This window comes from Erpetoichthys calabaricus, chromosome 7, assembly GCF_900747795.2.
Source record: "Erpetoichthys calabaricus chromosome 7, fErpCal1.3, whole genome shotgun sequence".
NCBI lineage: Eukaryota > Metazoa > Chordata > Cladistia > Polypteriformes > Polypteridae > Erpetoichthys > Erpetoichthys calabaricus.
The window spans coordinates 145357606-145429694 of record NC_041400.2 but is presented as its reverse complement, the minus strand read 5'-3'; the positions used below and the strand labels follow the sequence as shown (position 1 = coordinate 145429694).

The window sequence follows — 72089 nt, the reverse complement described above, 5'->3', positions numbered from 1 at the left end:
CACTGTTCCAATGCGATGCAGTATTTGTGCACATATGAGAAAGTAGTATGGGCCATTGCCTTTTGGTGGCCTGATATTTACTCCGGTATATGCAAAAGCAAATGAACCATTGTAGGATCTAATGCAGTTCATAAAGTTTTTACTTTTAGGTACATCGTTAGTTAGAAGCTTTAGTTGAGCTTTGCGTTTTTGGAGTCGAGACATTTTTTCTTTTAGAAATATGGATAAGTAATAAGGAGTATTGCACTCACTGTTAATATGGAGCCTTTTCTGCGGTTGAACGGTTAATAGTGCCTTATTGTAATGAGATCCACCTATGCTGCATAGCCGTCTATTTTGTTGTTTCTTTCGTTTTCGTGTGTTTGTTCCTGTTATCCTTTCCTTTTCGTTTTGTACCCGTGACCGTGTATTCATGACTTGTTTCTTTCTCAGCATGCGAAATATGGATAAGTAATAAGAAGGATCGCAGTCACTGTTAATATGTTTCTTTTTCTGCAGTTGAATGGTTAATAGTGCTTTATTGTAAGGAGATCCACCAATGCTGACACCTATGCTGTCTAGTGTGAAGGTGTTGATGTTCACTTTAGAATATGTGGCTTTGGGTGTCAGTTCTTATGGATGTGTGTGTGTGTATGGTGGGGGGGGGGTTGAGGATTGTTGTCGCGCGAGCGTCTTCTTTCTTTTTGTGTTCCTGTGTCTTGTTGAATCCCCCTCTTTGTGTGTGTCCCGTCCCTTGCTTGAAGGGTCTGTGGGGTGGTTTTGTGTTCTTTTTTTTGTGTTCCATGGGCTTGTTGAATCCCCCTCTTGGTGTGTGTCCCATCCGGTGCCTGTAGGGGGGGGGGGGGGGGGGGGGGTGCCTTGTTGTTGTGCGCGAGCCTTTTTTTTTTTTTTTTTTTTTTTTTTTTTGGGTCTAGTTTCGTGTGCAATGTGTTTCGTGCTTTGCTTGCGTTTGAATACTTTTTTATGTGCCGTTTCCTTTTTTCGGTGCTCTTTGCGCCTCATTTCTCAATTTTTCCTGTGCTCACTCCTTTTTTCTGTGGTCTTGTCCGCCTCTCGCGGCCCCTCATCCGCCTCTCTCGCCCTCTTCTATCCGCCTTTCTCGGCTCCTCAGCCGACCCTCGCGGACTCTTTTTGCGCCTGCGCAGTACGTCTTTTTGCAGCTACGGCCCATTGCCGGATGTGCCTGCGTCCATCATCCGGTTTAGCATTCTCGGTTAGTAATATGGATTATTAACAAGGTTTATAGAAGCTAAAGACAACAAAATTGTGCCTTAAACTTTTTGCCTAGCATTAGTTACCTTCTCTCTGAAGAAAAATAAGTACTGTACTTACTACAATGTGCATACTACAGACTCCTGAATAATGATGTTAAGATACTCTTCAAAGTTCTAGATGTAAAGATTAAGAAAGTGCTTCCTTCTGTAATATCACAAGACCAAACCAGATTTCTTAAAGGCAGACACTTAACTTCTAATCTTTGATGTTTCTTTAATATCTTACTATTTTGGATGCAGAAAAAGTATTTAATATGGTTGAATGGGACTATTTGCCCAGAGGGGACTGGGTGGTCTCATGGTCCGGATCCCCATAAGATTTTATTTTTTCTCTCCAGCCGTCTGGAGTTTTTAAAATTTTTTCTGTCCTCCCTGGCCATCGGACCTTACTCTTATTCTGTGTTAATTAGTGTTGTCTTATTTTAATTCTTAGTCTTTTTTTCTCTTTTCTTCATCATGTAAAGCACTTTGAGCTACATTATTTGTATGAAAATGTGCTATATAAATAAATGTTGTTGTTGTTGTTATAGTACCTATTCACCACATTACACAAATTTGGGTTCAGCCCAAAAATATGTGCATAGATCAAACAACTGTATACTATTCCAGAAGCCTCAGTTTGAATTAACAACATTTTTTAGACTATTTAGAACAGGTACTCAACAAGGATGTCCCCTATCACCATTGCTCTTTGAAATCATCATTGAGCCTTTGGCTGAATACTTTTGAAATGCATCAGCGATAAAGGGATTCTCAGAGAAGGACTTGAAAAGAAATTATCATTACATGCAGATGATATGATACTGTATATATCTGATCCAACAAATTTGTTGCCAGCTGTCCTAAAAGCAGTATCAGATTTTCAAAAGATATCTGCACTCAAAATCAATTTGAATAAAAGTGTGCTTTTTCTAGTGAACTCTCTAGCACACAATATTATGGACACCTTTCCATTTATTTTAGCAGATCAGTTTAATCTAAGGGTAAATATCACAAGTAAATATAAAGCTCTTTTTAAAAAAAATAGTTGTCTGCATGGAAAAATTGATGTGAATAGATGGTCCACCCTCCATCTCACATTAGCAGGGAGAATCAACACTGTTAATATGAACTTCCTTCCCAAGCTTGTTTTTCTATTGCAGAGCATCCCCATATACATTAACAAATCTTTAAGAAATTAGATTCAATCTTAACTTAATTTATTTGGAATTCGAAACTTTCATGCATCCAAAGGGCCACTCTATAACAACCTAAAACAATAGGGGGCATGGCACTGCCTAACTTTCAATTTTATTACTGGGTGGCAAGTATACAGGCCATAAAGACCTGGACAACAACACAATTTGATGAACATACATAAGCCTGGTCTGCAAAAGAAAGAAAATCTTGCAGAACGTCTTTATATTCCCTACTCTGTGCTCCACTAAATACAAAATATTGTCAATACACTAATAATTCAATTTCCCTTTATTCACTCAGAATATGGAACCAATGTAGGAAGCACTTTAAGACAGAGAAGCTCTTATCTGTTGTACCTCTACATGACAACCACCTTTTTCTACCCTCTCAAACATATTCAGTATTTAATGTTTGAAAAATGTCTGAGATTAAAATATTTAGAGATTTGTACATAGATAATGTCTTTACATCCTATGAGTAATTAAGCTTCAAATCTAACTTCTCATCAACACAATTTTTCCACTACTTTCAAGCTAGAAACTTTGCTAAATGGAACCTGCCCAATCTTCCTCACCTTCCACCTGTTTCTATTCCAGAAGAAATATTGATCAGTCTTGATGACTCAGATAGCCAAATAGCTCATATAGATAAATGGAGGTAGAGTTCTTACCTGGCCAAGATGCCATAATGGAAGGATGGACTCAATGGTGGCAATACCCAGTCAGGACGCCTTATGATCCTCATCCTGGGTAGGATGCCAAAAGATTACAAGAACTTGAAGGAAAGCACGGCAGGGAGCAGTTCATTCCTCAGTTTGATAGGGGGCAGTGTCCCTTATATAGAGTCCCAGTTTGCACACCTGCAGGGCTGCATGGGAGCTGGAGTCTGGAGGAGCAGCCCTGTAGGAATGATGATAGGGGATGCTATTGGGGGAGGATCTCCCTGGCTTTCTCATAACCTGTAAGCGCTTCCAACTGACTCCCGGGTCCTCAATAAAAGAGACTACACTGCCTTGTCCAGGTGAGTCAGAGCTGGGAGCAGAGATGGGCAACACTCGACTGGAGGAGTAGCAGCGTGGTGGAGAGAGGGAGAGGGAGAGAAAGATGAGGAAAAACAGTGTTTAATTGTTATACAAAGTATTTGTGTAATAAAACCCCTGTGGTGTCCCCTTTGTCTTTGCAGAACTCTTTCAGCTGGGCAATGTTTGATGGGTGTCTTGCATACAGACCCCGTTTTAAATATCCACACAATATCTTAATGGAATTCAGATTCAGGCATTTCCTTGGTCATTCCACAACCCTACATATTTTTTTTTTCCATCCATCCCTTAGTGCAGGGGTCCTCAGTCACAGTCCTGGAGGGCCTCGGTGGCTGCAGGTTGTTTCTCCAACCCAATTGCTTAATAAGAAGCACTTATTGCTCAAGTAACAATTCAACTTCACTTTAGTTGTCTCGCTCGTTAAGATTTTGAACCCTTATTGCTTATTTTAGTCTTAAGCAGCTGTATTCTTAGTTTTAATTGTGCCTAATTAGCAATAACATGCAAATGACAAAACAGACCATCCATCCATCCATCCATCCATCCATTTTCCAACCCGCTGAATCCGAACACAGGGTCACGGGGGTCTGCTGGAGCCAATCCCAGCCAACACAGGGCACAAGGCAGGGAACCAATCCTGGGCAGGGTGCCAACCCACCGCAGGACACACACAAACACACCCACACACCAAACACACACTAGGGCCAATGTAGAATCGCCAATCCACCTAACCTGCATGTCTTTGGACTGTGGGAGGAAACCGGAGTGCCCGGAGGAAACCCACGCAGACACGGGGAGAACATGCAAACTCCACGCAGGGAGGACCCGGGAAGCGAACCCAGGTCCCCCAACTGCGAGGCAGCAGCGCTACCCACTGCGCCACCGTGCCGCCCCAAAACAGACCAGCATTTCTCCATTTAGCTTGTTACCATTTACACCTGTGTGTATTTATCATGTACTATTGGGTTTAATTAAATACTTGGAAGAAAAGTGAAGAGAAAAAAGTGAAGGACTGAGAAGTACTCATCCATTTCAGCCTTCAAATCATTTGGATGATATCCTTAGAAAGGGGAAGATAATCTAGGATATGAGAATTACCTGTCATAAAAGAGTTAAAGCACTAACAAGCCATGCAATTAAATTATTGGCAAGGATTGCTTGCTAATTAAGCAACTGGGTTAGAACAAAAAGCTGCAGCCACTGTGGCCCTCCAGGACTGTGATTGAGGACCCCTGCCTTAGTGGAGGTACTTTTATGTTTAGGGTCACTGTCATATTTCAATGTCCACTCTTGGCTGAGTTTTAATCTTTTGACAGATGCCCTCATATTATCCTCAAGCACCCTCTGGTACAATGGCGAAATAATAGTGGATTCTGTGTTGGTGAGCAGTGTCATGTTCTTTGGGTTCTGTAATATTTGACTTTAATACAGTTGAAAGTACCACAGAAAGATTTATTTAAATAAAGTCTTTACTAATGAATTACTCTAGTGTTTCATTTACAGGTCAGCCATCTTTCTTACAACCACCATGTCTCGAGTGCGAGTTAGGGATCATCCCTCAATTACAAGAAGTTAACATCAACTTTCATATAAGGAAGTGTTTAACAATTACTTATCTTGACAAGCAGCCCTGGCCATAATGCAGGAAAGCAGCTCCAAACTATAATGTTTCCACCATCATGCTTTACAGTTGGTATCAGATTCTTCTGGTTAAGTACTTTTTTTCCTGCCAAACAAGTTTTCTGGTATGCTAAATAACTCTATCCTTGCCTCCTGCATCCAGAGCCCATTGTTCCAGAAGTCTTAATCTTTGCCTAGGTATTCATGGGCAAACTTTAATCTTGCCCTGATGTTCTTTCTAGACAGCAAAGGTTTCCTCCTAGCATGCCTCCAATGCAAATCTAATTTGTGGAGCCTCTTTCTAATGGCAGGCATGTATATTTTGATATCAACAGTGGCAAAGGTTACCTCTAGGTCATGTGATGAAAGTCTTTCAGCATCTGGCATTGTGCTTTTGGGCTGAACTTGCTGGAATGGCCTAGCCAAAGGTGTTTGAAATCTTCTCCACGTGTAGATGATCTTCCAGACAACAGAATGGTTGATTTCTAGTTGTTTAGAGATCTTTTAAAATCCCTTACCATACTTCTAGGCATCTATAACCTTTTTTCTGAAAGCCAGTAAACGCTCTTTTGATCAAGGCATGAGGATAACACACCCTTCAACACCAAAGAGCAAATGAAACTAAATGTGTGAGGTCTTAATAAGAGAGATTCTTTCAGGGGCGGCACGGTGGCGCAGTGGTAGCGCTGCTGCCTCGCAGTTAGGAGACCCGGGTTCGCTTCCTGGGTCCTCCCTGCGTGGAGTTTGCATGTTCTCCCCGTGTCTGCGTGGGTTTCCTCCGGGCGCTCCAGTTTCCTTCCACAGTCCAAAGACATGCTGGTTAGGTGGATTGGCAATTCTAAATTGGCCCTAGTGTGTGCTTGGTTTGTGTGTGTCCTGCGGTGGGTTGGCACCCTGCCCGAGATTGGTTCCTGCCTTGTGCCCCGTGTTGGCTGGATTTGGCTCCAGCAGACCCCTGTGACCCTGTGTTTGGATTCAGCGGGTTGGAAAATGGATGGATGGATGGCTGAGATTCTTTCAAAGTCCTTTCTAAATGATGTTCTAATCATTTTTGTATCTGATCTAGTGCACCCGATTCTAATTCCATGTATGTGAGGTAGTGATTTGCATTTATGTTTCTTTAAATGACACAATGGGTTACAAAATTTAAGTGTGGCATGATGCTTATATATTATAATAGCTGTGTAAGGCCATGCTGTAAAAAGCCCAGGGTCCTGGAAACTATTGAAATCGTCAGAAAAAAAAATGAAATTAGAGATGTCAGGTAATTGAAAGGAACTACTCTGGGCACTACTCTAGGAAACCTCCTAGGAGGTTTCGTTTTACTGACGTGCTTGCATTGCTTATGTACTAGCGGCGGGAGGAAAAGTAAAAGGGATACCATTTTGCTGATATTAGCGGCTAAGCAACTTTGTCTTTCTTCTGAGGTTTCGTTTTACTGACGTGCTAGCCTCGCTTGTGTTATTAGCAGCTAAGCGAGTTTTCTGTTTCCTTGGAGGTGGAGCCCTTACCCCAACTCCACCTCTCACTTCTGGGCCAGGAAGACACACACACTTCCAAACATAGACGTTTATATGTAAGACTACCTTAATCTATAGATACTGTTTAAATGAAGATCAAATCTTAATATGTCCAAGGAAAAATCACTTTATGGGGTGTGCATACTTTATCACATTTCTCTTTTTCACTAACATTGCCTCAAGCCTAGTGTTTATTTTTTCCATACAAAATAGAAATAGCCTTGCATTTCTCCTTTTATGAAACCACTTTATATGGTACAACTTAAGCATCTGATATTTTAGCAAAAATAAAAAAGTAGAATACAATATAAAAATATATATATATATAAAAAATACTTTTTAAAAATGACTCATATATTAAGTTAAAAAGTGTACCAAACAGTAAAAAATAAGTCTCTCATACATCACTCGTAAAATAAAAGGTTGCTAAGATTTTAAGAAGTGTTTTTTGAATGTTGATTGATGAAAAGCGCCCACCTTTTATTTTACAAGTGATGTACAGTATAAGAGACTTATTTTTTACTGTTTAGTACACATTTTAACTTAACATAAGTGTGGTTTTTAAAAAGTACTTTTTTATATATATATTATTTTAAACTTTTTAGACTTGGGTTTGTTTTAGTATAATTTTGTAATCAATATTTTAACACTTCCTTTAATGTATCTGTTACTAGTGCCATCTATTGGTGACATCTTGAACTATTCTTCATATGAAAATTTCATTTCTTAATTAACATGAATTAATTGGTCAATTACTGAAACTGATTATTCATGTATTGTCATCGGAAGTGAATAAGTGTGCAAAATGTCAAGTCATTTGGACAATAGGAAGTGGGTTAAATATCGATTACAAGAGTTGTACCAGACAACAAACAGGTGAAGTTAAAATAAGTATGGTAATAATAATAATAATAAAAAAAAGACAGCTAACTAAATAATTAGATCAACCAAATTAAGAATAAGGCACTGATCGATAAGTTGGTTGAAATAATAACCTTCAGCCATGGGGGTCCTCCAAGACTGAAAACCATTTGACTAATCCTTCTCATCTCAACATTTACTTTATACTCTCTTTTTCAAAAGTAAAGGTAAAAAGTGTGTGTGTAACACTAATCTAATCTTAAAATATTTAAAATTTATACTATAAATGCATTGTGGTGGGCAATGCAGTCAAAAATATTTTTCAGAACAAAAATAATTTTGCACAATAACAATATTTATCGCTATATACAATAAATAATGCCTAATATGGTTTATTCTATAAGGATGACTTTCAATCAGAATCAGAGTATCAAGATTCAAATTTGGGAGTGCTAAAATAATTCTCAGTCCAACCTACCCTGTAGCTCCACCTATGTGTCAGACAACGTACCGCTGGATACCACCATTAGTGCCTCGTTAGCTCAATGCCAGCCCCCCCTCCCCCCCCGATCCCTCATTACTGAGGAAGGAGTGTATAGAATCACTGCCACCTCACCCTTACTAGCTGAAATCACCTCCACAACCCCCCCCCCCCCCCCCACCCCTTCTGTCTACAATATGGATACAAGCAAACCATCCATCACCTTTACTGATGGCCAAGTCACGAAATAACTACACTGACTTCCTTCCGCCAAGGCAGCAGGCCCTGATGGCATCAGCCCATGGGTGCTTAAGATCTGTGCCTCACAGCTCTGGGTTGTGATACTAAGGATTTCAGTATTCAAAAGCTGGCAGTGCTGTAGAAAACATCTTGTCTGACTACAGGCCAGTGGCACTCGCCGCACATATCATGAAAGTTTATAAGAGATAGGTCCTGGAAATACTTCGTCCCCAAGTTAGGTCAGCATGGGACCCCCTCCAATATGCATATCAGGTAAGGATTGGGGTTGAAGATGCCATCATCTACCTGCTGTACTGTGCCTACAGTCACCTAGACAAACCAGGAGGATCTCTTAGGACTATGTGCTTTGATTTCTCATGTGTTTTTAACATCATCCAGCATGGGGAGTAAGATATTAGCAATGCAGGTGGATGCTAGCTTAGTTTCATGGATCATGGACTATCTGACTGGAAGGCCACAGTATGTGTGGCTACAGGGCCGTGTGTCTGACACTGGTGCTCCAACAAAGGGAAGTCCTATCACCGTTCCTTTTCACTTTGTACATCAGATTTTAGCCATAACACAGAGGGCTGCCAGATGACTGTGTAATAGTAGGAGGTATCAGGCATAGTGATGAGACAGAATATAAGAAGACAATGGACAGTTTTGATCACTGATGTGAGCTGAATCAGCTGCAAATCAACACCAGTAAAAACTAAAGAACTGGTGGGGGATTTAGGAAGTTCACAATCTCCAGTTGCTCCCCTGTCTATTAGGGGTGTGGATATGAAGATTGTTCAATACAAGAATCTGGGGGGTTATATACAGTAAACTAAACTGATCTAAGAACTCACTGACCATATATAAGAAGTGTCAAAGTAGGCTGTATTTCCTACAAAGACTCAGATCTTTTAGTGTCTGCAACATTATGCTGCAGATGTTTTATGAGTGTGTGGTTGCCAGTGCTATTTTTTTCACTGTGGCGTGCTGGGGTGGGGGCAGTATGAAAGTGGCAGACATTAAGAGGCTAAACAAACAAATTCAGAAGGCTGGTTCGGTGGTAAGAGAGAAACTGGACAGTTTGGAAACTGTGGCAGATCAGAAAATGTCTGGACGTCACTCCATTACATAAAATGCTAATGACCCACTTTATAGCGTGTTGGACAAAGGAGCGTTTTCAGTGGTAGACTGACTAGCATAAAGTACTCTACTGAACATCACAGGAAATCTTTCCCACAGCCATCAGACTAACTCCTCTTCCGGTCAACCATCCACATAAGTGGTTTCCTTTTTCTCTAATGGATATCCTAGTACACTTTGATCTTCTTAGATGTGCAATAACTTGTCTGTTCCTCTAACAACTTGTTCTCAGAATGTGTAACATTTTCACTTAATGGGCAATATTAGTTTGAGAAGTACTTTCAAGCTCAGTATGCTACCAGAGAAGATAGCGAAGGTGAAGGTCACTGATGTAGTCCAGTGCGAGGCCATTTTAAGTTTTGTAGGTTATCAATAGAATTTTATACTCAATCCTGCAAGACAGGTTTGTGACATGTAACAGCTTAATCTTAGTTTTTTTGATCACTCATTTACCTAGATAACACACAACAGCACTTTACTTGGGTCTTAACGCATGTATGATGGATTAGCCTTTGTTATTTCACAGTAAGTTGGGTATAAAAACGTTTACGTAACCCTGAATGTACTACAAATTCTATTAGCTACTATAGTTCTGGCTTTTTGCACATGTTGAATAAAAGGTACAGATCTGTATTCAAGAAAATTATGGCATTTGCTGTAGAAAATTGAGTTAGTTTTAGTTCTGTAGACAAAAATCAGTGGATGAAGGATAAAATGTGGGACTAAAACAATGCAAGGTTTTTAAAGAGTTTGACAGGTTCTGTACAAATTATAATCATTGTTTTCAAGTAGATCTGGCTCTGTTAGTGCATGCCAATACAAATGAAAGCATGCAAAATATATCCAAAAGGTATACACAAATTGATGTAGACAATAACCGTGTTACCCAGCAGTGAAAGGACTAATTAAAATTGATTAGGTCTTGCCTGAAGGGGCCCGAGTTGCCTCAGAAAGCTTGCATATTGTAATCTTTAGCCAATAAAAAGGTATTTTGCGTGACTTCACTGAATTAAAATGACAAAAGGATAATCAGTCACATGACAGTTATTTTCCATTGTTAAGAGGAAAAACAATTGCCACTTACCACAGCATAGTAAGTACCTAAAAGGCATCAATTGGCTCCCTCATGCACTTTCTCAGGAGCACTGTGCACCTGCTGGAACTATTTTTTTTTTTTTTTTTTTTTTTTAAAAACTCAAAAGGAGGTGCCAGTCTTAAAATTGACTTGTGTTCTGCTTCAACCAAACACTTTATGCAAAGAAGGGTTTGGAGCAGAACCCATTGATATAAACTAATGTGTTAAATTTTTTCCATAGAAAAAACTATTCAATGTTTAGTATGCAGGCCTTAATCAAAAATGCTTAAGCATGTACACTTAAATGGCACTTTACAGTTATGGCTCCTTGCAGAGCAATTGCTTGATAAAGAACCATTTAATTCTGGCAATATTTCTTTGCATATGAAGTTGGTTCTTTGAAAAAAAAAAAAAAAAAAAAAAACTTTAGAACAAAAACACAAAACCCACAATCTTTCATGGTAGGTTACCAAGATAAACCTGCACCGAGTCCTTTTAAAATCAGGAACCCATTGGTAAGATTTTTAAAATACCAACTATTCATTGTTTACTGCATGGAGCCAGTTCTGGACCAACAGGTTCCCCCCCCTCCCCCCGAAACCTCCATGAGGGTGGTTCTTTTGGGAACAAAAAAAATGTTTCAAATGGCATTGCTCTGAAGAGCCACCCTGGCACATTAGGAGTTTCACAAATGTAAATTTTGCATGTTTTCTTCATTTGAAATGATTTTTCCAGTAAAGGACTGCATACAAGGTGGTACTGTCAGGATTTTAATCAAAGCCACCACCTTTAAAAATAGGAGGCAAGGTAATAGGTTCTTTGGAGCCATGTTCTAGTTCTTCCAGTCCTGCTGCTACTACTATATAGCATTAAAAAGATGCTAGTGACAACTATACATAATTCCCTAAAATATATCCTGGTTAAGTTATTCTTTCCTAGGGGTGGGAGAGAAGAATCTCATGCCCGTACCTCTCCAAGAGCCTATCGAACACACCGCACCCACACAAGATCAGAATTATGTAAGCAAAACCAAAAACCCAAAATGAAATCTTTATCAAGATCCAACCTAATACAAAGCCCAGATACTAAATAGAGATTGGATGGTCTCTTAAAATACACCTATATAGGGAATGGATTTGTGAAGGTTCTGTTCATGTCAGAACACCAGCGTTTTGTCAAAAGCATTAAGTGGCCTTAGATTGCCTTCAAGGGTAAAGTTGGCAAGTTGAATTTTACAGTCCCCTTATTGTTCAAGCCCCTCAAAAGCCAATTAAATCTTAAGCAGTACACACAAACTCAAATTTAGTTTGGTAAAAGCCCACATTAGACTGTTACAACATTGGTTGGTGGCAACCAACCCAACTGCTCTAGCTTGCCCCACCTACTTTTGTAGTTAGAAATTTGACTTTAAAAAAAGGTTACTGAACAGTCTAGTTATACTAGTCCTTCAAAACCATGTGCACTCCTCTTCAGAGGAAGTCTAAGTATACACATCCTTGCAAGTTCTGAAAAAGCATTCCTCAAAACAATGGAGTAAACCAAGTTAAATACACTTTATTAATAAAAATGCAGCTCCACGATCTCATTCACAAAAGGCAATTCTTGCCAAAATGTAAAATAAGTTTTAAAAGGCACAATATGGGAAGTTCAGAACTGTACATTAAGGTAATCCCCATAAAAAAAATAAAAAGTAATAAAAACGACACATGGTGCCAAAATAGAAACATGCATACATCTATACATTTTAGAATTACACAGCCTTAGCCAGATTCTTGATTAAGGAAGTCTTCAGTTCAGGAATAGTACTGATTCTCATGTGTTTTTGAGAGGCATATTTGTTCTTGACAGCCTAGGAAAGGGAGGGAAAAAAAAATTAAAGCCAAACCACCTTAAGAAAAAGTTAAAGCCATTGGGGCGGGTGCACGAGACTACACCAAAAAACCTACCATGTACTTTGTTAAACCTTCATTAACCTTTACCACATTTTTAGCCATGTGCTGCATTACAGGGGTCAAACAGCTTTCGGTATAACTTGAATAATGTTGTAAAGTAGGTGTCTAGAAAAGAAAGATTCACTAAAGGTGAACACAAGACAATACTTGATTAAATCTTGGCAGATTCACTTTACACGTCTGAATGATTACTAACCCATTCACCACAGTTGAACACTTTCAATGTCAATGCAAAGGCGGCAGCAGCAATCTGGGAAGGAGGGTAATGTACCATCTCATAGTCTACCATTGATAGCTCCATGAAGTATTTGGCCAATGTGTGCTGCTCTGCACTTACCTAAGTGACAAGGTATTAAAAAAAAAAAAAAAAAAAAAAAAAAAAGTCAGCATGCAAGGACAGAATGAACTTCATCCCTTCAAGATGAATCTTAAACATTCATACTTCACCAATCTTGGAAGCCCTCCTTAGGAAATGCAGGGGAATGGGACGGCCAAAACCAAATTTGAGCACTCTAAGGATCTTCATTTCCATATCCCGAATTTGAGCCTTTGTGTAAGTATTGTCCGTAACAAATGCAAAGTCTGCGATCTCTGGAGGATACATTTCTTCATATTTAGATGCAACAAACATTGCAGTTACTCCAACAAGTTGAAGCATTTTCTTAGGCACTGGGTTAACCTTTGAAAGGAAACAGACAGGGACTTCATCACAATAGCAAAAACATTTCCCATAGCTGTGCGCACCAGGTACAGATTACCAACTCAATCTGTATAGGGCAACAACCTTAATACCAAGGATGGCAAACTTGTGTAGCAAGCTATAATGCACGAAGCAAACATCTACCTCTATACATTTAAAATGCCACACACAACCACCCCACAGAGACCCTTCTTCCCAAACCCAAAAAGGGATTTGTATAATGGTTTCTTAAAGCTACAGATTTACACTATGGACAAGAACAAACAAGTTACCTGTAGAAAACGGTCAATTATTGCAACAGTCATATACATTGTTTCTTGGAGAAGTGTGAACTTCAGATGAACTTGTACAAGCCAGTCAATGAGAATAGCTCTCATATTTCCAGTGACTTCTTGTCCTTCCAAGTACTTGGGGCGTACTGATTGCTCTACCTGCAAGTAGAAAAACACACACTTAAGCCCCACATTTGTTGCATTTCTAAGCATAAAGTAAACCATCAGTTATTTGTCCCATGAATAAAATTGTCAATATATATGTGGGAATATCTGAATTGCAGCAATGTTGCATAAAAACTAGAAATAGCACATAGAACAGGAAGATGGGCAAGCCTAAGGAAATGGAATTTTAAGCAGGATTATGGAATTAGTTCAAGATACCTTGAAAGAAAAGGCATTTTCCAAGTCTTCACAAGAGCTCACACATTTGCATTTAGAGGAAAAACCTGGAACATTCATATTGCACATATACCGTGTCTGACGGTTTGGTATTTTGTTGGTTTTCCTTCAACTTGGGATGTTGGAGATTGTGATCATTTTACCATGGATACACACCACTGCACAATGCTCATTTAGGTCTACCATAGACTACACATAGTAAAACCAAGCCACCCCAAAATGAACAAAGCTTAAATGTTTCCTTCATTTTAAGCTGGCAGCACAATTTCTACACAAGGCAACAAAATTCAGCAATTCTCAGTTTGGCAAAGTTCCCAAATTGACTGCCAATTAACATGCCATACATAGCAGTACAAATACTTTATGTCCAGTTACTACAATCCATCTTAAGGACTGACAAACCTTTACCATAGTGCTTCTGGATAAGCACTTATTGGCAACTTCCAACCCTGTTTGAGAACCACTCATTATCCCAATATGCCAAAGATTGCATTCATGCAAGTTAAAAATGGTGTCAACCACCACCCGACTTCAGTTTTGCCTCTCAAATTTAGAGACCATAAAAATACTGTTAAGATCAACATAGGCAATATTTAGCTTCATGACAAGTGTTATGGGATCAAGGTTTAGTATGGGCTGTGGAAGCAAGCCACATTTGGGTATTTTTGTAATTCTGCAGTCTTGCACAAAAAGGGTAGGGCTTAACAGCAACAGCTTTCTGAACTACCAATGAATATGCCCAATAACCTAAAGAACTAAAACACCAGGCATCATTTAGGACAGATACCACACTATGTAGCCTGAAGTGCAAAACCTCATGGTTAAAACAAGTGCAAATATTGCCATTACTGTGGGTTTTGGAATACTGGTGGTGAAGTCCTAAAGATGAAGGGCTGGCTGCTCATCTAATCCAAGTAGAGCTGTACATTTTTACCCAAATTCCTCAAATAGGAGTAACCAAGTTAGATATCCAAGGCAAATTTTACACATGGCAAAAGACCAATATCTGCATAGTTTGGTCAAGTATCCATTGAAGTCAATGCTTAACATGGAAAGCCTTAATGTTCCAAGTTACCAAAAGCTACAAGTACTGCAAGAATACAAGAGGTTATGATGCAAAGAACTTGTCCACCTAAAATTCCATTAGGCTTCCTCATCCTGCTATTTTAGTATCTGTAGGAGGGAAACCATCCTCACACATGTAGGCATTATGAACCCTTAATTTATTGAAAAAAAAAATTCAATCCTAGACTTAAGGGGAATAAAATATACTTCCACTGTGCATGGAGCAAGCTAGTTGTCCTCTGCAGGACAGAGGACAGTTATGAAACAGTAGGGTGTTCAGGCTTTTCCATTTAGCAAGTTTTTTCAAAAAACCAAGGACATGGCACTTAATATAAGGACTTAACAAGTTATAAAGGGCATAAAAGTATTGTTTACTGGTGTGCAGATTAGAGTTATGTAGCTATAGAATACCAATTTATGCCCATCAAGGGTATTAAGAGGTTACTGGTCAGCATAGTGTACATGCTATGAACTGTAAATAAGTTACATTAGTTTACCTATATCTGACGAGATTGACAACTTGCTGCAAACAACTTGCAGTTTTACAATTTGAAAACCCATGACATTTTAGGCTTTGGGCAGTAGCATTATTAAAAATAAAACTCTAGACCATGGTTTTTCAAAACTGAGCAATTGTAATATGGCAATTGTCATTTAAATGGGCAAACTAACCTCAACCTGTCTTAAATAGCTGTAGATATCCTTTACGTATTCACTACAAAGCATTGGGTTGTCCGCATCGTCTGCGTCAACATCTCTTATATTCAGCAATACGTCCGAGAATGCCTGGCATAAGTCTTCTTCAGGTGCACAACCAGAGGTCTCCATTGGGGTTGGCGATACTGGCTATTTGGGGGATTGGGGGAAAAAAAAAAAAAAAAAAAAGTTACTCAAAATCATGTGAAGGTTGAACCAAGCAAGAGTATATTCAAGTACACATTTACAACTATGTAAAATCAAGACCAATGTTCATAAAACCATTCATTCAAGCATCCATGAGCAAACTCTGGATTGCAAACCCAGTGCTTATCCCAATAGTGCCAATTATAAAACAGGCAAAGGCTTGGGTGTACTGTTCTGGGCCTATATAGTAGCTAGGAAATGTAGAAAATTACATAACTGAGTGGGCCATTACAATGGGATGGAGGGGAGAAATCCCACCAACAGCATTAGAAAAAAGCTTAAGGTAACAATCTAACACCATTTACATTTCTGGTGTATATAGTGTCACACCACCAGAAACTAGAACAGACTACGGAAAGCATTTAGTGCTCCAAGATTGCTGAGCCAAGACAATGTCTAGATCTTTCTAGCATTTTGCTGGGGGGGGGGGGGCAGGGGAGAGAAAACACCCCCCCCCCCCAACCAAACACCACAAAACAGGTGCAAGAAACATATGTTTAGTCTTCAACATTAAAGCTGTCAACCAATTAATGTTTAGAAGCATCCTAATAAAAGATGAATACCACTGACACTTTTGCTGTGGGCAAATGCATTTTACCATATGTGCTTTCAGAAGTATGCTGGCTAAATTAAAACTGCCCCATTTGAGACCATGGCACTTCAGTGACTAATACTGAACACCAGACAGATGGTACCCATAGACCCTGCAAAGGTTTGTGTTTAGATGGGCTATATAGTCAAAAAGGCCAAGATCGGAGGGGCTTTAGGACGGAACAACATGTGGCTATGCAAGGCACTTTATTGCATCTTAATAGGGCACAGCAAAATCTGAATGCTGTATAACCAATTGCATCAGTTCCTAGAATTAAAAAGGTAGTGACCTTCCCAGTAATTTAGTCAATCAGGGAACATACCATGGACATCACTTATCTGCCACTAAATGCAACAGAATCAAAATCTGTTGCAGCTGAAGTCACCATGTTAAATTTTAAAATGGTGAAAAGTGTATTGTGCCCTCTTATGCATTTGTGGGATTAGAGTATTTGGAAGCCACAGCCTCCAGAAGTCCTGTACATACAATTGGAATGTGGATTTACCTTCCAAGACCGACACGATTAGGCTACTGTTCGAAGTGGCATTGCCTTCATTTAGCAAAAGGTCAACTGGCAAAACACATTACAAGTAGTTATGAAATAAGAAGTGAACAGCAAGCTGTAGCCAAGAGATGACACTTAAAAACCACTTGCCCTTTGCTAGGAGTTAGAAGCTGGCAAATATGTACAAGTGTGGTTCCCCCCCCCCCCCCCTTGCCTTTGAGGGGCCAGAATATATGGCATTACATATAGAACACAAGTGATTCTTGAGGGATATATTAAAAAAAAAAAACCACACACCAGAACCTTACTACACTTACCTGCATTTCTTTAACTGGCTTTGACAAATCTTTCTCAGGTACATCAGGCTTAACAATTTTCTTTTGCACTTTTGAAGCTGGTTTAGACTCCTACAAAGAAGGTTAAATTCCTTCAGTTAGCCAAGAAATTCACATGCATTTAACATTAGGCTCAATATTAGAGCAAATCAGAGCTTGGTTACTGGATTATGCTACACTCCTTCCAAAGACCTGTGAAAGTCAAACCTTACTTTCAGAAAAATCTTGTGCACAATTGCTACCCCAGAAGACTTGAAATTGAATTTAAAAAAAAAAAAAAAAAAAAAACATTTCTATACAGTCATCCACCCCTTAGTTATCCAGGGCAGGGGGCAATCAGGCACACACAGATTAAAAACTTCAACAGTCACCCTAGCAGGCCCAGCCTGCCACCTACACATTAGACATATCATCAAGGCTTCATTTTCAGCAAATACAAAAATGAACACACATTAGAAGCCCAGCACTTAGTTGTAATGAAACTACCTTTTTTGAAACTTGCTTCTGAGCAGCTCCTTTGTTCCCAATGTCACCCAGCACAGCCCTGGGCCTCAGGCCGGCTTTGGGTGCCACGGCCATTTTCCCCGGTAATACAGCCCTGTTTTCCGTATGGACTTGAGAATTCTGTTGGTTAGAACATTACGTTAAGATACGCAGATGCAATAAACATTAGTACAAATCAGAACGTTAAAGTCAAACCGAGTATTTAAAATGCTACATGCAATCCTTTACAAGTGTACCGATTGCATATTAGTGTCTAAAATATAAAGTCAAACGCTGCACCAATTCCCTCAACAAAAGCCAGAGATGAAGGTAGAATGTGGATATATTGGGCCAAGTGTTCGCAAATTGCTACTTTAATACAAAACACAGTACAATAACTGAATTGGGGACAACGCGGCATACACAACCGCAATAAAAAAGATAAAATTCGAGTTCGGACGTAACAAAAATGTAATCTTAACAGTATTCTTGAACAGTATTACAAAGGCCTATGAACAAATGACAAAATAAAGCAGCTAAACATTAAATTAATGCAACAATAATGAAATAAATACTTACACGCGTTATGCGATAAGCCATCTTGCTAAATGTTACTGCAATTTGACCACTTCAACCAAAACAAAACTACAAGACGACTCAACCACTTAGAACAAGCAACCAACACTAAAATAGTCTGCTTGGTTCTGGTTTAAATCTACCACCGCTTACATTTCATTGGTCTGCTTTTAAGAGAAGGAGATCTCCTATTGGCTGTAGAAGACCAGCTCAGAATGCGTCTCCAAGAGTAACGAAGAGTCATGTGATCAGGAAATCTTTTCTTCCTTGGTGAATACAGATGGGAGAGATTCTTGAGTTTACTTTGAATATCAGCTGGTTGGGGATGCAGAACAGGAAGTGACGCCGTTGTTACCATAAACTAAGATTCACGTGCATAGTTGTTTTAGCTTAATAACAATTTAAACTTCATTCTTTGAGAACTGTCATGCATCCATTATCACTGTCGGTTGTATGATGAGGTAGCGTTTTAGAGCTCTTCTTTCAAATCCTGGCACTGTTTGCACGCCTCGCACTTGTATCTATGGATGTTTTCTTTAGGAACATTTGTTTTCTTTGAGTGCCAGCTGCAGTTTGGGCATGAGTGAGCGTCTTATAAGTGCTCAAATTGCCAGCCTCACGTTACGCACAGCCAGGGGCGGATCTAGCTTCAGGTCATTGTGGGTGTGTGCCCAGTAATTAGTGACGGCAAGGTAGTGATGGGCATTTCGATTCACTTTACTGATTCGATTCTTTAAAACTGCCCGTTCAAGTGAATCGATTCTTTTGATTCATTTAGAGTCTGGCATATATGGAAGTCCGGGTGTCCCTCTCATCGCATCACACATACTTTCGTACATTATTTTGATATATCGAAGTGGGCAAAAGTAGGTTTGCAGTTGTTCGTTATGATTATTACAATACCTTTATTAACTCAATAGCTTTATTAACTTTATTAACTCAAAATAGTTTCACAATGTTACAATGCACTTTAGTTCAATCTTAAAAGTGCTCAAATTGCCAGCCTCGCGTTACTCTCAACTATAAACCTACTTTTGTCCACTCCTGTATGTAGGTGTCTATGTATGTATACAAATATTCTTATTGTTTATTCGTTTATATATATTTAATTATGAGTATCTAGAATTTCACAAAGGGAGAAAATGAATCCCATTTCTTTAATTAGTTTTCATTCCTAAGCTTTCGACAACCTATATCATGTGTCGTCATCAGAAGAAAATGATTAGACAATGTCTAATAGACATACAAGACTCAAAGGCAATATATAGAAAATGAGGGGGGATTGTAAGGGAGTGGTGAATTAATAAGGTGGAGTTCAGATAGTGTTGGTCATAAAGTCAGTCAGTCATTACCCAACCCACTATATCCTAACAGGGTCACGGGGGTCTGCTGGAGCCAATCTCAGCCAGCACAGGGCGCAAGGCAGGAACAAATCCCGGGCAGGGCGTCAGCACATTTCAGGGGACACACCCACAAGGGACAATTTAGGATCGCCAATGCACCTAACCTGCATGTCTTTGGACAGTGGGAAGAAACCGGAGCACCTGGAGGAAACCCACGCAGACACAGGGAGAACATGCAAACTCCACGCAGGGAAGACCCGGGAAGCGAACCCAGGTCTCCTTACTGCGAGGCATCAGCGCTACCACTGTGCCACCATGTCATAAAGTCTTATTTCTTATTTTTAAGCCTGCATATGCTGGGTTCAAGTCCAAGTGTCTGTTAATGGCATTTTCAGGTGATAGCCACGATTCAGCAAGCTGTCTGGCACTCTAGTTGGCCCAGAATTCCACTTGCACAGTGTCCCAGTTAAACGTGTGCCTGGTGGAACTTGTATGTGCGTATATCAGAGATCGTGGGTCCTTCCTTCTGACGGCATTACGATGTTTCTGTATAAGTGTTGCAAGTGTTTTAGATGTGTATCCCACGTATAAACATCATATAAAATAGCTGGTCATGCACTGCATGGAATGCTCAGAAATGCGTTTCTTTTCTCTGTGGTCGATTTTTTGCTTTTGGCATTTAAAAGGGCAGTCCGTAAAGTGTTTGCAGGCTCGTATGCTATCTTGATCCCAGATCTGGCGAGGATGCGTGCTGTACTTTCTGATATGCCGCAATGATAAAGAAGGGTGTGGTAAGTGCGTTGGTTGACCAAGTTGGAGTCAACTGTTTGCTGAGGTCTGGGGTGTCTCCTATGTACGCACCATTTAATAAATGTCTTGGGGTAGTCTGATGTGAACAGATGGAAAAGATAACGTCTTTCATTCTTTTTGGTGTCCATTGTGTTAAAATAGGTGTTAATCCTTTTGAAAGTACTGACACAACTCCATTTATGCGATGAAGGGTGGTTGCTAGAAAAGTGTAATATTTTGTCTGCATAACTTGGAGAAGGTGGGAGCGGAGGATGCCATCATCTATATGCTACACCGATCCCTCTCCCACTTGGACAGAGGCAGTGGTGCTGTAAGAATTATGTTTCTAGACTTCTCTGGCACCTTCAACACAATCCAACCTCTGCTCCTTAGGGACAAGCTGACAGAGATGGGAGTAGATTCATACCTTGTGGTATGGATCGTGGACTATCTTAAGGACAGACCTCAGTATGTGCGTCTCAGGAACTGCACATCTGACATTGTGGTCAGCAACACAGGAACGCAACAGGGGACTGTACTTTCTCCGGTCCTGTTCAGCCGATAGATAGATAGATAGATAGATAGATAGATAGATAGATAGATAGATAGATAGATAGATAGATAGATAGATAGATATACATACATTGGACTTCCAATACAACTCAGACTCCTGCCACGTACAAAAGTTCGCTGACGACACTGCTATCGTGGGCTGCATCAGGAGTGGGCAAGAGGAGGAGTTTAGGAACTTAATCAAGGACTTTGTTAAATGGTGCGACTCAAGCTACGTACACCTGAACACCAGCAAAACCAAGGAGCTGGTGGTGGATTTTAGGAGGCCCAGACCCCTCATGGACCCTGTGATCATCAGAGGTGACTATATGCAGATGGTGCAGACCTATAAATACCTGGCAGTGCAGCTGGATGATAAATTAGACTGAACTGCCAATACTGATGCTCTGTGTAAGAAAGGACAGAGGAATTCATTCAGCTGGTTATCTTTTAAAATGACAAAATGTGTTGTCAACATAGTGTAGTCAAAGTATGACTTAACTGAGTATGAGCCACTCTTTTCATTTTTTTTGCTGCATAACCAGTTCAGCTATGAGTCCTGATAATGAAGATCCTATTGGCATCCCTTCTTCCTGTTTATAGTATTTTCCATTAAAATGGAAGTGGGTTTTCTGGGATTGTGACCTTAGTGGTCACTCTACAATGATTGATCCTGCACCATGACCTCCAAAATTCATGTGAAAAGATAATTTCCAGTTGGGGATTAAGACAGTGTATCAAAAATGAATAAATAAATAAACAAATGCTTCTAATTTCAAATCGGACTGGGCATGTCACATATAGTTGTTTTTTTTATGTCACAGCCCTTGACCCTGCGTTTCTTATTCAGCTGTGTTCAGGTCGGGCTTCACGTTAAGTTGTCCTAGCTGCTCTTTAATAATTTCACTCGCATGAATTTTAGATTGATTTTTGGAAATAAAAATCACTTAACATTTTGCAATCTGGAAAAAAGCTCTCAAATGCCAGATCAGAGTTCTGTTTACTTAACAGTTCATACTTCATCAAGCGATACACGACTGGGAACAGCAATCTAAACAATATGATTAAAGACAATATTTTTATTCTGCAGAAAACTGGCAGAATTTTTAAAATAGTATTTTACGCCATTCTCCTAACAATTCAAAGTGTATCAATAATAAAACATTAAAAACTATAAGGATACGTTGTCTGTTCCGTTGGGCCCTTGAGTAAGATCTTTCACCTTAAAATTGATTTTATATACTGTATATGACACACACACAACATTTTCAACTACTAAGCACAGCTGTTCTGAATCACAGTCGTATATTCAACGAAGCCTGGAGATCTTCTTTCCCAGTGGTGCATCGCTTGGTGAGCTATTAAATTTCAAGTTAAACTGCACTGTGATATGGCAAGAGGAGCTGACTGATGTATCCCAGCCTTCGAGTGGTTGGGAGATGCGGAGCACGGCATGGTCCAAAGTGGGGAGAACTGCCCATAAGCATTTGACAGAAGCACTAATGACCTGAATGTCATCTACATTCATATGTTAACAATCATTACTGCAGTGAACACTTGTACAGTTTGCACATTGTTCCCGTTTCTGCAAGGGATTTTCTTTAACATCCTAAAGATGTACATGTTCCATTAATTTATGATTCCGAACTGTCCACATATAGGTGAATGTACTTTATACACGACTGCCATGGGTTGCAGCCATGTCTCTAAACAGAACTGAGATTTGATAATAGCTGGATGCTTGAACTTCCTCTGTTCAGAGTATCTGCCCTTTAGGTAGAGGAGTGAAGGTTGTACAATTTTCTTGTAGTGATGATTCCAATTTGTGACTGACATTGAAGGTTCATTTAATATTGATGATCAAAGTATTGAATAAAGCGTTGCTTCTCAGCATATTCTCCATTTTCTTCTTGACCTCAGTATGATTTTGATTTTACTGACCACAGCACCCTCCCTAGGTGGTTTTTAAAGCTACCTTGGACCTACTAGAACCCACTACTCTTCGATGTGTACCTATTTCATAGCGGCACTCCACCAGTTCTAGTTGACAATTAATTTAGAGAATCAAACTTCCATACTTGGTCTATTTTTATCATACCTAAATGTTGCAACTGAAATAGTACTATTTAAAATTATATGGATTATAAACAATACATATTGATTCACTCCTAGATGCACTTTGACTAGATCAAGCTATCATCTATGCATGCTTATCTTCTAATTTTTGAATGGTATGGAAAATACAGTACCAAGAAGACAGAACTGCTACATGGCTAGGCTACTTAACTATTCATCCTCTGTCACCTAGTCTTGAGTCATACTTTTCACTAACTTAAACATTTCAGCAGCAGTCAAAACATTTACCTCCAAAAATTCTGCACAATCGAAACATTAATTCATCTCAGAAATGGAAATATGCCTTCATATTTTCATCATATTTTGAACAGATTACTGTAATCATCCTTTACATGTTCTTTAAAGCAAACACTCAGACAGGATCAAAATACTGACTAGAATCAGACATAATATTTTTATATTGTGACATCTTTTATAAGTTTTTCGTGCTCTGTAAAGGTTTATCACGTATCATAAGTAACATTAGTTGTTTTTACTGCTGTATCTTTTGTTTTGGATGACTGATGATTGTGCTGTTCATGTCCAAAGAACTTGATAGTTCATTTATTTATTCCCATTTTCATATGTGTTTCATATACATTATTCAAACTATGTTTATTATGTTTTCCTGTTCTCCAGTTTTCAAGTCCAGCATTTCCAGTGTCTCAATATTTGTTTTTTTTTTTTTTTTTGTAAGGTTGGATGCCATTCTATTAGTGGGTTAGGCTCGTGTCACCCTCACTCCCTGATTGCTCCTAGAGACAAGGAAACCGAGTCATTTTGTCCAAATTATTTTTGTATACAAGTCACTTAACGAACAATGATAATTATAAAACACAATTGAATCTGCAGTTAAAAAGCTGTCCATATTCAGTTATTTAATGCTTAAAATGAGAGTGTGTGTGTGTGTGTATATATAATATACACAGTATACTGTATACACACAAAAGCGCGCACATACACACACACACCGTGTATTATATATTGATAAGAAATTTCCATGTGGCTCATTTTTACACAACATAAAACAATTCAGACTTAATGGAAAAAACATTTATAAATGCCAAAATACAGATTTACTATACATGAGTGTGCAAAATTTGTAAGACACAGGGAATGTGGCAGCTTAACTCGTTCCACTCTGAGGAATTTTCTGGGGTCCATTTTCATTTACATAATGCAAGTTCCATCCTCCAAATAATCCATAGACTTCATTTGTTTTGTCATTGCAAGGATATCCTGGAAACCGGTACTAAGGCCAGACATGTGTTGAAAATATGCTTCCTTCTCCACCTGCACAGATAGGTTGTTCACACCAGCATCTTTAAGGATTGCCGTTACCTGAATTTAAAAGGAAAGGTTATTAAAAGGTATTAAAAAGTAATTGCAGACTTTCCATTTAAGACAATGATAATACTTGTATAATACATTAATATTTTACAATACTTTTCACTGTGTTTGTAGTGCTCTCCTTAAGTGTGAGTAGGTCTGTTAAGGTGTAGGACTGTAAAGCATAAAGCTGCTTATTCCATCCTCGCCACATCATTCACCTTGTGCCGTAGCAGCAAAACTAAACAATTGTTTGGAGATTTTAATCTCTTGTGACAGCAACACATAAATCACAGAGTTTGTGCCTGAAAAATAAAATGAAGCTTTACTGTAGAAGTATTCATGGAGCAGCAGGCCTGTTTATGACAGCATTCCTCTTCCTTTGCTGGAAATTACAGGCTTAAGCTTCTCGAAAAGAATAGCACAGTACATTGCACTGGTCACTGATTGTCTGTGATCCTTAAAATGTGCCAGAATAATGTCCCAAAAGAAGGTCATCATGACTTGGCGGAAGGCTGTCATTTGTATTTCTTCTTTACTGGAGAAGCAAGTGTTTGCACTGCATGCTTTGTCTCTTGCTTTCTGGTGATGGACCTGTGTTTCATCTACGATGACAAATTACTCCAAAAACACTCAGATCTTCTTCTTGTTTCATAAATTGGGTTGCAACCTACCTGCGCTGTTGCTTGTGCAGATCAGTAGGCTGTTTGGGTACCCTTCTTGTGCAAACTTTACCATATCCTAAGCCATCATATACTATGCCATGTGCAGATCCATAGCTGATATCCAAATGTGCAGCAACAGTTTACAACATAATCAATCAGTCTTCTCTGATGAAGGCATTCACCAAGTGGGCTTGTTCACAAGATGCTGATGGTTGCCCAGATCGAGCTTTGTCAGTTAATCTTGTTCTTCCCACTTTAAACATTTTCACCTATTCATACACATCATGCTGTTTTCACTTCCGTAATTAGCCAACATCTGTTCGGTGACTTTCAGCAAGCTTCATTCCCTCTACCCAAAGAAATCTCAAGACAGTGCACTTAACAGCGTTGCAATCCCGCTACAAAGCACCCATGTTCATTTCACCTTGGCCTCAACTAGATTAATGGCAGAGCACTGCACTGTGTGTATTTGAACTATCCATGAGCCAATGTGAGCATGTTGTATTGTGTCTGCTTCTATCCATTGTGGCTACCGTGTAATTTTCAACTTACCTTTACTTTTTGATTTACCCTTGTATATTCATCCATCCATTTTTCTGAACGCATACATTATATATGAGAGCCGTGAGAAGCCACAGCATTAGATACAAGGCAAGAACCAACCTCACATTAAAAGCCAGTCTTTAGTGTAGCACATTCATGTCGAATTGTGTGCCCATACATGTTTTTTTATTCATAGATTACTAATCCTTTCATATGAGTGATTAGTTTCATTTCAAAAATGATGTTGCAAATCTTGCCGGAATAAACATGTTTTTTTATTTTAATGTTTGAGCGAAGTGAAAGTATCTGTATTTCTAAAATTGGTCAGAATTCTTAACTTGCGATGGACTGGAACACTATCCAGGCCTGAATCCTGCCTTACAGTCAGTACTGCTAAGACTCTGAAATCAATTATGTAGATTTAATAATATTATGCCATATTTATTTGTACACCAGTAATGCTATACACTTGTAAAGCTCATACCCTATCAACAAATAATATAAAGGAGCAGTCTTTAAATACCTGAAACTGCAACAAATGTATTTTGAATTAATGGAAAATACCTTTTTTGGGAATGTGTGCAATTATATATAATAGAAACAGAAATGTTTCATTTTTATGACAGCATTAACTCAAAACATGAAAGCATTGCTTCTAATCCAGTGTGAGGCCTTAATTGTGTAATAAACTGAAGTACACTTTATTATTTTGGATAAGGTTCAAATTTTAGTATATTACCTGTTGTATGATTCGCTGCTCCACAACATCTGACATTAGCTGCAGGTGAATGGTGCCTGCTACCACATTTGCAGAATGTCTCCAGAAATGTGGATCTCGGTAAGATATTACTCCTTCAATTTTCTGAATCTAAATTAATGTAGACAATAAATTTGCATGTAAATTCAGATGAATTAAACATACATCCACAAAATTATAAACAACGGAGGAAATCAATGTCACCTTTTCAAGTGCATTATTTAGGTCCTTTTCATGCTCTGGTGGAATTCTTAACAACAGTACTTGGCATGCATCCTTAAGAAGAGGAATAACACTCATAAATATCAGAACAGCAATGAAAAGTGAGCAGATAGGGTCTGCAATTAGCCATCCAAACTGCTGAATGAGAATTGTAGATATGATCACCCCAACACTGCCAAGTGTGTCAGCCAGAACATGCAGAAATACTCCTAAAATAGATAAATTAATACATTAATATGTACATTTTTTTATTTTAAATTTCAAACTTTATTTTGTAACATTAGCTGCATGTGATTTAGACGTTAAAATAAAAAGCAGGGGATATCAGGAAATACTAATAATGTAAAGTTTTAATTCTACAGCATTACTGAACTTTTGTTCACTACTCAAAAAACTGTTTGGGCAGTGTGCCCCATTACCTAAGGATCTGGACTATAAATCAGGAACCTGTCATTTCAATATTTATCACATTCACAGATGCTCTAAATAATATTAATATAAATAAATATTTAAAAAATGAATTATTTAATCTCAATACACAATTTGAAGAAGCCAGGACATTACTGTGCAGCACGGAAACTGAATTTTCTGTTTTTCTCCTTCTTCCCTAGCTGTATTCCGTTTCCCTTAGAATAATGGTCCTACCTAATGCTCTCCTCTAACAGCTAATTTGTTTTCTTCTTCATTTGTTTTTATCTGACACAGTCACTACCACATATTACTAAATAAGAACAGACTGCAGGATTTAAAGTTCACCTAAGGCTAAAATACTAATTAAAACTTGCTATCTTGTAAGGTTCTGTATCTTAAAGTCCACTACATAAAAATACTAGTTTATGTAAGTCAAAAATGATATTTTCAATAACACAACTGCATGTATATGTTTCATTTATGTTGCCATGGTTCTTGGTAGTTTTTGTTGATATTCAAATAGGTTAAAAGAATTCAAAGGCCTTCAAAGGAAATTCTCAGAGGTGTCAATAAAGTTCAGTGAATGTAATTGTTTCACTTCAACAGTGACTCATATAAGTGGTGGAAACTAAGTTTAGGGAAAGTGCATTCTGAACAGAATTCAGGAAGCTCATCTTTACACAGGGAAATCTGGAACAAACTGCTGAGATATTTCAATTAAATGGAAATATTGGTATGTGATTTTTGTGGTGTAGTATTGTGTTAGATTTTCAACAAACATGATAATTGTCATTTAACAACCAAAAACTTATACTTTATTCTCACCTGTCCAGAGGTAATCGTTCCAGAAGTCTTGGGGTTTGTAACTTTGGAAATGGAACCCTTTTTTTTTTTTTTTTTTGCAAGGAGGATTTTTTTCCCTGTAACCTTGTGTGAATGCCATATTTGTTCAAGTCTTTTTCTGAAGTGCCATTTGGGTTCTTTTGCTGAACATTATGTGAATGAATTTTCTGGAAGAAAATGTGGAACAATCCAGACAGAAGGCTATATGTAATTAATCCTTCTCTCTTTACAATTAAGGATTTTTGTTTTTGATAAAATTGTCCTATAATCCTTCTAATGCTGATAAGTATCAACAATTGCGGCTCTGATATCACCATGGATGTCTTTTGTCCTTACCGTAGTGGTAACAGACATGACAGCTGTAGATTGAATTGCAGACAATTCTGCTTTTATATCAAAATAGCAGCAATTCTTAGAAATAATGGCTAAATGCACTTTGATTAGCAGGACCTGGCTCTAATTTCCTTCCCAATTGATATAGAAGCAGTAAGGATTTTTTAAACTCATATCTTCTGCACTTTGGATTGTTTTTTGTTGAATAAAAGTAACAAAGGAAATGTGTTTTCCATTCCAAGTTAGATGTTCAGTAGATGATTGTTAGCTATTTGCAGAAATGTAATACAGAACTAAAATTAACTTTCTGTACATTAGGTGTTTTAAATATATTTTGGCACATTAAGAACCAGAACATTTTCCAGTTTTATTTTGATTTTAAATATGAAAAAAGAACATATATTTCCACATTATTCTCTCCTTCTAATGTATAACTGAACTCTTCATAAATCTTGTATGTGCCATTCCAGTTTACCTCAGCATTACCACAGTAGCTTTACTACATACAGATTATTTCCTATCTTTATTAAAAACCAACAACTTTACAAAATTATGCTATTCATAAATATATGCGGTAAAGAAGAAGTTCAACTAATAATGATATATATAACAGCACTGCAGGTATTACATTGGCTGTTAAGTAAACAGATACTTTGGAGTGAAATCACTGTCAAAAATAACTCGTAATAAGTCAAAGTTACATTTCACATATGTCAATTACACTTGCGCGTCTGAAAATTACGTTTGCTTCAAAAAAAAAAAAAAAAAACACTTGCGCTTCTGAAAATTATGCTTGGTTCTGAAAATTACGAGTATAATTCTCAAGCATGAACAATCTGTCAAAAATAAGTCACTGGACTTTGTTACTATGCATGTGCCACCAAAGGTAGAAAGATTGAGTTATTTTTGACAGGGATCATACTTCATAGTTAGCCCCCTTACAGTGTTTCCCATAGGCAAGCACAAAAAACAAAACCAATACAATGAAATTAATTACAAAATGACTACATGCAATTAACAATAAAAAGCGAGAGCATGAAATTAACATTAAACCTTACATAACGTTTTAGCCGAGTGTCCAGATGTCTGTTATATGTATATAGAAGTGTGAGATGTTGTGGAAGGCTCCCAACCTTCAGATTTCGGCACTCTTGGTCATAGATTTGGGGTTGAGGTGGGAGGCACGAAATTATGACTCCCGGAGGATATGAATATATACATATGTAAAATGTAAATATGATTTAAATTATTAGAAGTTATTTTAGACAGCAACATTACTTCTTACATACTGTGAGATTAACAATGTGTCAAACAAATAAGGTAGAGTCATCAATTAAAAATTGTAGGGTCTACTCCCTAATAGTTATATAACTAACTTATAATGTACACTTTATTTCTAAATTATCCATTTTAATGCCATTAAATCAAGGCATAATTCATACTCATATACCCTGAAAACACTATTAATTTACATACTTTATGGCTGAACTAAACTTTCAATTTTTAACTTCTCCTAGTGTCCAACACAATACTTTTAAGTATAAGCATCTACTTAACTCGGAAATTGGTTCTAGTTATGTTTCTGTTGGAGCAGATAAGTTCAACACTAAACTAAGGTGCTTTTCTGTATTACTGCTTTCTTTATTACCTCTCATATTAGCATTCATTCCTCCTCCTCCTGATGATCCATGAGAATGCCCATGGTTATGACTATGACTGTGTCCATGACTTCCATGTCCATGATCTCCATGTCCGTGTCCATGTCCATGTCCATGGTGTGAATGACCATGATCATGCGACTGACAGCTTCCCTTAGAACTTCCATGAGAGTGTGCATGACTAAAGGCACAGATGCCAATCAAATTAACAATGAGACCTCCAACTGATACAGGCTGTTAATAAAACAGTGAAAAATTCTTAAAATAATGTTAAAGAAACATAACAAAGATGTGAAAGCAAACTTTAACTTATGATTGTGACCTTGTAAAAAATATTTGGTTCACAAATGTCTAAAAAAAAAATTAAAATACACATTATTGATATTTTCCCAGCTTATATACTGTCATCTGAAAAAACTAATTACACAGCATGAAATATTACAGTTTTTTAACATTTGTGAACATACCAAGATTTGACCTTCACTTAAAAGTATCTAGGAATAAAAGTGATATAGCATAACAAACACCATATCATATTTATATTTTGTAGTCCATTGTATAATATAAATAAACATAAAATACAAATTTCACATGTGATGAAAAAGTACACCCCTGTATTTATCACTACCTCAAATACCTAAAATCAGAATCACATACAAAAGATTAGAACATCATTAGACAGGATCTTGGAGGAACCATCTTATTGACACCTCATATATTTAGTTTGGTTTGCTGTTGAAGCGTGTGTTACCACCATGCCTAGATTGAAAGAGCTCTTGGATGCCTTCAGCAGAGGCGGCCTTTGGGGGTGGCGACTAGGGCAATCGCCCCAGGCCCCGTGCCTGAGGGGGGCCCCGCGATAGGAGATTCTTTTGTCACTGTCAGCTCATCATACAAATATGCGGGGCCTCTGCAAGTCATTTAAATCCGTTATAGACTGAAATACGGTACGTGGTGGATTTCTTCTAATTCCCGTGACCGTTGCGAGCGCGGAAAGAAGCTTTTCAAAGTTGAAACTTATCAAAAATGATCTACGATCAACAATGTCGCAAAACAGACTGTGCAGTTCAGCTATTTTGTCAATCAAAAAGGAACTTGCCTCAACATTGGACTACGAGGATCTTATCAACGATTTTGCTCAGCGAAAAGCCAGAAAAGTGGACTGCAGCTGTTTGGTAAGTGTTCGTTTTATTACAACTGTTCTGGTTCTCCATAATTAAATAAATTTGCTGACTCCAGCGGGTTCGGCAGAAACGACTGTTATCTAGTTTGTTAATTTTGCTTGCAAAATGTTTCTGAAGCATTAATTAAGTTGGTTAAAGGCCACTAAACCAATATAAGAACAACTACAATACGTAATGTAATCAAACGGCCAATGATACCTACATAAGGCACCATGTTTTTTAACAATAGTAAGGTGTACAGCATTAGAGGCGGACAAGCCCGTGAGTGTGGTGGTACAGTATATAGCCTACACTTATGGCTCTCGGTCCCGCATATGACACTCGCCCAAGGCCCCGCATACTCCTAAGGCCACCTCTGCCTTCAGAAAGATTGTTATGCAGTGAAACCTCGGTTCACAACCATAATTCGTTCCAAAACTCTGGTCGTAAACTGATTTGGTCGTGAACCGAAGCAATTTCCCTCATAGGATTGTATGTAAATACAATTAATCCGTTCCAGACGGTACGAACTGTATGTAAATATATTTTTTTTAAAGATTTTTAAGCACAAATATAGTTAATCACACCACTGAATGCACATCGTAATAGTAAACTAAATGTAAAAACACTGAATAACACTGAGAAAACCTTGAAAAACAGAGAAAACTAACATTGCAAGAGTTCGCGCTATAGCCTTATGACTCAATTGCTGTATAAACACTTTTTTTTTTAATGAGTTTTAAGCACAGGGGAAAAAAAAGAACATTTGAACAAATCCGAACTTTATTTAAAAACCAACCACAAGCAACCAAGAAAGTAACATTGCAGCAGTTTGCGCTATAGCCTTACAACCCAATCGCAGGGAAAAAAAATGAGCATTTGAAAAATCCGTAACTTAATAAACAACCAAGAAAAGTAACATTGCAACAATTCACGCTACGGACCGAAAAATGAACATTTGAAAAATCCGTAATACAAAAACTAACCATAAACCTCCAAGAAAACTAACCTTGCATGAGTTGAGTTCTGGCATGAAGTGAGGAGGAACTGGGTGGAGAGGAGGTTACAGTGCTTAGAAGCCATGATTAACTGCAAAAGCACACGAAATACTGTAGAGCACAAAGAGTTCGCAGGTAAAGCACGCACGTCTGACTGAGAACAATGAACAGAGAGAGGCTGAACACGTGCTTAAATACAGTAATCGGCACATATGAACCGGAAGGGAAATGAAATAGAGCACAAAGAGTTCACAGCAAAAGCACGCACGCACGTGCAAGCACGCACGTCTGACCGAGAACAATGCAACACGTGCGGAAATCATCGGCGCGCACAAACCGAAAGTGAAACTGGCTTGTTCGTATACCGTGTGTGTGGTCATGAACCGAGGCAAAAGTTTGGCGAACCTTTTGGTCGTAAACCGATTTGTACATGTACCGAGACGTTTGTGAACAAAGGTTCCACTGTATATGTCTATGAGTCTGGGAAAAGAGTTAACAAGATCTCCATAAAGAACATTAGATTAAAGTTTTCCCATGAACACTTGGGCAAGGACCAGAACTTCTGGAACAATGTGCTCTGCACAGAAGATACAAAGATAGTGTTATTTCACCACTGTACCAGAAGACATGTCTGGCAAAAACCAAACAGAGCAACTGACCAGAAGAACCTTAAACCAAGTGTAAAGCATAGAGGAGGAAATTTTATAAATGATGGGCAGCTCACACTATGAATTCTTCATTGTACCAGAGGGTACTTGAGGATAATATGAGACATCTGTCGGAAGACTGAAGCTCAACCAAAAGTGAACCTTGCAACATGACAGTGGCACTAAGCATACCAGTAAATTCACCAACGAATGACTGGGGAAAAAAAATTGAGATGCTGTGGCGGGGTTTTAAAACAGGCTGGCCATGAAAGTCACCCTTCAAACATTGCACTTGTGAAAGAATTCTGCATGGAGGAGTGGGAAAAATTTCTCCCAGTCAATGTCAGAGACTGCTTGAAAGATGCAGGAAACATCTTCTTGAGATTGTTTCTGAAAGAGGGTGATACCAAGCTATTTGAGCCAAGGGTGAATTTACTTTTTCTACAGATGGAAATGGCATCTCTGTTCATTTTTCAGTGAATAAATTAAAGCAAAGTCAAAGTTTCATTGTTTTTTTTTCAATGACATCACCTTTAACCTAAGAATCTTGTTTAATTCAATATCAATTCTTGATATGTACACATTTCATGGAGTGTACTTCACTTTTTCATAACTGTAATAACAAAAATTCAGACAAAAATGTCAACATAGCCACATTAGAAAAAACTTATTGATGCTTATAGCAAATTTCTCCAACTATCAAAAAAGATAGTCCAAGGAAACTACTGTACAGTAAATGTAAACAATGTCCTTGAACTATACAGCACTCACTTACAGTCAGCATATCAGTATTGATGTTTGGAGGGTCTACAAGTCGTGCCACAGATTCAACAAACACAAAAAAAGCGATCACCATCAAGAACAGGCCATTAATGAATCCAGAAAGAATTTCAACTCTGCCATATCTGGTGGGGAAAATAATATACAAAATTAAGTGTTAAATAGCAATTATGATTATAAAGCTAATGTGACATACTACTGCTCTTAGATTAATAATTATAATTATCTATCCTGTAAAACATACCCATATGAGTAAATACGTGTTGCTTTCCATCTGGTCATCAAGGCAGCAAAAAGTCCCAGGACTAAGGCAGAGCAATCAAACAACATATGAAATCCATCTGATATTAAGCCTAGACTGTTTGTCCACACACCATAAAAGAGCTCTACAAAGGTGAAAGCCTAAAAGTTAAAAAAGAATTATACAGATGTGTTATTTTAATAATACATCATCATAAATACTATATGAATACTGTATTTTAACGAATAGATTATAATTACTAAGCAAACTTAAATATATACAGTATGCTACAGTCCATGATACTCTACTTACATATTGAGATTTACAAGTTAGAAAGTGAACACACTGCATGACATTCAGATGTGTTTGAGAATTTACTTAACTGATTTAAAAGTGGGAGCATTTAAAATTTGTGTTTACTTTATCAAGGAGTTATCACACTTTTGTTTATGAAATACTTTTTCATCAACAAGTCACAATAAAAAATAAGAGCAGTACTAGAATGGAATTACATGCATTAGCAGAAAACATTAAATGCACATTTTTTAACAGCACTTCACAATCTGAAGTAGTTAAAATCGGAGCCCCCAAAAAGGCCTGCTGTAGCTCAACAGCTTTCATAGTCACCAGATTCCAGTCAAAATACAAGGGACGTTCAAAAAGTTTTCTGCACTTTAGATTTTCTTTGAAAACAGTGAAAGCCGGAGTAGTGGTAATTGGGCATTAAAAAGTTGATATGATGCTGGGAAAATTGAATCGCAAATGAAGGTGACTATGTAAAAAAGTGATGCAATTTGTTTTTGAAATTCTCAATAGAGTTAAAAAAGTGTGGAAACTTTTTGAACATCCCTCATAAATAAAAGGGACATTTATTGATGTCTTATTGTTAGCTGTTGGATTTGGTTGATGTGTGACTAACTGTACTTCAAATTTCAGAAACATAACATTTTTGAAAAGAAGTACCCAACAGAGAGTTAAAATATCTGTTGAAATCTGAAGGTAAATTTGTCTGATGATGATGGACAGCAGGTGTGGAATTTTGCTGATAATTTATACTTTTGGAGAAGTACTGAATCATTATAATGTGCAGGTAATGCACCCAGGAAGTTGTTTCATCATAAGTACTAAGTGCACATTTGTTCACTTTATGCTTACAGAATGACACTTACATAATTCCTTTAACTTCTAGATATGTGATTTTTAGGTCAATTTTGCTATTATGTGTGGCTGTTGGACGAGTAAAACAGGAAAATATACAACACATAAAAGTTAAAATGAACTCTCTCAAGGTAAATTTTAAACAGTACTTTATCAGCTATTTATTATATTCTCAGTGATGAGTTTAACACATAAATAAAATACCCATGTTAACAAACCCATGAGAGTTTTCAACCAATGTAATAGCACTTGTTTAGCTTTCACATCAAGTCAGAAATATAATGTGTTGCAAGTACTTAATACATAGATTAACTGTATTTATTTCTATTTGCAATTGAGCTAAACACCTTCTCTTTAACTATTGGTTTATTCATGCATTACTTACCAGGTTCAAACAGAGGAAATAAAAGATCTGTCTTGAATCGTATTCTTCCAGAATCTGTTTTAGTGACTCCTTGATAAACCTGGGCAAGGAATGAGATGTGTGCTGCAAGGCATCCCCCATAAAATTATACAGTGGTGTACCTTCTGGAGAATATCCAACTAGAGTGCCTTTCTGTCCTTTCTTTGAGGGTGAGGACAAAATGTTGGCAGCTAATAAAATAATTACATAAAAACCTCAGTAAAATTGAATATAATGAAATTTCACATCTATACATTCTCTATTTGCAAAATGGTACCATTGTTAGACAGTTTGCTTTTTTTTTCAATAGCAAAAAATTCCATCATTAACAAAAATGACCTGCACTGTCCAACTATACCATTTAATATATTCTTAAATTAACTGATTAGTCATAAATATTTTTCATATGCACCATGAGGACTTTCAATTCTTGACTTTAAATTTATCAAGTCTTGATGGATAAGAATTGCTGTTACAGATTAGGCACTTTAAAATCCACACCCCAGACTGTCCAATAGTAAAAGGTATTGTGTAGAGTTATACAGTTGAACAACATAACTAAAGAAATAACCTGTGATAGCATATGAAATTACAGTTAAAAAAAACAAAAAAACACACCTAATAAATACATATCAGTAGACATTTAAATGGTGGTACAAAGGGGAGAGGCACTGTGGTGAAGTGATTCCTCATGGATTAAGCATTTTGAGGTTGAATTCAATCCCTGAATGTTGTCTGCATGGAATTTTCACATCCTTGAGCATCTATGTAGGTTTTTCTCTGGGTACTTGGGCTGCTCTTCTGCATCCCCAAAGATGTCTAAATTAGACTACCTGGCATTTCCAAGTTTGATCTGTGTGAATATGTGTGGGTCTCTGTTGGCTTAACAATAGACTGCCAAGGGTTGTTTCTGGCCTTGCGTCCAGTGCTGCTAGGACAGACTCTGGGCTTCTGAAACCCTAAATTAGATTACGTGGATTTGAGAATTTGATTGTTATGTTACAAACAAAGTAACTGTGAAATTAAAGAAGCTGTAGCAAAGTAAAGCCTAGTTTAGTCCATTTCAGAGCATTTATATTATAAAACAAAACAAAGTACAGTGCAATTTCCCCCATAGGATTGTATGTAAACACAATTAATCCATTCCGGACTGTACAAGGTGAATGTAAATATATTTTTTTTAAAGATTTTTAAGCACAAAAATAGTTAATTATACCATAGAATGCACAGTGTAATAGTAAACTAAATGTAAAAACATTGAATAACACTAAGAAAACCTTGAAAAGAGAAAACTAACATTGCAAGAGTTCACGCTAATAGCCTTACGAACCGATCGCTGTAAACACTTTTTTTTAATGAGTTTTAAGCACTAGGAAAAAAAGGAACATTTGAACAAATTCGAACTTTATTAAAAACCAACCATAAACAATCAAGAAAGTAACACTGCACGAGTTCCCACTAATAGCCTTACGAACCGATCGCTGTAAAAACTTTCTTTTTAATGAGTTTTAAGCACAGGGAAAAAAATGAACATTTGAAAAATCCGCAATTTATACAAAAACTAACCATGAACAACCAAGAAAACTAACCTTGCATGAGTCGAGTTACCTGGCATGAAGGAAGTGAGGAGGAACTGGGTGGAGAGGAGTTTACAGTTTTGAGGTAAAGTCCCTCTGCGCGATGCACGTCTGACCAAGAACAATGTAGTACAGGGAGAGACTGAACACGTGCGTAAATCACCAGCGCGTATAAACCAGAAGGGAAACGAAATACAGAACAAAGAGTTCGCAGCGAATGCACAGGGTGAGACTGAACAGATGCAGAAATCATCGGCACGTACCAACCAGAAGGGAAACTGGCTTGTTCGTCACCCGAGTGTGTGGTCGTGAACAGATGCAAAAGTTTGGCAAACTTTTTGGTCGTAACCCGATTTGTACGTGTTCAGAGATGTTCGTGACCTGAGGTTCCACTGTATATGGGGACTCACTGAACAGAGTATTAAATTTGAAGCCAGATTTCTTGTTTAAAAGAGATATCTCTTATACTCAACAGCTGTACTTTAAAAATCCCCAAATGCAGTATGTACAGAAAAGTGACAGGTCTACCTTAATGTGACTGATTAAAAAAAACACATGTACTGTTTGAGTATATGTGGATAACTGGTATTTAGACTCTTAAAATAGAGCTGTTGCAGAACTAAAAAGGGTAGAACCTATTAACAGCCTTTAACATTCTCTTGAGAAATAACAGACACTTGGAAAAGAGTGACTACAAGGTACAGAAAGTCTGACTTGAACTTATGTTGCAAACTGGATCAGTTATAGTGGTTAGTTATAATTAATGCTATAGTTCCATGCAAAATTTGGATGCCCTTGGCCAAATTACATACTTTGCTGACTTTTGAAATAAAAATGAGTAAATGCACGTTGAGAGCAAACTATAACGCTAGCATTTTTAAGAAAATATGAATTTATAGTTATGATTTATTGGATGAACTAAAAAAAAGTAACAAAAAATAAACAAATGTAGCATTTGCAAATGTCTGGGCATCCTAAGTCAGTACTTAGTAATACCATCTTTAGGGATAAAAAATGGCAGCTTGCAAATGTTTTTGTAGCCACCTATGAGTCTGAGTTCTAGTTTTAGAAATTATTCCCCATTTTTCCCTGCAGATTGCTTCCAGCTGTAAGATATTCCTGGGCTGTCTTGCATGCACAACATGTTTAAGATCTACCAACAGATTTTCTATGATGTTCAAGAATGGGGACTGTGAGGACCATTCCAAAACCTTCACCTTGAGTTTCTTATGATGCTTCTTTCTAGATTCTGAAGTGCATTTTGGATTGTTGTCTCATTGTGGAAGCCATCCTTTTATTCAGCTTCATTTTCTCTGACTGTCTGACATTTTCCTTGAGGATCTTTTGATATTTAGTAACGCCCATTCTTCTCTGTACTCACACAGTGTTTCCTGTGCCACTGAATGTGTATTGGAAAAACCCACAAGAACCCTTCTGATATGGATGAAAAGCTTTTCCTATATCATATGGATTCTGAATGGTATCTATTAAAAACCTTAGTAGAAGTGACCACAAAGAGCTGTGGCTAAAAGGTAGGACTGTAACACTAGAGCCGATTATTGGTTATCAAAAATGAAATGAGGTCATCAGATAAAAAGAGAAGACCTCCCATGATGTATTGGACAGGGTAGGGTATCTAGAATTTACCTAGAGGTACAGATAGATCAAGGAAATGTCACTTTCTGAAGCAAAAACATTGAGAAGGAGGAGTTTCATAAATCCATGAAGAATTATATTCAGGAAGGATTAGAAAGATTTTTGGCAAGCTATTCTGAATCCAGAATATTCAGGTGGGATGTTGTTTATTTGACTGGTGGTTCAGGAATATGAGGCCCAGGTAGCAGTGATTTATGCCGTTTGGTCCCATTATTTGCTGGGTGGGAATTGCAAAGGGTTTGCCTGATCTTTCATTCTTTTTGTAACTTTAAGAAATGAAAAGGTGCAGCACAGTTTGTAAGGCTTCCATTTCTGGAGACCTGATCTCTGCAATTTAGCATATTTTCTATGTGATATTCAAAACATATTGGTGTGGTTGGTATTTGAATGTGACATATTAAAGAAAAGAATCATAGGTCACTGCTACCTTACAAAAATTTGTTGTGCTCTACACAGTCTGTTTCCACTATGAACCTTACAATAACAACAGGTATAGAAAATCAGACTTTTTTCAACCCGTTTTGAATTACACAGGGTAAGCAATGATTTTTCCATTTGCACTTAGGAAACTAAGTTATGCATATGAATGTAAAAAAAATGACTCACAGACAATAAAGAAAAAAGCACTAACAACCACACCCCCTGAAAGGACATGTTCTGTGCTTTGTTGGGCTGACTTGCTGATTGCTCGTAGCTGGTCCGTCAAAGGGTGAGTCCAGAAGTTTGCCAGAAGCAAGCCGCTAAGGAATATGAAGATTGAGCCATAGCGTGCACACTTAGGAGCTTCCATCTTTGCAGTACAAACTGATTCCACGTAGAAATCAAGAATCATAATTGAAAATGTTACCATTACAAATGGAATAATGAGGGAAGCCCAGGACTCTACTTTGCTCTGCAAATGTAGAAAAATACAGAAAAATAACTTTAAAAATAGATATATACAAGAAATAAATATTACCAGAAACACATTTAACACCATGTAAAAATATTTGTTTTCTTTTTTTTTTTAGTATAATCTGAATATGAGTAAAATCGATGGGAAAGCGGGTTGTATAGATTGTAGTAAATACAAGTGAATACAGACCAACTTGGTAATATTTATGAAGGCATGTTTCTATATGCTTAATACATAATGAAAACTGTTTTCAAGTGCAATATGCATTTTTCATCACTGGAACTTTTGGTCTACAACAAAGAAACTGAGCATAGCTTCTTTTCCCCTGTTTCTATTAATTAAGATGACTAACCTAAATCAATTTTGTAAATTAAAGCAACAACCATACTTTATCTGAAATATAGGCCATTATTAGCAGGTGGCAGTGCAACATCTGAATAAATTAGCAAATAGGTTTATTCATAAAGCTCTTTCATATAAATGATGCTGTGGCGGATGTTTTATAAATGCAAAAACAATTTAAAATAATAATAGCCATAAAATTGAAAAATACTGGGTTACATAAAACTAACAAAAGGTAAATGGATAGAAAGATAAGAACAGGAAAGAGGAACAAGTATGTAGGCAAACACATGAAGATATTTTTGAAGGAAAAAAAAAAGAAAAATATAATGAAACAAAAACAACGGTATATCTCTTGCAGCACTGTGTGTTTAGCTCAGTTCAAAAGCCTGGCTTGCCCAAACTGAACATTTCAAACACCGTGGAAGATAAACCACCGAAGGCAAGTGCTACAGTTTTATTATTTAAATACTGTATTAAACACCTAAAAAGAAAATTGTTTTAATTATTTTTAAGAAAGCAATGACATTGTTTTTAAAAATGTCCATTTATGCCTCATTGTTTCTAAAATAATGTTGAAATTTGAAGGTCTGTAATATGCTACTTTCAAATATGCTTCTTAACTTACTCTATTTATCTACAGTTCTCAATATCAAGAAATGTTTTTAAGATTTTTGGAAAGTGCCCCCTCACCATCTTTTACTTCTGCTTCATGTTATTTTGGAAGGCTGGCATCCATCACACACTTCTAGAATTTTTCCCCTCAATCTATATTTGCTGAAGTAATTCATGCTCCTTTAACCTTTCCTTAAAGCTCATAGCTCTAAGTCCTACAACAGTTTGTGATATGGAGACAAAAATGCATACAACACTCCACACATAAAGCCTCTCAAACTGGTTACCCAGTTTAAAATTAATCTCCTATGACATGTAATCCACTAATCACGCTACTCAACCCAGAATCCTATTACACTTTTTAATTGCTTCCATACATTGTCTAGCTGAGGAGGATGGTCACTGCTTTTACTTCTTTTAGTAAGACTCTCAAGTCTATTTCTTACTGTGTGACAAATGGCTAGGGCACTTTTCCAGCTGGAAAGTTGTCGTAGAGGAACAGGGACACTACCTCCCCTGGACAGCTAAATGGAAGTGCCCCCCTAGGTTGCAGTGACTCCTTGGATTCCCACAGGGCTCCATGGGAGCTGGAGTTTGACACAGCCCAGGTTTCCATGGGGGCCGCCATGGGGAACTGTAGAGCTCTACTTTGGGCTGCCACTGCACCTGGGAGTACTTCCAGATAATGTTGATGGGCCACCTGCAGTCCTCCTAGGTGTAGCATAAAAGGGACCACCTCAGTTCGTTCAGAGAGCCAGTGTTCGGAGGAAAAGGGATGAAACTTGCTGGAGGAGGAGTGAAGTGGAGGCGGAAGACAGAGAGAGAAAGAAGAAAAACTGCTGTACTATGTTGTTTATTGGTGCTTTGTACTATGCTGTGTGCTGGGGAAAAAAGTAAGGGGTTGCCACAGCAGAAAATAAAACGTGTACATTGTTGGACCTGGGCCTGGTGTCTGTCTGTGTTGGCTTTGGGGAGACCTCTGGTGGCCACAACTGCAAAAGCATAAGAAATAATAATCACAGATGGTCCAAAGCAAACTTGATGAGGCAAGTAGGCTGAAATGTTTAGGAACATTAAAACAGAATGTTGATTTTCTATTTGCTAATATTTTACAAATGCTTCTTTAATATATCAGCACTAAATGATAAACTCGGGTCTGTTGTATTTGTGATTTAGTCTATTAGTACAATGGAAGATGATGATGAGAACTTTAATACACATAAAAAAACACTCAAAGACCTTATTTTCAACAAATAAAACAAAAGATTAACAGACAGAATAAAGTCAACTACAGTAATTAAATGATACCAGTACAACAATAACATTCACTAGAACAATCTAGCGTATGTTCAATGAACATTTCCCAGTTTCCAAGCAGCTCAAACCTTGTTTTATAATTATTGTACACTGCTTGTAGCAACCCAAGTTCAGTCTTAGATTCAGAGAACAATTTTTATACAAAGTGGTTACCTGACTGCAAGGCCAAGCCACAGAGGTCAACAAAATAATAAGTTGTTATAGGCCATAAAGAGCATGTTTCTCTTTGTATGGTTAACTGTGCTTTAATTGGGTCATGTTTCTTTTTCAACTCAAGACAAGCTGTGATAGAAGCATGAAAGATTATAACACAAACATAAAATTTGAGTGTCCTGGCTGAAAAAGACCGGTTTTACATAATGTCCTCCTGCAACTTACAAAAAAACCATTAAACTTAAGGCATAGTTGTAAAAATTTTCATTCTTTCAATGTAACCTTGTAATTTCTTATAATTTACCTCCTTGCAGAATGCCATAAACTGTTTTTAAGAACTTGAACTTTTATATTTGGAAGACATCTTAAATGACATTAATATGTTTGATCTACTTTAGTAATTTGATATTAACTAACTACTGTATGAAAAAATAGGAAATGTCTATGAATTAAGTTAGACTGTTGCCTGAAGAGAATTAACCATTGGAATGAAACATTGTGCAAAGTAACAACCTGTGAAACATTTTCTGCCTCATTACCTACTAGAGATTTTCATCACAAAGTGCTTCATCAGTCAGTTTAAAACAGGATCTAGGGTTTTTTTTTTTAAAACCTTCTAGCTGTGAAATGAATTCGTCATTTGTATTGTCAATGCAAAAATTCAAATTAAAAGTTATCTAATAAAACAATACACTTACATAGAATAAAAGGACCAAACTAAATTAAGCCATTAATCATCCTAAAATTGACATAAAGTGCATATTAAAATAGGGTTTCTAAATAGAAAGATCCTTATATGTTCATTTTCCAGTCTAAAATATACGATGTTCACAAAATGACACTATATTCCGAGAAAGTTATGCAAATCAATGCAAAATAAAACCACTCTAATAAAATATCAATTCATTTTTGAGGTCACCAATTATATAAAGTAATTATTAACTTGCAAGAAAGAAAGAATCACAAGCAATAAATATCACCTTATATATCCAAATTCAAAAACACCTTTTTGAAGATTACAAATTAACTTATAGAATACACTATCAACTTACCTCTGTGGTCACAGACAAGACAATAACCCAAGGAAGAAGTATAACAGCAGAGACAAGGCTGGAAAGAGCATAGAGGCGTTTAGCTCCACCTATTTCAATAGACAGCTTCCGAGAAGCAGTATGAAAACCAACCTTGAAACACAAGGCGATCACGAGCAACATAACTCCTCCCTAGAAACAATAAAAGCACAGCTTACTGTTAACAGTTAAAACAAATTATGCTAAGAACAAGTATACAGGAGTTAAAGGAATAAACATACAAGTCAGTTGTAATATGCAGTATGGGTTGCTGTGGGAATAGTATGTCAGAACACAAATATCTTCACTATGTAATGAAACCTTCTAACATTCATTTACATCTCCAGTTTTCTTAAGAACTTGATGCTTCTACTATCCCATGATCCATATTGCTTGATGACTTAACCAGCATACTCACTGCCAATGTCCAGAAACAACTCACTGCAACTGGGGTGCCTTCTAACTCACTAAGAGTTGCTCTTCATTTCTCTTGACCATCCTGATCTGCCATGTTACCAGAAACCAATCACCTAACCATTCATTTACTTCACTTTGTTCAACCTTATTCCATAAACATGCTTTCTATATAGTTTGTCATTTACTTACTTGCAAATAGGTACAGTGATGTGCCAATTTACAGTCAAAAGAGTTGAGGCAATTTGTACTTTGACTGAGGACCATAGGAAAACAATGATGTAATAATGTTCTAGAAATTACCAAAACCAGCCATGGTAATAAATCTTTCATTTTTATTATTATTTTACTGGGTTTCATATGTTTTCTGACTCTAAGAGGGTCCTTTAAGATGTTCTTTCCCAAATGGCGATGCTCCACCTGGCTAATTCTAATGCATTCAACCCACGCCACCTTCCTTACACCAGTGTTTATCAATATTTATGGTACCATGACCCAGTGTTTCGTTTTTATAGTAAATTGATGACTGATCAGCAGTTATTGCAAACAGCTCCCTTCGTGACATTAGCATCATCATGCACATCACTTGGTGAAAGAAGCACACTTATATATGGAGAAACATATTACACAGAGTAGCCAGTCAAAAAAGCGCAACAGAGACTGCACTTTCAAAGAGTGCTCAGGAAAAATAACTTGGAGCAAAAACTATTGGTGGCTTTCCAGAGAATCATAAACCTGGCACAAAAACAATCACCGGCTGCTCTCTGCCCTCCCTGGAAGTCACTGCCCACTTTTGTTATCTCACCAGAGTCACAGATATCATTAAGGATCCTTCACACTCTGGTCACCACCTGTATGAACTGTTACCCTATGTTCGGTGTTATAGATCTTTGAAAGCATGGACCAACAAATTCAGAAACAGTGTCTTTCCAATGGCCATAAATAACTGAACAAAAATAAGCAGATTAAGGCAGTTTAAAACAATTTTTGGTCAGCACTGGGAAACAAACATACTGCTGCTGCCCTTAGGCAGCTACTCCCCATTGAAATGGAGTATTGTTTATTGTATTACTACTGGTTAAATTTTTTTATCTCATTTATTTTTAAGTATACATTTTACAGTTATCTATAAACTGGTCTAAATATGCAATATCCTTTAGTGCAGGGGTGTCGAACTCCAGCCCTAGAGGGCCGCAGTGGCAACAGGTTTTCATTCTAACCCTTTTCGTAATAATTGACCAGTTTTCACTGCTAATTAACTTCTTTTCTTTAGCCCTGTTTTTAAAGCTTCAGTCCCCTGCATTGATTCTTTTCTTCATTAAATGACAGCCAAACAGGTATGAGACATGAAACAAGCCAACAGATGACCAGTTAAACTGGGGATTCAAACTCCAACCAATTTCACTCCAACCAGTTTCTTAATGAGATGCTGATTCTTGCTGTTAATTAAACCCATCATTTAATTCCATAGCTTGTTGCTGCTTTCATTCTGCCACAGCAGACATTTCCAAAACTGTTGATTTTCTGTTTTACTGAGACTTTCACCTTTCTTTATTTTCAGCTATTGTGTGATGGGCACAGGTTAGCTGGTCATGTGGTGGCTTGTTTCGTGTCATATTATTGTTTGGCTGCTAATTAAGGAAAAAGAAACAACTAAGGGGTCTGAGTCCTGTCAATTAAAACAAAGGGAAAAGAAGTTAATTAGCAGCAAGAACTGATCACTAACTAACTAACTAATGGTTAGAATGAAAACCTGCAGCCACTGCGGCCCTCCAGGACCGGAGTTCGACACCCCTGCTTTAGTGTAATAACATTTTTTTATTATTTATATGTTGTTCTTGTGTGTATTATGTGTTGTAGTTTTATTTTTTCCTTTCTTCATAAAAGTAGTGTCGTTTGCTTTTTTGTACCCAGCTGGAGTGGCGCTAGTAATTTCGTTGTCATTTTTTACAATGGCAATAAAGGCTTTCTATTTCTAGGTGACCAACTGTGGCCTACTTGCAAACTAACGACAGCAAACCTTGACCCACCTGTGACAAAGCCAAGTGGTTGAGAACCACTGCCTTACACGCACCCAACATGTGGACGCTGAAACTTCAAGATTGGTTTGTGCTACTCTACATTGACAGTTAAAGCTTACCTACCAGTGATATACACCAGATCTACAAAGCCTCATTTGCAATGAGCAGTACACTTTGCATCTAACATATGGCCAAATAGCTGGTCCCAATTGGAGTTGTAAGTCAGCACATGACTGTACTTTCTTCGTCTTGACTACTAAAACTCTCTGCTAGTGGGGTTAACTACAACAACCATTTAACCTCTATAACACATTCATTTATGGATACTACATATTTGGTGTAAAAGAAAACCCTGCCCACAACAAGGATACTGAAATCCACTTCTAATGCCAAACCTGTAAATCAGTTCTCAGATGAGGAAGAGGCTGGGACTTGTACCAACAAATGAAATAAATTGGCTAGATAAAGTCAGGTTTACCCCTACATGCTGCATTGACTCTGCAACCAAACGGCTTGATCAGAGTCACCTCAATGAGGAATTTAGTTACAGAGTGGAAAGTTTTGTTGTTTGCACGTATGCACTGAACAACTATTCAGGGTGTTTAGGGTATGTTAGAAAGGGGAATGATGGAGATATGTGTAAATGTGTGATTGGGACAAATGGCCTGGTTGATGTCAATATACAGTGCATCCGGAAAGTATTTACAGCGCATCACTTTTGCCACATTTTGTTATGTTACAGCCTTATACCAAAATGGATTCAATTCATTTTTTCCCTCAGAATTCTACACACAACACCCCATAATGACAACGTGAAAAAAATTTACTTGAGGTTTTTGCAAATTTATTAAAAATAAAAAAACTGAGAAAGCACATGTACATAAGTATTCACTGCCTTTGCCATGAAGCTCAAAATTGAGCTCAGGTGCATCCTGTTTCCCCTGATCATCCTTGAGATGTTTCTGCAGCTTAATTGGAGTCCACCTGTGGTAAATTCAGTTGATTGGACATGATTTGGAAAGGCACACACCTGTCTATATAAGGTCCCACAGTTAACAGTTCATGTCAGAGCACAAACCAAGCATGAAGTCAAAGGAATTGTCTGTAGACCTCCGAGACAGGATTGTCTCGCGGCACATCTTCTGGGGAAGGTTACAGAAAAATTTCTGCTGCTTTGAAGGTCCCAATGAGCGCAGTGGCCTCCATCATCCGTAAGTGGAAGAAGTTCGAAACCACCAGGGCTCTTCCTAGAGCTGGCCGGCCATCTAAACTGAGCGATCGGGGGAGAAGGGCCTTAGTCAGGGAGATGACCAAGAACCCGATGGTCACTCTGTCAGAGCTCCAGCGGTCCTCTGTGGAGAGAGGAGAACCTTCCAGAAGGACAACCATCTCTGCAGCAATCCACCAATCAGGCCTGTATGGTAGAGTGGCCAGACAGAAGCCACTCTTTAATAAAAGGCACATGGCAGCCCGCCTGGAGTTTGCCAAAAGGCACATGAAGGAATCTCAGACCATGAGAAAGAAAATTCTCTGGTCTGATGAGACAAAGATTGAACTCTTTGGTGTGAATGCTAGGCGTCACGTTTGGAAGAAACCAGGCACTGCTCATCTCCAGGCCAATACCATCCCTACAGTGAAGCATGGTGGTGGCAGCATCATGCTGTGGGGATGTTTTTCAGTGGCAGGGACTGGGAGACTAGTCAGGATAAAGGGAAAGATGACTGTAGCAATGAACAGAGACATCCTAGATGAAACCCTGCTCCAGAGCTCTCTTGACCTCAGACTGGGGCGACGGTTCATCTTTCAGCAGGACAATGACCCTAAGCACACAGCCAAGATATCAAAGGAGTGGCTTCAGGACAACTCTGTGAATGTCCTTGAGTGGCCCAGCCAGAGCCCAGACTTGAATCCGATTGAACATCTCTGGAGAGATCTTAAAATGGTTGTGCACCGACGCTTCCATTCCAACCTGATGGAGCTTGAGAGGTGCTGCAAAGAGGAATGGGCGACATCGACAAAGTATTGAGCAAAGGCTGTGAATACTTACGTACATGTGATTTCTCTGTTTTTTTTATTTTTAATAAATTTGCAAAAACCTCAAGTAAACTTTTTTCACGTTGTCATTATGGGGTGTTGTGTGTAGAATTCTGAGGAAAAAAATGTATTTAATCCATTTTGGAATAAGGCTGTAACATAACAAAATATGGAAAAAGTGATGCGCTGTGAATACTTTCCACATGCACTGTAAGCAGTATATTGCTGCAGGATTTCTGTACTAGTTATGTACTCCCCATAATAAACAGTATGTTCAAGCACAACGTTGCTTGTACAGTGCCATGAAAAAGTATCTGACCCTTCCCGCTTTCCTCTATTTGTGCTTATTCACAAGGCTTAATTGTTTCTCATTACCAGACAAATTTAGTATAATACAAAAAACAACCTCAGTAAACTCAATACACGGTTTTTATATGATCATTTGATTTACCGAAAGATAAAAAGTACATCAGCACCAGCATAATAAGTTATGTTCAGGATTATTGTGTTACAGTCCGAGTGTGTTATGATTTGTTAACGCATAGTAGTGAAAGGCTATTGAGACATTTTACCTGTTGGACACAAGCTGGATCCTGGTTCCAGCGCCCTGAACCGCATCGTTGGACTTGGTACTCCAGTACTGGTGGTGCGGTGCAGGAGATTGGTCACATCCTTGTGGGCAGACGCTGGAGGCTCTTGCAAAACTGCAGGGTCTACAGAAGTGCCCAGTTTGTGAATTCTGACCATAGACTTGTTGTTGCTACTCTTAGGATCCAGCTTAGGTCCAGTAGGTTACCACCTGCTAGGAAAATGAGCCTGGACTTAGCCAGTCTCCAAGAACAGGCTGTTTCTAATGAGTTTGCACACAGTTTGTGTGAGGAACTTTCAGATTTGGGTGCGACTGCCAATCCTAATGTGAAGTGGGAGACCTTCCGTGACAAGAACCTGAAGGTTGCTGAGGGCTGTGTTGGTGTTACCGGTGTTCCCAGAAGGAGGTGTTTTATCTCACAGGGCACCCTGGATATCATTGAGAGGAGTCGCAGCACACGGCTCAATGGCAACTCTGGTGTGTACCAGGAACTGAGAAGGAGGGCTGCGAGGACCCTGAGGGCAGATAAAGTGGTGTTTCTTAGAGGAATCTGTGAGCAAGTGACATATCATCTGTGGTCTAGTGACCCACGTCCTGCTTACAGAGGAATCTAAGCATTACGCACATCTGAATCTGTTCCTTGGAGAGTCGCAGTCAGGGCAGCTGGTGGAACGGTCCTTACGGATAACACTGCAGTTGTGACCTGCTGGGCTAGCTACTTTGAGCAGTTGTTCAAAGCTGATCCTCCGGCTAGGACGTTGGATATCTCGGGGTCCACGGTTCTTGAGGCTGATCCTCCAATTAGCTGTGAACCATCCAATGTCACTGAGATTGCACAGGTGGTGAACCAGCTAAGGGTGGAAAGGCTGCAGGGATCTGTGGTATCCGGGGTGAACTTCTCCAGGCTGGTGGTAAGGCTGTCCTCCTGGCATTGCAAGCAATCTTTGCCTCCATTTGGGAGACTGGCATCATCCCAACCTGACTGGAAAACGGGACTTGTCGTTCTTATCTGGAAAGGGAAATCACCTGGATTGCAGCAACTACAGGGGGTTAACACTGCTCTTGGTGCCGGATAAGGTCCTTGCTAGGGTCATCCTCAATAGGATCCGTGATCACTTGCTCACCTACCAGTGACCGGAACAGTCTGGTTTTACACCCAAGAAGTCTACCATCAACCGCATCCTGGCACTGAGGGTTCTCATAGAGCGCAAACACGAATATTGGCAGAGTTTCTTTGCAGCCTTTGTCGATTTTCGCAAAGCGTTCGAGTCAGTTGATTGAGCTGCCCTGTGGGACATCCTGAGGGTTCGTGGGATCCCCCCAAGTTTGCTGGATATCATTGCTGGCATTTACACCGGTACTGCGAGTGCTGTGCAGAGTGGAGGCAGGACCTCTGCGTTTTTCCCAGTTGATTCTGGGGTTCATCAGGGGTGTGTTCTTGCTCCTACTCTGTTCAATGCTTGTATGGACTGGGTGTTGGGCAAGGTTGTGGGGTCCAGCGGATGTGGTGCATCTGTTGGTGAAGAAAGATTCACAGATCTTGACTTTGCTGACGATGGTGTGATCTTCGCGGAATCAATGGAGACTCTGATCGGGGCGCTCGAGAGACTGAGTGAGGAGTCTGAGTGTCTGGGCTTGCGAGTGTCCTGGATAAAAACTAAGATCCAGGCCTTTAATGACCTCTTGGGCACAGCCATCAGCAGTGTGTCTGTTTGCAGAGAGAGTGTTGACCTTGTTAAAGAGGTTTACTTACCTCGGCAGTGACATTCATGTCTCTGGTGACTCTTCCTGTGAAGTCAGTAGATGGATTGGGAGAGCATGGGGGTCATGAGGTCACTGGAAAGGGGTGTGTGGCGCTCCCGATATCTATGCAAAAGGATGAAGGTCCAAGTCTTTAGAGCCCTAGTGCTTCCTGTCTTACTATATGGTTGTGAGACATGGATGCTATCCAGTGACCTGAGACGAAGACTGGAATCCTTTGGTACTGTGTCTCTCCGGAAAATCCTTGGGTACCATTGGTTTGACTTTGTGTTGAATGAGCGGTTGCTCATGGAGTCCCGAATGAGGCACATTACCTGCATTGTGAGGGAGTGTCAGTTACGGCACTACGGCAATGTGGCGCGTTTCCCAGAGGGTGATCTGGCTCGTAAGATCCTCATTGTTGGGGACCCAAGTGGCTGGACCAGGCCAAGGGGTCTCCCCACGTAACACCTGGCTGCGGCAGATAGAGGGTCATTTCCGGAGGGTAGGACTGCACCGCATGTCTGCCTGGGGGGTTGCCAACCAGGATCCCGAGCTGTTTCGACATGTAGTGGGTGCGGCAACGCACTGTACCAGTGCATGCTCCCCAACTTGACTTGACTTGACACAGCAATTGTACATTTTTCCCCCTCATATAACCTAAGATGGTAGAATGACCAAAATGGTATTTGGTCTTCAGATATGAAACTGTTAGGTGAAGTTTCCTGGGATATCTCTGCTAAATTATTAGGACACCTGCACATGAGAAATGTATACATTGGCTCTTATCTGCGGGAGTCATCTGCTACCTGTCTTTATTTAAATGATCTTATACCAGCAAACATAATAAAATTTCCATTTTTAACTTCCATCTGCAGTAAGGACATTGATTTTACATTGCTTTAAAAATAAAACTAATTTAGGTAAGGATGTCTTTATTGTAAAGAATGCATGATCTTTCCGAGTTCCTGCGAGTATCTTTTTGGTTTAATTATGTTAAGCTGTATATCTACCTTGCACCTGATTATGGTGAGAGGCTATCACTAGTGGAAAAAAGTATGTTGCATAAAAGAACAGCCAGACTTCAATTATAAACTTACAGCTAGGTCCATAAATATTTGGACAAAGACAACTTTTTTCTAATTTTGGTTCTGTACATTACCACAATGAATTTTAAATGAAACAACTCAGATGCAGTTGGAGTGCAGACTTTCAGCTTTAATTCAGTGGGGTGAACAAAACGATTGCATAAAAACGTGAGACAACTAAAGCATTTTTTTAACACAATCCCTTCATTTCAGGGGCTCAAAAGTAATTGGACAATTGACTCAAAGGCTATTTCATGGGCAGGTGTGGGCAAGTCCATCGTTATGTCATTATCAATTAAGCAGATAAAAGGCCTGGATTTATTTGAGGTGTGGTGCTTGCATGTGGAAGATTTTGCTGTGAACAGACAACATGCGGTCAAAGGAGCTCTCCATGCAGGTGAAAGAAGCCATCCTTAAGCTGCGAAAACAGAAAAAACCCATCCGAGAAATTGCTACAATATTACGAGTGGCAAAATCTACAGTTTGGTACATCCTGAGAAAGAAAGCAAGCACTGGTGAACTCAGCAACGCAAAAAGACCTGGACGTCCACGGAAGACAACAGTGGTGGATGATCGCAGAATCATTTCCATGGTGAAGAGAAGCCCCTTCACAACAGCCAACCAAGTGAACAACACTCTCCAGGGGGTAGGTGTATCGATATCTTAAGTCTACCATAAAGAGAAGACTACATGAAAGTAAATACAGAGGGTGCACTGCAAGGTGCAAGCCACTCATAAGCCTCAAGAATAGAAAGGCTAGATTGGACTTTGCTAAAGAACATTAAAAAAGCCAGCACAGTTCTGGAAAAACATTCTTTGGACAGATGAAACCAAGATCAACCTCTACCAGAATGATGGCAAGAAAAAAGTATGGAGAAGGCGTGGAACAGCTCATTATCCAAAGCATACCACATCATCTGTAAAACACGGTGGAGGCAGTGTGATGGCTTGGGTGTGCATGGCTGCCAGTGGCACTGGGACACTAGTGTTTATTGATGATGTGACACAGGACAGAAGCAGCCGAATGAATTCTGAGGTGTTCAGAGACATACTGTCTGCTCAAATCCAGCTAAATGCAGTCAAATTGAGTGGGCGGCATTTCATGATACAGATGGACAATGACCCAAAACATACAGCCAAAGCAACCCAGGAGTTTATTAAAGCAAAGAAGTGGAAAATTCTTGAATGGCCAAGTCAGTCACCTGATCTTAACCCAATTGAGCATGCATTTCACCTGTTGAAGACTAAATTTCAGACAGAAAGGCCCACAAACAAACAGCAACTGAAAGCCACTGTAGTAAAGGCCCGGCAGAGCATTAAAAAGGAGGAAACCCAGCATCTGGTGATGTCCATGAGTTCAAGACTTCAGGCTGTCATTGCCAGCAAAGGGTTTTCAACCAAGTATTAGAAATGAACATTTTATTTCCAGTTATTTAATTTGTCCAATTACTTTTGAGCCCCTGAAATGAAGGGAATGTGTTAAAAATGCTTTAGTTGCCTCACATTTTTATGCAATCATTTTGTTCACCCCACTGAATTAAAGCTGAAAGTCTGCACTTCAACTGCATCTGAATTGTTTCATTTAAAATTCATTGTGGTAATGTACAGAACCAAAATTAGAAAAAAGTTGTCTGTCCAAATATTTATGGACCTAACTGTATATGTTGTTGGTAGCCATATTATTATTTGCACAACCCACACTTTTAATTCACTGAATCTAAAGAACAACTGCAGACAGATAGACCAATTAGACTAGTAAGAATACTTTTTCTAAATTATTTAGCATAATTGTAAAGGTTTGCTATTGAGATTTATAGAACGTTAGTAATCACCTGGTATGTAGTGTGTTCGTGTGTGCCAGGCTAGTCATAATGTGGATTCAAGATATAAATACAAAATACAACTCAAGTATAAAAAAATTCCCAATTATGTCCAAAAATCATAAATTAAATGAAAGTATCATTTTGATCCTTCAGTTTCTGGCCAAAATTATAAATAAACCACATTTCCATATAAAGATTAAATTTTTTCCCACCGACTACTAGAATTATGTTTATTGAAGCACAGATGTTATGGAGGGAAACCCAGTTTAAATGAGCATTAAAATTAATACAAAAATGTTACCTCTTATAGTAGCTTTCAGTCAACATTTGTTACTCTATATGCATTTTAGTAAATTTACTTACAATCAGAATTACATACCTTATGATCTGCTACTCCAAGGAAAGAGATCATAGTGTGCAGTGCATGAGTAAGAGCACTGTCATGATGGCCTTCAGCTGAACATACAACTTAAGGAAGTGTAAAACATCACATGAAATGTCTAAACAGTAAACAGGCCTATAGAGAAATAACAAAAAAACAAATTCCAATTAAAAATAAATATTTAGTAATTCACAAATTGGAAGAAATGGATCAGATATACCACTGAGCAATGCTAGTTGAAAAGAAATGGCTTATGGGGCTTTTCCTACCACAAAAGAAATGTGCTCTGCTTTCTTATTGGTAAAAAGTCTGTCTGTTGCACCTGTGGCAACAGAAGCTATTTAACCAAAAAAATAAATTAGTTCAATTCATAATTTTTCAAAGAGTAATACAAATTTACATATGAGTGATAGTCTTAGAAAATCAAAATGAGCTCACATACTTGATTTAAACATGGGATATACCACATAGATTGAAATCTCTGTAACAATAAGTGTGTTTACATGTGCTTTAATAACCCAGTTATTCACAGAAATCCGTTTTCCAAAATACCATGTTAACCGTTATTCCGGTTACAGAAGCCAGGTTATTGATCACTGAGAAAACTAGTTAACTGATGTACATCTCTCAGCAAATAACTGATTATTTGCCCATGTAAACCATTAACACATTTCTTAAAGCCTGTGAAAATTTTAGTTCTCCTTAACAATCCTAACTTTTCTAACATATACAAGGAATCTCATAGTTACTTATCACTGCATCAATTGCCCGGCAATCAACGCTTTTGTTTTGCAATGTTGTCAACTTGCAGCATGTAGCCTACACTCACTCATCCCCCATTAAGCGAGCCGAAGCCATCATTCAACCAAAATTCAAACAGCTCAAGTTCACGTTGAAGGTTTTATCTAGCAATGAGCCATAAGGAATTATATAGGGAAATATAAATTGTGATTTGAAATGCATACATTTCTTGTGTGTTCCGTGTCTACAGCGATCTGTGTAAATGTAGGATGACATAAGAGATATGATCAAGAAATGTTGTACACATAGCTAGACAGAATTTTTTTCATGTTACAGTAATAATGACATAATGTTGGTTAAGTGTAGAATGTGAAAAGACCAAAGTCCAAATATCAAAAGGTATAACAAGTGTGATTTTATTCAAGAACAAAAACAAATATAAAGAAATTGTTCAAGTGACATGTTGCTGTGAATGTGTAAAAATTCAAATATCAGATGGTACAAAATAAAGATGTTTTCATGCATGTATGTGCTTGCACATTACATTTTCAACCAGTAACATCTGATAGACATACAGGTGTCACAGTGGTAATGCTGCTGCTGCTTTGCAGATTCACGCAGGTGGTATAGAGGTAACATAGCTGCCTTGCAGAAAAGAGGTTACAAGTTCAAATCCTGTGTCTTCCCTGCATGTAGTACTTTGAGTAGTGAACAATTATCATTATATAATAAAAACACACATTTGATATGTGTCTATAACAGTCAGTGTAAATTTATGGTACTTGGAAAAGTCTGAAGAGATAAAAGCAGACAAACGTAGGTGAATCATTTCTTCTTGGTATCTTGATGAGCAAACAGACACCTCAATGTATGAAATGGGAATGGATGTTATTTACTTCATAGCACATGAAATAAATGTATTTATAAAACACAAGAAAATTATTATAGGCTTTACACGTATTTTCTGATTCATGTCAACTGATGAAGTTTAGCTCTTTTTTGTACAGTTTAATGACGTCAGAGCATTTTGCCAAAGGAGACCTCCATGTAAAACAAGAGGTTTTTAAGAAACCAAGTTTCTGCCTTAACCTGGTTATTTACATCATCCTGATTTTGTTTGTGCATGTAAGCACAGTGAATTCTGATATTAGCAGCTACAACTGCTTCTCTTATAACTAAATAAAATCTGTTCACAGGTTATTCTCTTTCTCACAACAAAGAACCATGTGTTCAGTGCACTATGAGATTCTAGAATACTTTTTTTTTTCCTCAAGCTAATATGGATTAAAAATTTTATAAAATAAAAGGGGGAATACTCAGTTTTCGTGTATAGAAAACATATCATGGTGAAAAAATATAGCAATATATTCAGGGAATTAAATATTTAAATATTTGTTGAATTCTGTCGTTAGGTGTTGTCTTTTTGTTTCTGCGTTATTTTTAACTTCCTGATTTTTCTTTTCTTCTTTTGTTTTCTAGTTTGACTATAGTCATTTGTTGTATAAGTTTGATTTGACTCTGACAAGTGAAAAATTTAACTCTTTTTATAAATGTGCATGTGAACTTATTATTCAACCCTCCACTTCAGTACTTTGTGGAGCATCCTTTAGCCTTTATAACTTCTAATAACCGTTTTTGGCAAGTGCTAAGAGCTTCTTAACACCTCTCTGTTGGAATCTTTGCCCATTCTTTATGTGCAAAAGACTCTAGCTCACTGATGCTTCCATGCTGCAACTGCCTTCTTTAAATCCCACCAAAGATTTTCAATGGGATATAAACCTGGGGACTGAGAAGGCCACTCTGGGACATTCCAGGATCTATTTCTCAACCAAGCTTTGGTTAATTTGGAGGTGTGCTTGGAATTATTATCTTGATCGAAAGGCCAATGATCACCAATTTCTGAACAGAAGGCATCATGTTCCCCTTTAAGGTATTTCTTAAAATTGCCAGCTCCTGCAGCAGAAAAACATCCCTACATCATCAATGACCCACCTCTATGCCCGACTGTAGGGATGGTATTTTTTTGTTCATAAGCTTGGACTTTTACACAGCAGACATGCCGCTGGTCCATGTGTCTAAACAGTTCCAATTTAGTTTCATCAGTCCATAGAACTGTTTCCCAAAACTCTGCAGGTCTATCCAAATATCTTCTGGCATATTATAGTCAACCTTTGATATTCTTGTGTTTAAGAGTGGCGTGTATCTTGGAGTGTGGCCAAGAATTCTTTATTTACTCAGTGCTTGTCTTACAGTTGCCACTGAAGCTCTTGTCCTGGCCTTCATCAGGTCATCCTGTAGGTGTTTTGCAGTAAAACTGGGGTATTTCTTAGTTGTCCTGACTAAGTTGTTATGGTCTCTTTATGAAATTTTGGGCTTTTTCACCTCAATCTGGCAGGTTTGCAGGTGTACCATAATTTTTAAACTTGTTTATAATGTTTCCAATAGTGCCTCTTGGAATGTTCAATTTTTGGGAGATCTTCTTATATCCGAAGCCCTTCAGGAGCAATGAAATAACTTTCCACTCTCAAATTTTGTGAAAGCTCCTTAGTCTTACCCATGATTGCAACTCACCTTCAACGTCTTCATTGGTGGTGTTTATATATGCATACCAGTTGAAGCCAATTAAGAATCATTATTGAATTCTCAAAGGCTTAATTATGTTTTAGCTCCACTCTAGCCATAAAAACTAGTAGAATGTTTTAAAAACAGCAATACTGTATAGGGGTTGAACAAATGAGACATGGCTATATTAATAAAATATTGTGATACTCACAAATACTATAGCATACATTTTCTTTATTGATTTTACATATAACTCAACTGACAAAGAAGTCAAACAAAGCAAAATCTAGCTCTTTGAAAAACTTTCATTGGTAAGTCCTTACAATCTTTTGGGGCAGGAGGTTGGATTTTGAGTATTTCTGATTGCAACTGTAAATGCCTCAAAGTAATGAACTAAATTTTACATAACAATTCTTTTAAAAGAAATGCAATGCCATCTATTCCATAGCTAAAGCTTGGCCAACAGCAGATTACGTAATGAGCCTAAAAACACCAGGAAATCATCAATTGAATAACTGAAAAAGAATTGAACTTTCGGAAATCTATATTTCATCCCAAAGCTGTGGTGTGATATTACAACAGCTGGCATAACAAATACCTTGAAACATCAAGGAACTGAAGCAGTGTTATGAGGAGTATTTCATCTCCAGTATGATTTAAGAGACTGATAAATCCATACAGAAAATGATAATTTCAGGTTACAGCTACCAGAGATGATTCTACATACTACTGAATAATGGATGTACTTACTTTTTACAGGCTTGAATAAAAAAAATGCAAAATGCATTCTGGGTTGTATTTAACTAAAAATCATCAAGCCCTAAACCTAGATATGTCATAGAATGCAAAACCCACATAAACAAAAGAGAGTGTACGTTCCCCATATAAATGAAATAGAATATTCAGAATTTAAAATGTAACTTCTATTAGTCTCCTGAAGTAGAAAAAGGATACGATGTTCTGCCATTTTTGCCATAAGGTCATCATTATCGAACAGCAGTAAACACACCACAGCAATGATAAAAAATGCAGCTCCTCTTGTCTGAAAAGACATACAAAACAAATTGTCAGTAAGACCTTTAAGAATTTCTGGGATATAAGCATATTTCAGCTATTCATGTTCAGCTGAAATAAGTTAATCCGATCTGAGACTTGGGAGAAGCAGAGTACAACCAGCCATAAGTGGTATTATAGTCTAGTGAAGTGAAAACACATACATGTAAACCTACATTTACTTAACTTAGGCAACTTAAAGATACCAATCAATCTCACACGCTCATCTACGCGCTCAGAAAACTGGGAGAAAACCCTAGGCAAGAAACAAAGAAAACTAAACTGTACACTGACACTGAATAAACTGGAATTTGACCCACTGTTTCAAATATGTCGGGCAACAGTACCATAGTGACTAGTACCATAAATTTTATTAACAGGACTTAATAAATTATATTTATCTCCTGTTTTTGCCAATCACTTGTTCTATTTCATATACTATATATTCAAGTGCAACAATTACCTATGCCCAGGATCTTCATAAGTATACAGTAATGACCAAAATGCCATCATTCTAGCTTTTGCTTCTTTCTTTCTTTTAACAACTCAGTACGAAAATTCTTAACATTGTGATGTTTTAATTTCTTTTTTGAGTTTTTCCTTTATATGTAGAATTGTACCAAAGTATAACATTGGAAATATAGAATGTTCTACTGAAAACACACAGCTACTGCTTCCATGATTGAATACATGCCATATGTATCATAATTCAACACCGATCCTTAAAACTCACTATAAGGAAATTAGAAAATGATGAGACAGGAGTGGATAGATAACTTTACAATCTTTACTGACTTGCTTTTTCACTATGTTTTTAACATTGGTTTATAAAACAGGACCAAAGCTAAAAAGTTCAATAGACAGCAAAGTGAAGATGATGCTAACAGATTAAACTTTGTAAAAAGACACTCTTGATGGCCATTTAAAATGCAAATACAGTTTGGTTTCTCCTGTGGAAATATTTCTGCTCATTTTTCTAGAGATACTATACATTAAAATATGTAAAAATACCTTGGAAGGTCCACCACCAGAGCTGGTGAAGAGCACACTAAGAAGAGATATGACAACAATGTCGCTGTGTTCAAATAGCAGCAGTGTCCTACAATGTACAAAAAATAAACAAACATACATTATTTAGAGATTAATACACCACTTTCAAAGTTTTCAATTATTTTGAATATTTTTCAGAACTAGTAAAGATACCGATTACAGGCAGCCATTAGATACGACAATGCTAATACCTGACATAATCTCTTATATATATTTCTCTTCTGGTTCGTCCTGCTTCCACTTCAAAACCGGTACCGCCCACACGGCATTTCTCAATTCCTATTCGTCCTCTTCCATGTCATGCACTATACTGGCCTGCTAAGCGTAATACATCCAACAAGTACTCGAGGTGCTGCCACAATGGTAAAGTAGCTTTACCACCTTTGCGGGAGCCACCTGTGTCTTTACAACAGCTTCTTACACAGCAAACATCAGAAGTTAAAAATTATCGTGAACACATTCGAGAATACAACTCTTCTGTGGCGTTTGCTTCCATGGGTGCACAGATAACTCAACCTCCTGGCCATGGACCATACTGTTTTAAAATACACGGGCAAATTTATCACCAAATCTCTACACTATATGCTAACACTTCTACCTCTCCAGGAGATGGACAGTTGTATGTTTTTGACACAGCGCAAGCTACTGAAGTACGCTTACAAAATAAAGCAAACTCTGTATGCAGCGTAAATTTACTTCTCCAGCTAGATTCCATGCCCAGAACCATCAACCCCTTCGCTAAATCATACAAACACATGCATGAAATCGTGCAGTCCAATCCAACAGCATCTGTATGAATGGTTTTTAAGGAAAACCCTAAGCAGGATTTACAACGATACAATGCCCCGACATGTCACACCGATGTTGCAGCGATTTTCGTCGGAGAAGACGGCGAACCGCCTGCTGAAAGGGACATTTGCATCTATCCCATAGGCAACTCCTGTAAACAGATTTCCACGCTCAATATGAATTGCGATCCTGTGGTTTACCCACTTTTACTCCCTTACGGAGACATTGACTGGCACAAAGATCTACAACATGTTCCCGATAAAAGAACCACCAAGCGAATAAGGCTTACTCAATGCCAATTTTATACGTACAGATTAGCAATGAGGAATACATTTAGTATTTTGCACTCCGGCGGCAAACTATTCCAACAGTATGTTGTAGGTGTGTATGTTAAAACAGAGGGCGCGCGTCTCAACTATCTCGGATTACATCAACAAGATCTGCGCGTGGAATAATACAAAGGACTTTCAGACGTAACAACATACGTGTAGGCAAAATGATATTACCGTCCACATTTCCAGGAAGTCCAAGATACATGCAACAAAACTATCAGGATGCCATGGCCATAGCACGTAAATTCGGAAAGCCTCATTTATTTATCACTTTCACATGTAATCCTGCTTGGCCGGAAATTCTACATGCACACTGCGTCTTTCAAGAAGTATTTATTTCTTCTTGATTTCTGAATTCCTTTCTCACCGTTTTCTGTTCCTATTCTTACACTGCCGCTACAGCGGGCGTCGGCTTGTCAAGTGTAATACAAGAGTACACTTAAATTCCTTTCTTACTTGGAGAAAAGTCTATGGGGAAGATAAAAATACAGATTTCATCCAAATTACATTACTTTCATTGACAGACTAAGAACATTTTAGGCATGATAGCTACCTATTAGTATTGTGAATCAAATGCCAAAATTTCAACATTGTAACTTCAACCCAAAGTCACGTAAGACTTCAGTTTTACAAGACTTGCAGGATAATTTGAGTTAAAAAATGAAGATATCTTCCTTTCCAGCACAACTTTCATTCCCCTAGCAGCCCTGAAACAGAGGTTTCAAAAAGAAAAGGATCCAAAACCAAAGATGATCCTAGGGCAACAGAACACCCGGCCTACCTGAATGGCTCCACAAGAGAACTGGGAAACAAAAACACAAACACAGACAAATGCACAAGTCACAGAGTTAAGGTTACTAGAGTGCTTCTTACTACTGGAGTTGGCCGACAGTTTGATTCATGCAGCAGTGAGAAGTCAAGCAAAAGGACACCTTTTATTGACTAACTGAACAGATTACAATATGCAAGCTTTTGAGGCAGTTAAGACCCCTTCTTCAGGTAAGATGTTATCATGCAGCAGCAAATATGTTTCTTAATGTTTAAAGAAACGGATTGATAGGAACTTCAAATGAAAATTCTGAGCTAATTTAATAGCAATAGTGCTCAAGAACAGCCTCTGCCCGAAGTAGCTGAGAGATCCAGGAAAAAACCACACAACACAAAAACACTGTAACATCATTACAGAGAACTGAAGACAAATTATTTGACAAGGAAGACCTATAAAGAAACATCAGCCTTAGGGAAATCCCAGAAAAAGAAGTCCCAGTGGAACTGAGAGAGCAGTAAGGGTCAGTTGCCAGTCCTGTAACGTAGTACTTGCTAAAAGTGAGATATAAATTATGCTTAAATAAAAATTCAGTATGTTTATAATAGGGTTTTTAGAAAAAAATAAACTGTTTTTAAAAAGTGTTTTCCAAGAAAGATGACTGGAGATGGACGGTCACCAAGTCCAATGCAATGATTATGGCCTAAAAGGATGCCTTTGGCAGAACTACAAATAGAACAGACACTGACTTGAAACTGGGAGACCAGGAGCTAAAAAAAATAAATAAATAAAAACACTGTGGGGACAGGAAAGCACTTAAAGAAGGATATGAGCTGTAAATTAAAAAAAAGGAAGAATTAAACAGAAAAATGGAGCCCAGAAACTGGAATGTTTCAAGCCTAATACTATCACACAACACTACAGTTAAAAAAACTTGTAATTTACCATGCCATATGATGCCTAGCAGACAGTAGCAGATTAACTGGATTAGGTTAACTGCTCTTTGTCTTTACTAATTCCAAATGACAACATATCATGCTGGTATTTTTTTGACGAATAATATTGTTCACTGAGGATTTGTTACAATTGTTTTTTTAAATCTATTAGCCAGATCCAATGCAGTTATTTGCATGTAGGTGTAGACAATGAACACCATGTTTTAGTATTTAAATGCATACTGAAGACCAAGAATTTCAGTATGGCGTTCACTTAATAGTGCAATTTTTCCTGTTATATAACAATTAATGGGCTATTGGTATCACTGCCATCTACTACATTCTCATTCTACTCTTAGTATCCTGTAGTGAAAATTGGAGTCATTGCCATTTTGTCAGGTTGTCCCTCCTGGTCCTGATATTAAAATGTGTTATAACCAATATCAGACCCAACAAAAGACCTTTGTTATATACAGTTGTGCTTCCCTTTGACTCTCCTCTGAAGAGTGACAGCATGGGATCCTCAAAGCAACTCTCAAAAGATCTGAAAACAAAGATTGTTCAGTATCATGATTTAGGGGAAGGCTACAAAAAGCTATCTCAGAGGTTTAAACTGTCAGTTTCAACTCTAAGGAATGTAATCAGGAAATGGAAGGCCACAGGCACAGTTGCTGTTAAACCCAGGTCTGGCAGGCCAAGAAAAATACAGGAGCGGCATATGCACAGGATTGTGAGAATGGTTACAGACAACCCACAGATCACCTCTAAAGACCTGCAAGAACATCTTGCTGCAAATGGTGTATCTGTACATCGTTCTACAATTCAGCGCAATTTGCACAAAGAACATCTGTATGGTAGGGTGATGAGAAAGAAGCCCTTTCTGCACTCATGCCGCTTGTTGTATGCAAATGCTCATTTAGACAAGCCAGATTCATTTTGGAACAAAGTGCTTTGGACTAATGAGACAAAAATTGAGTTATTTGGTCATAACAAAAAGCACTTTGCATGGCGGAAGAAGAACACCATATTCCAAGAAAAACACCTGCTACCTACTGTCAAATTTGGTGGAGGTTCCATCATGCTGTGGGGCTGCGTGGCTAGTTCTGGGACTGGGGCTCTTGTCAAAGTCGAGGGTCGGATGAATTCAACCCAATATCAACAAATTCTTCAGGATAATGTTCAAGCATCATTCACAAAACTGAAGTTACGCAGGGGTTGGATATTCCAACAATACAATGACCCAAAACACAGTTTGAAATCTACAAAGGCATTCATGCAGAGGGAGAAGTACAATGTTCTGGAATGGCCGTTACAGTCCCCTGACTTGAATATAGTATCATCGAAAATCTATGGGATGGTTTGAAGCAGGCTGCCCATGCTTGGCAGCCATCAAATTTAACTGAACTGGAGAGATTTTGTATGGAAGAATGGTCAAAAATACCTCCATCCAGAATCCAGACAGTCATCAGAGGCTATAGGAGTCATCTAGAGGCTGTTATATTTGCAAAAGGAGGCTCAACTAAGTATTGATGTAATATCTCTGTTGGGGTGCCCAAATTTATTATGATGCATATTGCATATTTTCTGTTAATCCAATAAACTTAATGTCACTGCTAAAATACTACTTTTTCCATAAGGCATGTCATATATTAAAAGGAAGTTGCTACTTTGAAAGCTCAGCCAATTATAAACAAAAATCCAAAGAATTAAGAGGGGGTTCCCAAACTTTTTCATATGACTGTATATTCAGATTCAACTGCACAGACATGTGTTTTTATCTTCTTGATTGCTAGCTCTCTTCAGGTTTAAAAATTTTATCAAAATAACCTATAAATGCAGTGTGTGTGTGGTGTCTATACAGTGTATATCTTTTGGTAGTTGATTTATGTAAATTTTTCAGTCTTTACACAGTTTGTGCCATTCTGAAAAGATTAGGATTAATCTACAACACAGAGAAAAATAACTGGACAGTAAATTGTGTTGATTTCTTCCTATTCGAAGATATTCAATTTCATGCAAACTACCCCTTTAGGAGTGCTTCAAAAACTATATAAGATGGCAAGTACAGTTTTTAACACATGTAGCTGCACATGTAGATATTGCAAATAGATAAAAAATTGTTACCTTAAAGGTCCACATAGAGTAAGTCCAAAAAATCCAAGTAAGAATATAATGCAACCCACAAAGGCATGTTTTAAGATTTTAATCCACTGAAATACAAAAAGAAAATAATTTTGAAGGAGAAGGATGCAAATAAAAAAAAAAAGGTGATGATGCTCACAACGTTAGTATGCTTAATCAGTTATTATGATTTTGCTTCTAAAATTAATGATGCAAAAAAACATACTGTATGAATTACTATTTTCTTTATTACCTTTAAATCTTAAATTTTTTTATTTTTAATAAATTTGCAAAAACCTCAAGTAAACTTTCTTCACGTTGTCATTATGGGGTGTTGTGTGCAGAATTCTGAGGAAAAAAATGAATTTAATCCATTTTGGAATAAGGTTGTAACATAACAAAATGTGGAAAAACTGATGCACTGTGAATACTTTCCAGATGCACTGTATCTACACTTAGGGCTTCAAATTAAGAAGATGTGCAGGAATCAGACAGTAAAAAATCTTTTTTCAAATTCCTACATAAGAGATCAAATGTACAGTAAGCCAATTTATGAACCTGTCTGGAAAAAATAATGGCAAACTAATTTTACACATAGTAATTACTTCTATTGTGCATACTGCCTCCCAAAAATTATCTACCTACTGCTTAAGTAATGGCTAATGTATACAGAACACAAAACACACACTTAATTCAGAAGCTCACATTATAATTCAAGCACATCACTTTTTACTTTGCCAAAAACACCAAAGTCCCCAAAAACCTTTGCAAAGTAACAATCTTGCTAAATTAAACTAGGCTACATATAAGAAAAAGGGCTAAAATAGAGAAACTTTTGATACTCTGTTTACTGTGATTTTTATACCTATTTTATTTTCTGTATATATCCATTCCTTCCAGTTCTCTAGTTTTGCCTATCTGAAGTATACTATGGAAAATTGCAAATACTTCTAATCTGCTTCACTCCTTCATTATCAGATTAATCCACTTCAGAGTCATAGATGCCAGAGTGCAAAGTGTCAGGTGCAAGGCAGGAACTAGCTCTGGGATACCAATTCTGCACAAAGCACAAATACAGACAAACATTCACATCTACTCACATGTGTTATATCTGAAGTAGCAAATTCACTATTGTTTTTCCTCCTGCATTCAGTTCCAAAATGTATATGTTAGGTTGCCCAGCAACTCTAATTTGGTGAAGAGTGAGTGTGTGTGGGGTTTTGCAATCAACTGGCAGAATAAGTGGTTGGTTCCTGCGATGTTAAACTCGAGAAACTATTTAGATTTAGAAGGATGGGACTAAATACTGCTAGTACGATGTGAGTTGTACATTAATTGCATAAGCTTACAAAAACACATTCTTACCTGATGTTTTGTGACTACTTTTCCGGAAGAGAATGGTTTTTGAAACAAAACCAAAAAAATTGCAGACCTTAAAGAGAAATCCAGTAATTTTCAGATTCAAAAACAGACAATGTTAAATGAACATTAAAAAATGAGAATTTGCACTATAATAACTTCTCTATATTTTGTTTATCAGACTACAAACAGGTACTGTTCATTCTCATGAACATAATATTTTGTTGTAGAGATACAAGCTATTGATTATCACAACTACATTAGATTTGAAATAAATCCAAAGAGAAACAAAGCCAGCAAAATAATAAAAGTCAAAGCAGACTTACCCACATTTAAGTATGAAGATGAACTGAACAATATGAACTACTTTAAGTAGATCATATGACTCAAATATTCCTAAAGCTTTCAGGAATTTTGTAATACACAGCAATATGATGTACCTAGTTAGCCTAGAAAATATAAAAAGAATAATCAATGTATAAAACATAAAACAATGCAACCATTTTAATTTCACATGCACATGCTACCAGGATAGGCAAGCTACCCTGCATGCAACCACACACTAAATTAAATGGTTAAAATATAATGGAAGGCTAAGAATTAACAGCTTACAATAAGAAAAGGATAAAGGTGTATTGGTATTCATCATTAGATTAAGAATAATATAAACAGGCAGACTAGGAAAGGCTCAGAAATGACTTATCAACATTAGATGCTAATAATTATTGAGGGCTAGCCATTGCTGTTTATGCCTATTCTATTTTCTGAACAAATTTTTTCAATGACACTTCTATGGGAAGCCTGAACCTAACCTAGCAGCCTTGACCACAAGGCAGGAACTGAATGGTAGGAATGCCATCCAATCAAAGAAACAATTCTGCAAATAATGACATTTATTCAAATTAGGCCAAATTATAGCCATCAGTTAAATAAACATGCACACATATTGGATGTGAGAGGAAGACTATAGTAACTAAAGAAAACATACTTTGCGAGACCTGGGTTTGTTTCCTGGGTCCTCCCTGTGTGGAGTTTGCATGTTCTCTCCGTGTCTGCGTGGGTTTCCTCCCACAGTCCAAAGACATGCAGGTTACGTGCATTGGCGATCCTAAATTGTCCCTAGTGTGTGCTTGGTGTGTGGGTGTGTGTGTGTGCCCTGCGGTTGGACTGCCCAGGATTTGTTCCTGCCTTGCATCCTGTGCTGGCTGGGATTGGCTCCAGCAGACCCCCGTGACCCTGTGTTAGGATATAGCAGGTTGGATAATGACTGACTGAACAAGCTTCCCCCTGTCCGATGTCTGACTCAAAGAGGTTCTAGGGGAACAAACTTCTTGCACAATATTAAGTGTGGAGAATGTGTAAACCTCACAAAGACAGAGAGCAGACTACAGATCTAAAGCAGGTCCTGGAGGTAAAAAGGTAACAGAGCTCACTGCTATGTCACTACGAAACCTTTCAGTTTTACTTTTTAACTGTTTTTTAAGCAGTCTGCTAAGTCTTCATATTTACGTGTCAACCAACATGTAATTCATACAACATTTACTGACTCAAAATTAATTCCTTGTTTAGTTAGTCAGCCTTTTTTCTGCTTTCTTTCATTGTGTGATTAGAAATTTTAGTAAGTACTAAGGATTCTTCAGTTTCCTCTCACACCTCCAAAACTAGAATGTTAACTCTAGATTGGTCAGGTTTAATGCATGAGTACTCTCCAATGATGGACTGTCATTTCATCTAGTGTTCGCATCTTTCTTTATAACAGCCGGTCACAATTTAGGCTATTGTTCCCAGCAGACCAGCTGTGGAAAAATAGCTTCAGAAAATACAGATTAAAGAAGTAATTAATTTTCTTTCCTTACAAATTGTAAAAGTTATTTTTAACATTTATCTCTCTTAATAGCCACCTTTCAGAGTGACACTTAAAAGCAAATGACAATTTGTCCTTCTTCCGTGTAAATGACTAAAATAAAGCATATATTTTCATTAAGGTAGTTTAAAGCAGAACTTGGTCTATAGTTAGAAAAGTGGCAGGAGAAAAAATATCAATCTGCAGCTGCAGTAATCCATAAAGGAAATATGTCAGACACCAATATTTAAGACAATACCTGGGATTCTGGTACATTTATCACTTTACTTCACTGTTGACTTTTTTTTTTTTTTTAAACTTAATACTTCTACATAACTGACTGGAGTCCATTTCTAAATGTGCTGGTTCAAATTATTTAAAGCAAACAAACAAATGTGCCTAAGTGCATCTTTAGACAGAAAAGTATGGTATCCTATGGGGTAACAGCTGATTTTGTATGACAACAGCGCACAGATTCCAGTACTTCCATCAAGGATATTGCATATTAATTAGAAATGCAAAACTGTTAATTTAGTAATGCAAGAAAAATATTTAAAATAAAACTATTCAATTGACTATTACTGGAGCCATTATTTTCGAACGGTATTTTCAACTACCTTTTATACTCAATAAAAGAAATGTTAAACAACAATAACTTTGATTTCATAAAACAATATGAGAAACAGTAAGCATATCACTTTTACACTGTGACTGGACCCTTAATCAAATGTTACCACAGTACAAAAGTTGTATTTACTGCGTCCCATGGGGAGCCTCAAATCTCAGACACAACTGCACAAACACCAGTCTGGGGTTCAAAAAACCTTTTGTACACAGTAAGAACTTTTTTCCAAAATCAATTTATTTATTTATTTATTTTTTGCTCTGTCTTCCCTTCTTTTAAGCAAGCTTTGTCCATTGACTTCAACTCCCAAAGTGAGATGAAAAGGCTTCTTTTATGCTGGACTCAGGAGTACTTCCGGTGCCACAACCTAAGAAGCACTTCTAAGTAGACTAAACCTGCATGACGCAAGGGAGGTTCTCTCCCAGCAGTGCACTCTGGCGTCACCCAGGGACCCCAACAGTGGTGCCCTCCCAAATTACAAGTTCCACTCAGTTCTGTTTTTGTCCAAACTAGACCCATGCCAGAGGAGCACTACCATCATATTGGGGGATGAACTGTTCTTGACAGGCAGTCTCACCCAGTCCATCAATTACATAGTCTCCCTGACTTGGATTAGAGTCTCCTGGCCATGTAAGGTAACATTCCACATCCCAGCTGGGATGCCAGTCCATTCATTCTGTCTGTCACACTACATAATGTTCTGAATCTACTATCAGTAAGGTTGTACTGTTGTTTCTGCATATTCATAATGTTCTGAATCTACTATCAGTAAGGTTGTACTGTTGTTTCTGCATATTCAAGGACATAGCATGTCTTGATAGGCTGCAAGCAAGCATCTATGGTGACAATGAATCTAATCTTACACAGTTTAGATTTTACACAGTGACAGCCTGTTAAAATCATACAGCCCTCAGCACTCCAACTTCTTAAAGCATGGTAACTAATAATGTGTTCACATTTTAAAAATATTCAAAACATCCACCTAAGCCTCTGGCATGTTAGAAAAATGCAAACAGAGGAAGAGGTGGATCAATCAGACTGATTAGCCATAGAGAAAGAACACTGAAGCTTTGTGACGAGCATTTATACTTGATGAAATATTACTGCAAGCATATGATATAAACTAGAAATAAGTTCAAAACTGCTTTTTATATATATATATATAGAAAATTGAGTCAACTACACTATCCATAGACAATAAATTGATAAATCAGTTCCTTTTGGAAAGTGTGTGTTATAATAATAATCAGATCCTTTTAAATATTGGCTTTACCATCGACAGATCAGCAACAAATGCCATTCCTTCTTGTAATATACTTATTGGAACAGCTGATAAGTTTTTAGTTAAGCTAAAAAGATGTAGCATGACTGCAGAAGCAAATTAATTTAATCAAACCGATTCCGGAAGGGGTTCCAGGCAACTCAACAAAATGCTACCATCATATTGCACCATGCAAAATACTAATTAAAAGCACCTAAAATTACATAAATAAATCAAGCTACAGCAAAGCAAATCTTGCACACTCGCACTGCTGTACTGTAAAAGAATGTTGTATGTTGTAATATGTTGTACTGCAACATATGCAATGACAAAAAACTTAGGAGGTCCCTTCTCAATAGGATTCTGGAAGCAAAACTGACACTGCCATCAGCTACAATCCTGGGATCTGCTGGAACCTTCGATGTGTATTATACTGTCCAAACTAGTGGCAATTCCGGTACTCACAATTATACAAGTTACATAACAAAAAAGGGGGCTTCACCTTCTAGAAACTGTACTCGAATACGCGGTATGTATGGCACGGGACAGCCTCATACTACAGTCATAGTGCCACGTAAATAGTGGCAACAAGCCCAGGAACTAGTACTTGGGTTAGTTCGTTAGTCACTTTGTTAAATGAACAGTTTTAACCAGATTTTTGCCGAGGTGAAATGTTTTGGGCTCAAACTTTCAAATTATAAAACTCACTTAAACTCACCCCGCTTTTACAAAGTAGCTACCCCGGAGTACCTCACCTTGCGTTTTGTACATCCACCGGTCCCAGTTTGCCACTAGAAATGACATTGCTGCTGTATTTTTCATCCATGGTGTATTATTTTCGACCGTCAGACATCTGTTACCTAAAAATCCCATAAATCATTACGCGAGCATTACACATTGAGTGTCTAATGAAGTAATTTAGTGGTTCAGAGTTTGTTTCGCTATAAAGTCTAATAAATAACTTTCACGCAACCTAAAAATTTAAATAATGATATTCAAAATAAAAAACAACACGTATGAAAGTCAAGAATGAGCTTCCCAATATTCAGGCCTCTTCAGCCAGGGCTCTGGAGTGATACTTTACACCGATCATGGAGGCGCCTGTTTCTGCCTCGATCAACCCGACGCGCAGTTTCCAGTTTCCGACATTTCAAGCTGTTTCTTTTCTCAAAAAAACAAAAAGAAAACAAAAACCGTCCATTGGTCGATATGTAATGCAACAACTCTTTACAGTTGCCTAAAAGTAATCCACACTAAATTCATTCATACACCTCATAAACGAATACTTCCGTCTGTCACCGATTTCATTTTTTGCCCAGATTGGATCCAAGCGATGTCTTGGCAAATATCGCCCCCAACTGCATAAACGGAGGAACAACAATAACCGGTATTACACTCTATAGCCTAGAACGGACAAATACAACGTTTTTGGCATTTAACAATTTCATCTTGGGTATTTCACATTTGAGTGAAATAATACGTACACCCCTTCCTGTAATAACCTGCTTTTGATTTTTGATTATTGTTTTTTCATTATAACTTTGACATTCTTTGCCTTCATCTACTTCTTATTCTTTGTCTTTGAAAAAGAAAAAAAAAAACAAAAAGAGAGGACCGATGAGTTAACACTTGTCAAATAAATGGATGGACTTAAATGATCAACTGCCTGCTCTTTCTAAGCTGGCACTATCAAATATTGGCTGATTTTAACTTCCTCACTAAACTGCTGCCATCTTCCCCCACCTATCTGTTCTGTTGTTCTATTAACAGCATGCTAATACTGCAGCTGCCTTGCCCTTTAACCGGGCAGTCTGCGCCTGCTTGCTATACCTGCCTCTTTGTGTCCTACAACTGACTCGGCTGCACTTTGCCAATGCTTTGTTGAACCAGTTTCTAGTCTTGCTAGTGCCCTTCTGCTCAAGTTGTTATGCTTCTAGTCTTCTACTAAACCTGATACTGCCTTTCCAGTTTCCTGTCAAATCAGTACATAGCATGCAAACCTTAAGGTCTCTTGCCCCTGTCCTGTTATCCCAACTGTTTGCCTTGTCATCCAGTGCTAACCCTGATTCTCTTTTACCAGTATTATGGATTTCCAGCTGCTGCCTTCTTCCTGTGCTTGCCAATCTGATTTCTGCCCTACTGTTCTGCCTCTGGCCTGTGACTGTCCTCTTGCTAAATGCCATAGCCTTCATGCCGATGTTGTCACTATACTGCTGAATATGGTAACACATTCCCATATGTATGCTTTCCTGGTAAGTAGCATGTAATCCCTGTTACCACCTTCTATTTATTTATTAACCAAACCACTACCGTGCTGCAGTCCATGGTACCAGCTACTTGTTCAGCAACTGATCCTAGTTACTTTGTCCCACTATCATGTTGACTCAGCTGCTGTGCATCTACTGCCCACCTTTGTTGCAGACAATACTAGTATTTGCCATGTGTTTAAGGAAGAAGCCAACTGAGGACCTGTAAAGTGTCTGTTTCTCAAACTACAGACTCTGATCTACCTATTCTCATGCAGTTGTGCATTTGAGCCTTCCTCCGTCTTTTTCTATGCTTGTTTAATCATTTTCCCATTTCCTCTCAAGACAGTAATAGATACCCTAGCATGAAATCTTCAATTTTTTTGGCAATCTGTCACTTGCAAAAACATTCATTTTGCTAAAGAAAACACACACACACATATGCACACACACACACACACACATGCACACACACACACACAGGAGACTAACATATTTCTTGAGAAAGCTGTTTGATTCTGGCCATTTTTGAACTCAGAACTGAACTTTTGGAATGCCAGTGCCTTACAACCCAAGTGAACAGAATGACAGGTTTCAGTGCTGCTAATGCAATTGTAAAGGTTTCTCTAATAACCAGTTATCATTTCTGCATTACTGATTAAGGATAAGGTAAGGGAATCTGTTCCTCAGAGAGTCGCAGTCAGAGCGGCTGATGGAATGGTCCTTATGGATGACACTGCAGTTGTGACCTGCTGGGCTGGCTACTTTGAGCAGTTGTTCAAAGCTGATCATCCGGTTAGGACGTTGGATATCTCTGGGTCCACGATCCTTGAAGCTGATCCTCCAATTAGCTGTGAACCATCCAATGTCACTGAGATTGCACAGGTGGTGAACCAGCTGAGGGTGGAAAGGCTTCAGGGATCTGTGGTATCCAGGGTGAACTTCTCCAGGCTGGTGGTTAGGCTGTCCTCCTGGCATTGCAAGACATTTTTGCTTCCATTTGGGAGACTGGCATCATTCCAACTGACTAGAAAAACAGGACTTGTCGTCCCTATCTGGAAAGGGAAGGGTGATCGCCTGGATTGCAACAACTACAGGGGGATAACACTGCTCTCAGTGCCAGGTAAGGTCCTTGCTAGAGTTGTTCTCAATAGGATCCGTGATCACTTACTCTCCTACCAGCGACCGGAACAGTCTGGTTTTACACCTAAGAAGTCTACCATCGACCGCATCCTGGTACTGAGGGTTCTCATGGAGTGCAAACGTGAATATCGGAAGAGTTTCTTTGCAGCCTTTGTCGATTTTCATAAAGCGTTTGAATCAGTTGATCGAGCTGCCCTGTGGGACATCCTGAGGGTTCACAGGATCCGCTCGAGGTTGCTGGATATCATGGCCGGCCTGCACACTGGTACTGTGAGTGCTGTGCAGAGTGAAGGCAGAATCTCTGTGTTTTTCCCAGTTGATTCTGGGGTTCACCAGGGGTGTGTTCTTGCTCCTACTCTGTTCAGTGCTTGTATGGACTGGGT

General features: G+C 38.1%; 2 protein-coding genes across 2 annotated transcripts; both read right to left on the bottom strand.

Moving 5' to 3' along the window:
• Nucleotides 1–11963: 11963 nt before the first annotated feature.
• On the bottom strand, nucleotides 11964–18331 carry ccnb1 (cyclin B1). Its single transcript, XM_028805502.2, has 9 exons — nucleotides 18218–18331; nucleotides 17642–17779; nucleotides 17138–17227; nucleotides 15493–15666; nucleotides 13354–13512; nucleotides 12824–13060; nucleotides 12578–12718; nucleotides 12376–12486; nucleotides 11964–12278 (listed from the first exon to the last, which is right to left on the bottom strand). The coding sequence occupies exons 1-9, from the start codon at nucleotides 18236–18238 to the stop codon at nucleotides 12180–12182; spliced, it is 1170 nt and encodes a 389-aa protein (XP_028661335.1). The 5' UTR covers nucleotides 18239–18331; the 3' UTR covers nucleotides 11964–12179.
• Nucleotides 18332–23565: 5234 nt separating this feature from the next.
• slc30a5 (solute carrier family 30 member 5) lies at nucleotides 23566–69645 on the bottom strand. Its single transcript, XM_028805500.2, has 16 exons — nucleotides 69073–69645; nucleotides 64915–65037; nucleotides 64595–64661; nucleotides 63233–63318; nucleotides 58248–58335; nucleotides 57138–57225; nucleotides 52878–52954; nucleotides 42772–42942; nucleotides 39004–39289; nucleotides 35147–35355; nucleotides 33607–33764; nucleotides 33358–33487; nucleotides 29765–30008; nucleotides 26512–26738; nucleotides 26290–26418; nucleotides 23566–24354 (listed from the first exon to the last, which is right to left on the bottom strand). The coding sequence occupies exons 1-16, from the start codon at nucleotides 69141–69143 to the stop codon at nucleotides 24184–24186; spliced, it is 2325 nt and encodes a 774-aa protein (XP_028661333.1). The 5' UTR covers nucleotides 69144–69645; the 3' UTR covers nucleotides 23566–24183.
• Between the last annotated feature and the right edge of the window lie 2444 nt (nucleotides 69646–72089).

Coding starts and splice junctions, on each gene's coding strand:
- slc30a5 (XM_028805500.2), bottom strand. CDS start 69,143: ATGGATGAAAAATACAGCAGCAATGTCATTTCTAGTGGCAAACTGGGA. Junction 39,290..42,771: donor TCTTGTCTGTGACCACAGAG/GTAAGTTGATAG, acceptor CTACATTTGCAG/AGCAAAGTAGAGTCCTGGGC. Junction 30,009..33,357: donor TCAATACTGATATGCTGACT/GTAAGTGAGTGC, acceptor TTTTATTAACAG/CCTGTATCAGTTGGAGGTCT.
- ccnb1 (XM_028805502.2), bottom strand. CDS start 18,238: ATGGCTTATCGCATAACGCGT. Junction 15,667..17,137: donor AGCCAGTTAAAGAAATGCAG/GTAAGTGTAGTA, acceptor TCCCCCAAATAG/CCAGTATCGCCAACCCCAAT. Junction 12,279..12,375: donor AAGGTTTAACAAAGTACATG/GTAGGTTTTTTG, acceptor TCCCTTTCCTAG/GCTGTCAAGAACAAATATGC.